Source organism: Nelumbo nucifera, chromosome 3, assembly GCF_055504915.1.
Source record: "Nelumbo nucifera cultivar China Antique chromosome 3, China Antique-T2T, whole genome shotgun sequence".
Lineage (NCBI taxonomy): Eukaryota > Viridiplantae > Streptophyta > Magnoliopsida > Proteales > Nelumbonaceae > Nelumbo > Nelumbo nucifera.
Genome location: NC_142651.1, coordinates 30,609,712 through 30,681,800, shown reverse-complemented (window position 1 = coordinate 30,681,800; position 72,089 = coordinate 30,609,712). Strand labels below are relative to the sequence as shown.

Sequence of the window (72,089 nt, the reverse complement as noted above, 5' to 3'; positions counted from 1 at the left end):
AATGCAGGAGAGGAGGTTGAGAGGCTTTGGAACATCTTGGCATGTATATTATTTTTCGTTAAACCTAACTCTATAGGTTCACAAATGCGCTGGCAAAGGGAGATGTAGAAGAGGCAAAGGAAGAAGCTGTGTCAGGGTCTATGTCCTGTCTGTGTTTTCTTTTTGAGTTTGCTTCCGGGTTCCTGCTTTTGTGGTTGTTTTATTTGGGCCTAGCCTGCCTTTATCGGGTTGGGTCCAGAACTTGCTTTTTTGGGTTTGGTGTCGGTTCCTTTATTTTTTCTTTGGACCTAGATCTGTTTAGGTATTTTAAGGTTTTGGTTCTGGGCTCTTTTGGGCGAGGCCTTTTTTTTTTCTTGCTCTTTATATACATCTTGTATACTTCCTCTTTTAATAATGTTACTTTACCACTTTCAAAAAAGTATCTATATATTGTGATTGTCAAATTACTATAGATTGAGTGAAGAATCATATATATAATGGTAAAAGTAGGCATGTACGCTTTAGACACAATACTCCGACGTAGCTTATGAGCAATGGAGTAATTTCTCTTTAACTTTGTAAGTCAGAAAAAATTTAGCACATCCTTTGACCAAACCAGTGTCTAAGGGGGAAATGAGTGAGACATTGAGGAGATGGGACTAAAACCCATTACTTAACTTACTAGTGACTGCAACACGACGTATGTGAATGGAGATCCAAAGAAGTAGGTTCCATGGATAAAAGCAATTTACGATGTAGATGAGGATAGCACTATCATTTATGATTTATGAATATAACTCAGGGTCCCTTCCTATGGTATTCTGATAGAGCAAACTGTTACAGTAAGAGAGATTAAGAACGGTTCAGTATATTTTCTTAACGAGTCTATAGCCCATGTGGGTGGTGTAGTGTTATAGTCACATTTGGTAGACTCACACTTACCTACTTGAGTATGAGAATGGTCTCATTCTTTTTGAGAATTGGGTCTTATTCTCTAGAGCAGTTTTGAGCATCACCAAATTTTTGTGAATCCTATTGTGCTGTTAACACTAGTGCAGATTTAAGTCCAAAAGACATTAACATGATGCACTAGTACTGTTTCGATTCTTTATGTCATGCATAAAACTTTTTTTTTCCTTTTAACATATTGAATTTGTGGGGGGTTGTTGTTTTTAAATTCAAATTGTTTCATTCTCTTGGTGTCCCTTGTCCCACATCAGCTGGGCACAATTGGGAGAGTGCACATTTCATTAGCCTTGCAACTCTTTAAATGGCTTGTGATGTCTAAGAGGATGGACCAGCTGGAGTACCATGCATGTGCATTGGGCCAAGCCGGGCTGGGCTATCACACATGCATGGTACCACAGCATACCGAGCCATGTGTGTGGGTCTTCAGCTCACTATGTACTCGAATTTGGCCTGAACCTTGAAGATTATCAAGTCAAATTGGGCTTGGCTCAAATCAACTAGTTAGTTGAACCGAGTTCAAGCTTTGTAATACCTGGCTCGCATAGCTCATCACCCTAATCGAGCTTCTAATAAAATATTATTTTTCAATATATTTTTATTTATAATATAATTATAAATATTAATTTTTATATGAATTTATTTATAATTTTTAATAGAAAATTATTTATAATAGGTTCGTGCCAAGTCAAGCTAAAGTAGCTCACAAGTATTGACTCAAGTCTAATTCTAGTATGAAACTCAAAACTCGATTAAGATCGAGTCAAGTTTCAAGCACTAACTTTTTAAGTGGAGATTGGGCTCGAGATACCCAAAACTCGACTCAACTCAGCTCGATTACACCCCTAGTTGATGCCTAGAGGTTGATGCGGATGTCACCCTTTTGCATCATGATCAAGAACCCAGTTATGGGCAAATCGACTTCAAAGACAATGGTTCCATCCATACCTCAACTAATAAAGGATTAATGATATCTCAATTCTAACTTTATATTGCAGACAAAAATATATTTCGGTTTCTATAATATTCATGCTTTATTTCAAGCATTATATCCAACATCTAAAAAAGAATATGCTTGACAAGACTTATTTGATCTATAAATGCCTCATGAGATGGTTAGCATGTTTGAGAGATGATGGCTTGAAGGTGCATGAAAAATGGGAATCCACTTATACTTTTACCAAAGAATCCGCTAGTTGATTAGCTTCTCTCTATGCACGAGTGGCTTCAAATTATCATCCCATAGTAATTTTCTCCAAATCACTAGCTTTATATCACAAACTCCACTTCCATCAAATGTACAAGGATCTATAATTCGAAAACTATGGTGTTGACAACATCATATATAGATGCCCTAATAACCGTGTAGTAGTATGTTCCCATCTCAGATTGTCATTCATTTGTACTGGTTGTTCATCAGTTCAATGTCACGACCCGACTCTCACTGTTGGGGTGGAACACCAAGCTCTGTTTTGAGTTTTGACATCCAATTTGGTCTAAGGTCGTTGCTTGTCATGGTCATGCTAGTGAACAAACAAGTTTACTTTATCTCTAATTGTTATTAACATCTTTCATTGTTTCACTTGCTTCATGTATAGATGGGACATTCTACATACTGTTAAATTTGCAGTATTTATATGCCTAAGATGTAAACCCATACCCACAAATTAAAATCCATTATATGAGAAGAACCAAGCTAGCCACTTTCTTCAATCATCCCCCATGCTTCCTTATGAACTTGTAACAGGTTTTGATCCGGTTGGCTACCTTCTTGCAAGGAGAAAATAATGACATGTTCTGATTTCCAATGTTGTTTATTCACAATGGAAAAATCAGAAAGATGCAAGAACTAGCTATCTTGCTTAATATTCATTCAGACTGCAGAATTCTCTATCAATTTGCAAATGTTGGTTGAATCTAAATTATAAGTATTATCCAAATGATGAAGATCTTCAGTCTCTATGGGTTTATCTTTATTTCAATACTGGTTTACAGTTTATGTTGTCTATTGCAATGGTTTGTTTCCCTTTGGAGGAGTTTCAGTCTCATATTCCGCATTGCAATAAACTGATTTTTTATTTGCAAATTGGCAAGAAACATTGCTCTAAGAGAATACCTATTGCTACACTAGAACTTGAAACTTTTCTTCTTCTGTATGGAAAGCCACAGGAAGTGGCGAAGTGCCAGACAAACACCTATCTAACTTTAGAAACTAAGTCTATTCTTCTGATGAAAGTAGAATCAAGGGTCCCACCTTAGCTTGTTGAAATGGTGACCTTTAGACCAGACGTGTAATGAGAAGACTTTCAAAGTCTCATGACTACATAATGACCCTTCATTTGTTGTTGGGTTTTTACCAAATTGGAATACTCGAGAAACTAACATCCATCAGTAAATTAACTTCATAGCAGAGTTTTTGGGCCTTTGTTTTAAGCTTATTGCCAACTCCTTTTTTACAAGGAAGCCACTAATATGTGGCATATCTTTCTGCAAATTAGCTATCAATTTGATTCTTGACTATTTCTGAAGTTCACTATTATCATAGAACTGTCCTCCAATAGAAAAGCTATATATTGATAGACAGGCATAACTGAGATATAATTCTATTATTTAATGGAAACTTTCAGCAGAAGAGGAGATTGGCTGCAGACCAACTCAAGCGACATGAATGGGCATACACCAGAAACCTTCTCTTCTCGACAAAGATCTGGAGACCAAATTGAGGTTGTGACTGAAACTCCAAAGTTTCATATTTATATTAACCTACATGGACACAAGATCATATGCATGTGCACATCAAACATCATTTTCGTAGATGTATGCATATTTTATTCCCAATATACAACATATAGTTTGCTCACAACTCAATAAAAAAAGTGGTTTTGAAACTGAAAATTAGGAAACGGATCGACATGGGATAATGACATTCTTGAATTATCACAGGAAAGCGATTTGACCCGGCCTAAAAGCTTTCTGGGGTCTCACTTGGAACTCAAAAACCCGAGCTTGGAATTCACCTTAGGCAGACCAGACTGGTGTGGTGAAGAACATGACTGAGCAGCAGGATTCAAATTGTCAATATTTTAATTAAGCTGCCATTCCATGTTTGGTTCTGTATTTCATCTGTTAGAAAAGAAACATATATAGATATATATAGAGAGAGAAATATATGGGCATACGCAAAAGAAGATGTTGATTTTGATTAAGAAATCATATCCTATTATTTCCATTTTAAATCTCACATCTACAACTACAAGCACCTTTTTTTTTCTTTCGAGTACGTGTACTTGGCAACACACAGCACTTTAATTTGAGTTATTAATTCCAAGAACAGAAGTTGAGAAAGAAGGAGAAGAACAAAGAAATGGAACCAGATCAGGTTTAACATATATGGGTGATCTTTTCTTTTACCATAACTATTTTCTTATGCAGTGTTTCATCTTTTTATGGGACCATGCCATTTTCGTTCGAATGTGTGAATGGCTGGAAGTATTAAGAACTCTTTATGTCGTCACACCTTCATTAGATGTTAACGCTGATACATATTCTTCACAGAAAAAGGTCGCAGCACATGGTGCAAAGAGGTGATTATCTGGTAAGTTCATATATATGAAATCCACATCCAATGGCACCATGTGCTCATGTATATTCTTCTGAGATTAGCTGCGTGCTTAGACCTCCCGTCCCATTTTCCCATCAAATTAATGGATTCTTTTGTTTGGCTTGCAACTCCACATGGTTGCTTTTATCTATGACTTTCTTGCCTCAAGTTGAGTTGTAAGGATCTATAATATAAAAGCTCCCTCTGAGAGTCTTGTTTTTCATTATATTTGAAGCTGTATACATGGTATTATGATCCAAACAAACTTGTAATTTTTGTGGGGAATCTACAGAGATTTTGGGGAGCATATACAGACTTATTACCCTGCTGTTCACCATGGATAAACCTCAGAACTGCAGCTTAATTACTCTAATCGACTGGATATTGTTTCATGGTGGGAGATGGAGCATATATGACATTGGTATTCTATTGTTTTTTCTGCATGCGGTGAGCTTCTCTGACTGTTATATATGGCTTAATTAGCTTACTTAGAGCTAGACATAGGAATACTAATACTTTCGAGCAAAAGGCCTTTGACCAGAGAGCCATTACTCATCTGGCCAGCCCAGTATCTCGGAGACTACTAACAAATCATTGACCTCCTATTATTGGCCTGGTGGATAATCTCAAATCTCTCCATTGTGGTGTATTAACAGTTAACACAATCCTGATTTTTAATTTTTTGACAGTTGACTCTAGTAACTGAGATAATTGAAAGTTTGCTTTAATTTTCCTCTCAAGAATGATTGTGAAAGTAGTGGGCAACTCAGCAACTCAGGCGTGTTGGACTAGAGGACCTCGAGCTTGGGCATGGCTCATTCCGAGCTTAGTTCAATAAAACTAGCGGGGAAACCCCTACTTCTTAGCGGCAAAATAGAAAAATGCCATTTGAAGATACAATAATAAATTAGGTTATATTTTTTTAAATAAAATAACTATAACTATATTATTATAAATAGTAAATAAGTATAGTGGGTTCCAATCTGGTTTAGGGTTGTCAATAAGTCAAGACTAAGTAGAACCAGTCTTGCACCAATTATTTAATTGGGATCAAATCGTAGACCTGATTATATTGAAACAATAGTTAAAATAATACTAATTTATTTTTATGTTAATAAGTTAAACATTTTTAACTAATATTATCTTATTTATTATTTATCAAATTTACTATTTCAAACATGAAACGTGATAAAAATTACAAGAAAGAAAAAATTATTTATTTCATAAAATATTTGGTTTCGGATTTGAATCGATTTTGGACAAGTAAGAACGAAAATCAATCCAATAATTAATCAGGACAAAATCATGGAACCAAAACCGTTATAATTATGTTCAGTCAATTTAGTTCCATCAAGATAGACCCAACCCATTGGTTCAGCCCTAGTTTTTCTTAAATAAATTAATCTCAAACTAGACCTGGCCCATTAACCTCCCTAAATATGGGCTCAGGGGGAGAATAATTTGTTAGTAAATTATTTTTAAATAAATAAATTACTTAGTAAAATAAATAAATGTTTATTAAAATCTTTCTCTCAATGTCACATCTCCTTTATTTTACTGATTTATTTTATTAAAATAAATAATTTATTTAATTTTATTAAATGAATAAATGTTTAGATAATAATAATAATAATAATAATAATAATAATAATAATAATAAATAAATGAATAAATAAAAATTGAGATATAGAATAGGAGAAGAGAGAGAGAATCAAGAAAGAAGATGGATGGCATTTTATTTATATGATAGTATAATCGTAAATAATTGTATGTGGCACTCCTATAATTTTTGAATGTCATAGAGTCAATTACATGAGGTTTGTCTTATATGTGGCACTCCTTTAATTTTTGAATATCATAGAGGCAATTATATGGCAAGGTAAAGAAAGTGCATTTGTCTTATATGTGGCATTTTTTAATTTTCAAATATTATAGAATCAATTATATAGGATGGGAGGTTTGTCTTATATGTGCCATTCTTGTAATTGTCAAATGGAAGAGTAAAGAGAGGTGGAATAGAAGAGAGAGAGAGAGAGAGAGAGAGAGAATAAAGGAGAGAAGGGAAGGAGAAACATGTGTCAATAATTTAGAGCATACTTGTCAAAGCAAGAGTAAATCACGTGTCAATTTCCAAATGTTGTTGTACATCTTCCTAATGCTTTAAGTATATAGTTATAGATTCGGACTAGACTTGGGCTCTAATTGGGTTGGGTCAGGCTTAGTCAGGTTTAAGGAGATTAGTTGGATTTGAAAGAATTTATGAAATATATTTTCATATAGCCTTTTTTCATTGGGTTGTACATCCAGTTTAAAAAAGTAGAATTGATTGAAAATAGGTATAAATTTCATTTACAAGTGTATGTATATATACATATCTTATGCATATAAACATGTACATTTTTTTAACCCCAAATATCCCCAGTGGAGGGGCGGCCACCGTTAAATTTTATTAAATGTATTTATACAATAATATACATGCATGTGTATATGATTAGGAAGAAGATGGTGTTGTATAAATACATGCATGTATATATGCAAGCTTTTGAAAGGCTAAAGGTGTAGTTGAGGTGTAATGATCCAAAATGGTGAAGCACATGCCTCAAAGAGTTGTGAGGCGTAAGCCTCAAAGCTTAAAAAAATAATTAAAGTTATAAGCAATAAGTTTCAACATTTAAGCATTAAATAAAATAATAACTAATCAACTAAAATTAAATCATAAACATTTTACATCCCATTTTCAAAAATGCAAATTTCTCAAATTATTCAAATGATAATTAAGAACTTGATTGACCCTTTTTACATTGAACTCTCTCCTAGAGCACCAAGAGAAACTAACAAAGTTGATTTGATCTATTGCTTTTCCATTTTTACTCCTTTTATTTGGTCCATGATTATTGATGTGCTTCTTTCATATATTTTAAACTATTAAAATGTATAAAATATATTTTTTGTATTAAATCACTAAATAATCATTGACACTTGAGGCTCATGCCTTTTTATGCCTCAAGCTACGCCTCACTCCTTGAAGCTTGAGGCTAATGCATCATTCTGACAAAGACTTAAGCCTTGAGGCAAAATCTGTGCATATCACCTTAAGGAATATGCCTCACACCTTAAAGACTTGAGCCTTTTGAAATGATGTATATATGTACTTGTTCAGATAAGCTAGGATTGGATTGGGTTGAGTTGGGCTCAGAACACCTGAGGCCTTAACCCAAGCACAGGCCCAAGTTTTCTTGCCCTGGCCCAATTGGGTTGGGTCAGGCTCAACTCTCAAGTCAGGCGTGGCCAAGTTGCAGACCTAATACAAAGCTGGCATAGCATTAACTTAGATAGCAGTGATTAGCACTCCACAGACAGTCCAAAGTATAGGAGTTCATAACGCCTGGTCACTTGAATCTCCTCCGAGATTGTTGAGTACAGGAGTAGTAGGAGCAATCCCGAGTCTCACCAATCTCACCTCTGAATTCTTGGGCGTCCTGTACATGCCTTCCAAACCTGCTACTGCCAGCAAAAATGGAAGTTTTCTTAGGATCCCTCTATGCTGATTGCTGAAGAATCAAATTGAGCTTTCTCTGTAAGCTAACATGGGCCCTAAGCCTTCTTGGGCCCATTGTAATCTTGAGTCTACCCCAAAGAACATTAATGGGAATAAAAGATCTGTCAGGCCTAGTGGATGTAACCGGCATAACACGCAACTGAGACCAGCCCAAACAACTTAATCCCATCTTCTGTTCGACCCACCCTCAGGCCCAAAGGCCATAGAAAATGGAACATGAGTTTAAATTTGAAAGTTGTACATCATCCGGCCAATGCAGATGCAGCCTATCAATATCAAAGTCTCCACCCTGCTAGGGTCATCATCTCCTCCACTCTCACCTTCTCTCTAAACCCCCCTACGACGTCTTCTCCGTCTCCGGTGAGTGAAAACACCATGTTGGATAAAACTTTTGACGAGGGAAGCCAATGGAAATGCTTCCTAATGCTGCTAGTTGCCATGACAAAACCCATATGGAAGGCCTAGGACAATAGGAACCAACATGCTCTAAGCCATAGGAACCCTACTGTCGTGGCCTGGTGGGAAGAATCCATTAGATAAAGTATTGCCAAAAAAAAAAAAAAAAATTATCTGCCATTGAATATCTAGGGATGTTCACGGTGCAGTTTAGAGAAGATTTCAGATTAAACCAGTAAATTATGGCTTAAGAAATTTACAAATCAAAATAAACCGTTTTATTACGGTTTGGTGCAGTTTTTAATACGGTTTGGGGAATTTTGGACCATTCTTTGATTCTATTGAGCTTAACCCAATTAGAGAGCTCAAATAGCACATCTAAAAATTAAAACTTAAAACTTTTATTTTAGCGAAAATCTATGATACAGAAAAGATATGATATGGAAAGAGTTTTGACCAATCAAAATCCACCCATGAAATAACACCTGATTGGCTATCATGTTTATGATTTCAGTTTATTGGTCAGTTATTTTTCGGATATCATATATTTTCCATATCATAGTCAAACCCTTTATTTTATTATTTTATTATAAAATAAAAGAATTTATTATATATATATATACATCATTTTGGCCACTGGTTTTTGGGTTGATGGTCCAATTGCTCAGTTTGAACGGATGGCCCATGCTGACAACAAAAATTAAAAAAATAAAAAAAAAAAACAACCAAAAACCATTGAACGGGTCAATGGTTTGACCGCCCAGGTACGAGTAGATTCCCACGTGAGAGCAACTCATTTCCTATTAATTATATAAATATTGTTAGTATAATTATCTAATTATATAAATAATGTTTATATAATTATCTAATTATATAAATATATAATAGTTATTATAAATATTGTTAATAACTAGATATTGAACCGTTCGAACGGTTTTGACCATTTTTATTTTTTTATTTTTTTTATTTTTTATTTTTTTGTTAGAACAGGCCGACCATTCGACCCGGTAACCGGACCCCTGACCGGTTCAATCTTCGATCGGTTTTAAAACCCATGATGTGATGTCATTCGAGTGTGTAACTCATACGACCCAAAAATGGAATCGTTCTGGCCACCGATTTTCAGGTTGACGATTCGACCGTTTGGTTTGAACGGACAACCTGTTCTGACAAAAAATAAATAAAAAACAAAAAAAATGGCCAAAAATCATTAAACAGGTCAATGGGTTGACGGACGGTTCCCAATTAAAAAAAATGGTGAGGTTCATTAAGCAGTACGATACGTGTTATGTTATTCGAGCGTTTGACTCATACAACCTGAAAACGGAATCATTCTAGCCACTGGTTTTCGAGTTGGCAGTTTGACTATTCGGTTCGAATGGATGGCCCGTTCTGACAACAAAAATTAAAAAAAATAAAAAATGACCAAAAACCATTGAACGGGTCAATGGTTTGACTGCCTGAGTCAATGGACCGTTGATCGATTCAATGATTTTTTGCCAAGGATCGAAATTAGGATAAAACGGAACTGGTTGCCTAAATGGTTCTTAATTAAAAATAAATAAAAAATGACCAAAAACCATTTTACGAGTCAATAGGTCAATGATTCGACCACTCAATTCAAAAATTTTTGCCAAAGACCAAATCAATAGATCAACGAATCAACAGATCGACGGTTCCATTCCAATCCCTGCGAAATAGAGCCCCTCCGCTAGTATTATATTAAATTCGTTGAAAGTATCTCATTTTACTTCTTATAACATTGTCACCATGGAATTTCATCCATCCTATTTTCAATTATCTCGTTTTGAATTATCGCAATCTCATTAATAGTTTTCTTGGAAAATTGATTGTATCAAAACTGGCCGGTATCCATTACCTTTGGATATCACTGTAGATGTCCTGTTAGGCAATGTGATGGATGTGGAATTTACACCAAGAATTGAATCATCCAACACCACTAGGGGGAGTCATGGCCACCCTATGTCTTAAAAATCCTCACAATCCACCTTCATATCCCACTCATATTTTGGCCCCCATCCATGATATTAACTTTTTTGCCCCTTACCCTCCCAACAAAAAATAAATTCTGGCTCCACCCCTGTTCAATACAATATGGCAACCTTGTAGTGGTATATAGTTATAATAATGTGCCACATCACATTACACAAGAGATTCAGAAAACCCTAAGTTTTTGTACAATTTATGCTTTATCTATAACACATCAGTACCGAGTACATGGAGAAACAATTAAATTTGTCAGCTTTAATGTGCCATGTCACTTTGGTGATGCTTTGGCAAACCATTTGGTGATTTAATAAATCTTTCTTCTCACAAATCCCAATGCTAATCATTTTAATATTTTTTTTTTCAAAAAAAATAAGAGGTTTTTATTGTTTAATCCACCCTAGAAATATGAGCCTCACTGTACCAATGGAATGAATCTTGATCGTGGATCAATGCCAAATTCACAAGCAGGATGTGATTTATATGGGAACTACTAATAGATTAAGATGGGGCTGTAATTTCAGATTTCTGAGATGAAGTGCAATTTACATATCCCAAAAAAATAAAGAGAGAATAATTGTTCAGCCCACCCCCAGAATTCTTAGCCCCACCATAAAGTTGGAGTAAGTGCAAGTTCGAAATTGACGCCAATACATGGGCGGGTATTGGTGTTTAGATAAAATTATTCTTAGCCCTAATGTATAATTGGGGTAGGTGCCAACTCGAAATTGATGCCAATAACATGTGGGTATTGGTGTTTAGGGTGGGGGTGTTTAATATTTTGAATTGTTGCAAGTTTGTAATGGTATTCAGAATTCTGCAGTGGGGTGCAATGTACTTGTCTGAAAATTTAAAAGACTTGCCAAAACAAATGAAATAGATCCAACTCTTATGAAATGCACATCAAACAAATTGAGATCTTTTGCCAACAAAACACATTCCAACCCTCTACCAACATGCTCTAATATCATATATCTCACCATGAGACTGGACCCATCATGTATAAGATGTACAGTGTAAGATCATGTTGCAAGGTCGTTGGAATGGATTTTGTTGGCAGGTGATCCGGACTCACATCAAACATCACCAAATTGTACGTATGAAAATAACACATTTTCTTTTATTTAAAACCAAGTTTTATTACACCACCTACTCAGACTGTTTGTGTTTGTGTAAAACCAGATTATAGATTATGGTTCTCTCCCCCCTTCTAAAATGTCGTTTCCAAGCATGTGTAATCAGTGAAAACAATAAGTGAAAGGACTACATGATGAAAGATGCAATCATCTTTCAAAATTATTTCTAATCTTATCAAACACTTAATAATTATAAGTAGGTGAAACATCTTGTCATTCATCCAAAACATAAGACTTGGACAAGCATGAATCTCTTCGGTTGTGTTGGGTCTATCATAAAATTAAAGAGAAATTTGCGGAAAAAATCATTAAAAACTTCCCTACCATTTTCCATTACACAACTCTCTTCAACATCTGTTAATATTAATAATTTGAAAAGAAAGAGATATCAACATCTCACTCTTTTGTCAAGTATAAACAATGGTTTGAGAAACCATGTGAATGAAATGCTAGAAAGGTAATTCCCACCCGTATCATTGTTATTTATTATTTCATTTTCTTCCCGATTATTGCACAAAAACACATATTTTATTCTATAATGCTGTGAATGACAATTTGAGCACCTTTACCTTAGGAAGAGATGATGTGTTATCTTCTCCTCCTTTCACTTTTAAAAGGTGGTTGCATCTTTACTTGTCTTATCAGTAAAATAAGAAATTGTAGAATAATGCAAGGATTCATAGACTAAAGGTATGACAGAGAAAGCCATGCTTGAAAAATTATTTGTGATCTAGCTAATGGATTATGTGGGCTATGAGCAATTAAACAATAGAGTATGCTTTTCAAAGTTAATATATAGACATGTATTATTATTCATTTTCTCATGTCTATTTACATTTTTCTCATAAGCAAATTAAATAAATTGCCATTGAATAAAAACATTTTTAAGGATCAAATTGGTAAGTAATAAAAGTTCAAACAAACTTGGAAAACCAGCCCATGGTTTAATGACTAGAAAATTGGCCTTTTGTTGGAGGCAACTTTAGACATATATATATATATATAGCTTTGTCAACCAAAAAAATATGGCAGTCATATTGTGTGAGAGTGGATTAGCTAACATCATAAATTTGATGACTGTGTTATGGGCTGTTGACCAATCATTATGCGCTCTGGTCATCATTCGCCAACTAATGGTGGTTCAATTGGTAACATCTCTAATTCAGAGTTGACACGATCTAGATTAAATCCCAATTGTATAGTTCAATTGGTAACCCACTGCCACCATGGTTTGAGGGGTTAAGCCCATGGAGTTGGGCTACCCCCAATTGTATAGTCACATGAAGCAAAACTAAAAACAAAAAAAAAAAAAAAACATGGGTCCAGTCATAATGTCTTTATTTGATGACTTTTTTTTTTTTTTGAAATAGTCTTTATTTGATGATAACCATACTTCAAAACTAGATAATTAAATTATATGTACACAAGAATCAAATAAAAAGCATGAACAGATCCTCTTTTGTACTATGCGATTCCAAAAATAAAGAAAAATGATATGGTTCTAGGACCATATCACCCTTTGTTTAGAACCATGAATCGAACACCAGACACTCTTCTATCTTGAAGCTCTCCATGATCTTATTCCTTTTTCTTAACTTGTTATTTTTTTTTTCACCATAGTTAAGCCTAAATTCTGATATATCAGAATTAATAAACTGAAAAAAAAAAATGTCTCCCTATTCCCTGATAGATTTGTTGAAATTTGAGATCAAGCATGTTGAAGAAAATCAGATAGAACCCCTGACTACACAATGTAATCAAACTAGCTTGAATTAATGGGTTAGTCAGATGGGTGGCTTATGCAAACCATTTTGGTTAATTGACTTGTGATAAGCAACTTTCCTTTTGTAATGTTTTTGGTACATGCGTATATTATCACATGTATCATGTGGCATAATAAAATTTGTAACAAAATTCTATTTAAATATTTAACATCATCATCTATGCATGCCTTCTCAACTATATGAGGTCAGTCACATTATGCCATTGCCATTGTTAAATCATTTTTTTTTTATTATTTTCACTAATGTCCTTTACAATCTGCCCCTAATTCTTCTATTTCCCTTCAACTTATAGCAAATGGAGCACAATATAAAACCAACTTAATATCCCACTGAGAACTAGACCTTGACCCAAGTGATACTACAACGGTTGACCTCTTAACATTTTACACTGTTTTGGGTCTGGGCTTCGGAATTGGGGCACTCAAATTTTTACTGACATTTAAGGATATCAATGGACCGGTTTTGGATTGAAATCTGTCCAAATCAAAATCAATTTAGATAGATTGAACATACCAACAAGGCATATTGAATCGGATCAGTCCAAATTTAGTGGTTCAAAGTATTTATTGGATTGGGTTGGATTGAGTCAATATCTGATCCATTGATAGAAGATAAGAATATAGGTATCAATGGACTAAATTTGAGTTAGAACTAATCTAAATTAAAACAAATTTGTATAAACTGGACAGTTCAAATATTAAATTGGATCGATCCAAAATATTCATTAGATTGGATTGAACAAGGTCCATTTGTAATAAATTCATATTGAACTGGATAGGATTGGACCAAATCCAGTCCAATTGATATGGGACTATTGAAACCAATTTTATAGGTTGACTGGACAGTTAATCGACTCAAACCAAGAAAAAATGTTATTTTTCCAGGACTATAAAGGGAATTGAGTCAATCAGATCATGGATTTAACCATCCAATCCAGTCCAAGTCTTACAACATTGATTTAAACAAAACTTGTTGACTTGTTTCACTCATTTTATAAAAGAGAAAATGGTAATGATGAATGTTAGGAGTTAGGATTCCTGCCAGCATTCATCATTATTGTAACACCACACGTGTTACAATAAAACTAAGAACTACATAAAAGTGAGACCGGCCATATATGAGATGTCCAGTATCAGATTATGTTGGTAGGTTGTTGAAATATATATTATTTGCAAGTGATCCGGATGTTAAAGCCACCACATTAGAAAAATATAAGACTTTTCATAAACAAACAAACGTGGCCCAGCCATAAACCTTATGGAACTGTTTCCTAAACAGGAGGAGAAATAATTAAAGCAGAATAAGGGAACAAATGGAGTCCACATTTCCTAATCACTTTTCCTATCCACTCTCTAGACTCAATAAATTGGAGTCACATATCTTTCAATTCATAATAGAGATGCGTAGTTCCAATTCACGGCGGGTAAAGAATGGGTAGGAAAAGTGAGTAAAAAATCCGGAGTGCCTTAAATGGGACTGTTTCTATCTTTTATCGATTGGATACGTAAGTAGTTATAATGAAGAAATTGAATGATAGGGACTAGGGAGGTCAATAATTCAATGCAGCTGCTATTCAGTCGGTTGGAATACGTTAACTTTAGGAACAGAGAATCACATTTTACATGCCTCCATGGCGATAGGGTAGGTAGGTCACTTGGGATTTCATTTCACTTTCCCAGGTGAAAGAGAAATCCCAAGCAGTTTTAAACTTTAACAGAGAAGCAGTTCAGCAGATCGTTGAGTGATGAGCTCAAATGGCCAATATTTGCCATGGAATGAAAAAGTAAATAAATAAATGTGATGAAAAATTTTTCTCAAATCTATTGCTTTCAGTGGAGTTCGGCTTCCATCGGTGCAACTTCCCAGAATATCTCATGGGGAGGTATTCTGATTGCAAGGTTGTAAGAGGCTATTTGAATGGTGTGAGCAAGAGCTTGTAGAAAAAGGAGAGGAAAAGCAAGCGGAAAAATCTTTGCAAATTTTGTACATTTAGATAGCCTCTTTACCTTTTCCTTCAAACCAAACATAGCCTAAGAGATTGATAAACATAGCCATTTCCTCCAAATTAGGAAATGCCTCATCATATTGCAGAGTGAAGAGAAAAAAGATTTTGATTATGGGAGACTCAAAGATTAATGATGAATGGCCTATCGGGAAAGAGAACAAACCCTTGGACTTTGTGGAATGCCTCTGGCCCACTAGCATGTGGCTGATCTTGCTCGGATTTTTAGAGAAGGTTGACATAATAATTCTTAGGTTGGAGTCCGCATTCTGTGCACCCATGGGTGTACTAGACATGTGAACCCACCAATAAAAATGTCATATGTCACCATTTCAAATTGATCCTAAAGTTAACGTGATTTTATCTATTAGCGGATCAAACCCAGTCGAATCAGACACCGGCCGGCAAAAAATCCAATGGTAAGCAAAAATAAAGTATTCTCACTCTCACTTACAAACTTCCTCTTCTTCCAATCTTCTTCTTTCAACCTCTAATAAGTTTTTGTATCACAGTTTCTGTAATAAGTTTTAGAGTCAACTTGTGTTGGTTGTGATGATTGATTGATTGAATTTTTTACTTGTTTCAAATTGTGATTGGTCAGATTTTGGTGGTTTTATAGGTTCAGGGTATTTTTTGACAATGGTTCTGTAGGTTCTACAACTAGGGCTAGTTCATCTGGTGCTGGAATCGTTGTTTCATCAGGCTTTACAACCTTGGGTGGAGGATCTATTAATAGGTGGGTCAGTCTTGGTTGGCTTCCTAGTCGCTATTTCAACCTTAATATGCTTCAACCTCTAGTAGTGGTTTCGATCTTTCGGAGGCGCTAAAAGCAATTGGAACTCAAAGAAACATCTCACTTTCCTAATTCCTATTTTCTGTGGTTGATTTTACAACTCTATTTAAATGTGTAACATCAAAATGGACCCTCTTTTTTGCCTTGTATATTTCCCCTCATGTAGGGCAGAAATTAGGGGTGAGCACTATTCAATTAAAACCAAAAAGCCGAATTGAAAATTTTGATTTCGGTTTTTTTGATTTTTGGTTAAATCGGTTTCAATTTTTAGAATTAGAAATTCGGTTAGCCAAATTTTTTATTGTTATATATAACATATAATATACTGAAATTTGATTTCATAATATATATTGCATAATATATAATATATATTATATGTTATAAGATATATAATAGAGTATATATTACTAAAATGCAGTTTTAACTGAAAATTTCGGTTTCTGTTCGGTTTTAATTTTTTAGTTCAGTTTTTAAATTTTTGACTTATTCAGTTTGGTTTTAAACCGAATAAATCGAATACTCACCCCTAACAGAAATTACATCATTTTGTGTTTTGTCTTTTGGTTGGTTGTACAGAAGAAGAATTCTTACCGTTGGAATTCTTTCCGCTATCGGTGACTACCACGTTCACAAATGCCAATGGGTGGTCAGTGGTCGGAGGGATGATTCTCTGTGTTAAGGCTCGGAGGAGAGGAAGAAACAGGAGGGAGTAATCCCTTGAAAGAAATCATTCTATGATATTTTGGTCTTTTTGTGGGTAGTTCAACTAGGCTTCTTCAGCTAACGGTTGAACATCCGTTAAGTTATCAGAATTTTAAAATACAATTATGTAACATTTTTATTGGTAGGTTCACATGTTCAGTGCACCCATGGGTGCACATGCCGTGCTTCGGTAAATGGGTTTCTTTAATAAAATGAGTATTTTATGTACATACATTCCGCACATGGAACTTGTCTCCATTAGAGACCAGAGATGGATGATTAATTGTTACCTCCAAAAGGAATCAGGATAGGGCATGAAGAATATGATCCCCACCCCAAAAGGAGCATTCCCTTTGGACTTTGGAACGCTTGGATGATTGTAGACGTCTCACTATAGATTATCAAGTACACCCATGTTCGAAGAGAAGGTAGACAGGCACATTTGTTGGCCCACCAGTGGTTTTTAAGTAGCTTCGGGCAGTGCTTCAATTTGAAGAAAGAAGAAGAAATGGGCTTCTCTGACAAGATGGGTCGTTGTAGTATAGTGGTGAGTATTCCCGCCTGTCACGCGGGTGACCCGGGTTCGATCCCCGGCAACGGCGATTAATTTTTCATTGCCAATTTCGATAAACTAAAATGACTTTTTTAACCTCAAGTGTCAAGTCAAGTGCTTGCTTCTAACTTCTAAGTACCTCAAGTGTCAACATATTCAGATTCCTGAATTCGCCCAGCCTAGGCTGTCAACAAAGTTCTTTCCTCTGCTGATTGCTGAAAAATACTCCCAAGTACCAACAGCCCAGGCAGGCTGTCGAGTTTAAGACAGCCAACTTTTTTTTCCGTTGCTTTCGACGATCAGAGCAGAGTAGAGGAGACGGAGACGAGGAGTATCCAAGATCCCTTGGATGAAAATCCGAATACCAACGTTATATTCCTACGGATATTCCCACGGATATTCCCGTTGTTTGTTTTATTGATTTATCAACTTCCTACTCTACCTAATTAACAGATTAAAATTGCCACGTGTCACCACATAAATGCTTCTTACAACACCTTCAAAACCTGTTAATTACGCGATTGGTTGTTCTAATTCAAAACTCACTGTCCAGGTTTCAGAAATATGCCCGATCTGATCCTTTTCTGCCTTGTTTTTTCTTTTAAATTTGGCACCGCGCCCCTTCTCCATCTATAAAGCCCCATTACGTTTCTCCTCGAAATCGTTGCTTCTTTGTTCGTCTCCTCAGAGTCATGGCTTGTTTCTGCAACAAATCCATGGCTCTGTGCCTTGTCCTAACCATTTGCCTTCTGGGCTCGAGTTTTGCAGAGCTCCAGAGGTTCGAGCACCCCGCAAACGGTGATGGGTCGCTGAGCTTTTTGGTCATCGGAGACTGGGGGAGAAGAGGAGCTTACAACCAATCTGAAGTTGCTTTTCAGGTTTTACACCAAACTTCTTTCTATGAACAATGAATATCATCAGTCATCACCACCTTCTCTCCATCTCTTTACTTGATAGATTTCTTGTAATTTTTTCCGGTTAACGCATTCATCATGTCCTCAAGCATTTAAGCCTTAATGGGTAGATCAAAATTTCTGGAAAGTGAAATTTTCAAATGATCGTGGCATTTTGTAATTTCTGTCTGTGGAACAACTATTTGAATTGAATGCTTAGTAAATAAAAAAGAAAAAAGAAAAACTGCTTGAGTTGAATGTCAATACTCCATTCTGCTCTTTTAACATTACATCAGCGAGTGAGAACTTGTGATTTGAGAGAGCAATTGATTGACTACTTCATCTCCAACTCCAAGCACTAAGGGCACATAATTGAATGGATGTAATTACTAGAATACCCTCAGTTATACGTCTATTTTCTAAAATTAATCTCCCCTTCCTCTGAATTCAGAGAAGGAGGATATTAATTAAAGTGTTGTTTTAATTTCTGAACCAATTTGTTGCAGATGGGAAGGATCGGAGAGAAACTGAACATTAATTTTGTAGTCTCCACCGGAGATGATTTTTATGACAATGGCTTGACCGGAGAGAATGATCCCGCCTTTGAGGAGTCATTTTCCAAAATCTACACTGCCAAGAGCCTCCAAAAGCAGTGGTATAGTGGTAAGAATAATAAATTTCTTTTCTTTTATTAATTTTTATAACGATCATCTAATATTGCTTTTCCTTAATTTTCTAGTTTTGGGCAACCATGATTACAGAGGTGATGTGAAGGCCCAATTGAGCCCAGTCCTCAAGAAGCTAGACAGCAGATGGCTGTGCTTGAGGTCTTTTGTTCTTAATGCAGGTGAAAATTAAAAACCCAGTTCACTTGGAATTTGAAGATCATCAAAACAAAGTTTCTCTTTGAACTTGAAAAAAAAAAAAAAAAAAAAAGATCTGAAACGCTTTTGTTTCTGCAACAGAAATTGCTGAATTCTTCTTTGTTGACACAAACCCATTCGTGGACGCTTACTTTGAAAACCCAAAGGGCCATAGCTACGATTGGAGAGGTGTTCTCCCTAGAGAGAAGTACCTGGCCAACCTTCTCAAGGTAGAAGAAGAGATAGGTTCCACACTTGCACTCCGTAACTCATTTCCAAACCAAGGGTTGGTTAGCCTGAAAGTGATGATCAAATGAAGGTTTTTGTGATTAACAGGATATAGAGAGTGCACTGAGAGAGTCGAGAGCGAAATGGAAGATCGTGGTGGGTCACCATGCGATCAGAACTGTTGGGCACCACGGCGACACCCGAGAGCTTGTGAAGCAGCTTCTCCCAATCCTTAAGGCCAATGACGTCGATCTGTACATCAATGGACATGACCATTGTCTGGAGCACATCAGTGATGCCAACAGGTAGGTATTTATTTGATTTTGTTTGGCTGCGTTTGCTTGCACTACCAATTTCATATTTGCACTGGTGTATGCATGCGAGTGCAATTGAGAATTTATTTTGTTGGGATGTCGTGAATGCATATGGTCCCCACCGAATGGAGGCAGGAGAAGGGTTATTTGATGATGGCGTAGGTAGAGGTGTAACGCGAGCCACCCCTACTGTAGCCAGCTGGGCCTGGGTGGACCATGCCTGCCTGGCCTATAATCCCTCATAAAGGGTAGCCCGTGCCAGGCGGTATGATCTTTATATATATGAAATATTAAAATGAAATTGAAAAAATTATAATAAATTAGAATAGATTAATATATAAAATTGAATATATATATATATATATATATATATTTGCGTGTATTTATATATTAAAATATTATTATATAATTATTATACATGTGTATATATGATGTAAGATGATGCTATTCCTATTCTATATGGGAGAGGAAATGGGAGTCTGGGAGCTCTGCACGTAAGGATGCACAATTGAGTGGCGTGTTCCATGGACATGGAACTCGTATGGTTTGGAACACTAGCATATTCAACCTATTACATACAGCTGTATTTGCAGTAGATCAGAATGAGTAGGAAGATGGTGCAAATTTCACATCAGTATTTTGAATGCAAAAATTACACTGTCAATAAGTGCAATTGAGTCAAAAAGTATAAATTTTATAGGAGGTAGAAATGTAAACCACAGTTACAAATAAACAAATTGATGCAAAACTAGAGCAGATTTGATATGCACCCCAAACAAAAGGAGCCTTTAGGGCCGCAAAGGGATCAAATCGGGTCAGATAAAGTTGATCCAAATTTGATTCATCTATATCTGGTTTAAACATGTCATGAACAAAACATATTGAAAATAAATATTATGATATTTGAACCAAGAACCCTTTTACCAAAAAGAACGAAGCAGCCAATAACACTATTGAAAACACAACATTCAAACCAAACCAATTTTATTAATAGATAGAATATAAAAACGAATCGAATTATATGGGATTGGAATAGAAAGTGGTGGATCCATATTCGACCCAGTTATAAACGGATCGAATTTGAATAAATGGATATCATTTAATTTGCAGCCCTACACCTGTTTAAGCTTGTATTGTTAAGCAAAGTTTGGTTGTGGATGCAGTCCTATCCAGTTCTTAACAAGTGGGGCGGGTTCCAAGGCATGGAGAGGAGATGTGAAGACGTTGAACCGAGAAGTAGTGAAATTTTTCTACGATGGACAGGGCTTCATGTCTGTGCAGCTTACTCAAACCAACGCCGAGATTTTGTTCTATGATGTTGCCGGAAAGGTGCTGCACAGATGGAATGCACCCAAGCAGCAGCTCTACTCCGCCATCTAGACTTGTATTTGTTTTAGCCTTTTTTCTTTGGTAGGCTAATCCGACCCGTTTAAGGTCGTCAGTATTAGATATGTTTATAATCGGCTCTTGTCCAATCCGATTGTAGCCCTGTTACCTAGGCACTAGGTATTGTCTGCATGGCCTCATGTGACCTTTTTTTTGTTGTTTCCACCGACCACTGTCCACTGCCAGCCCCTCTGAACCCCTGAATCCGAGTTCACAAGGCGCGCCCCACGGGAGATGTTCGCAGTGCAGGCTGAGATGTGCATGTAGGGCGCTGATGTGATTTCAGTGTCCTCGTGCCATTCAGGAATTGATGCCTATACAGTTCGAATACTATTCCGTCTCTAAAGGGTAATAGCGTTGGGATCTGCGAGATCGGTTTCAGTCAGAGAAAAATCCGTTCGAACAGTGTTCGAACAGCCTTTATAGCCTTGCATCCGGAATATCTCCGTACTTTTATATTTTATTTTATGAGGAGATATTCTCAACGCAAGACTCTGATGGCTATTTGAATGGACTTTGCTCCCACTGAATCCTGTTTCGAGATCTTCTGCTACCAATTAAACACTTCTAATACCATTCCAATGATTTTGGATCTGTTTCTCATAGAGTGCTTCTCACACCAACCTCACAGTACCTCTCAGTTGTATATAGCGAACATTTCCTATACTTTGTACTGTTATTCATAGGGATAGGGAGATGTTCCCAATACATGATGGGATAGGGTTGGGAGGTCGGTCTGAGGTGCTCTTTGTTAGTAGCAAATCTCAATTCCGATAGGCCAGATTAGTAAGTAGGAACATCTCCCTTGTCATACATGGGGAGATGTTCCCCATGTATGTAAGGCTGTCAACGGGTCGGGTTGGGTCTGGGTTAGGTTCAGTTGGAACTGGAACCGACCCAACAAGAAATATTAAGGACTTAGACTCGATAGGATTTTTAATTTTTAGACCTAGAACTGAACCAATTGATTCTTGAGACAATCGAGTCTGGTCCACTGGACTCGATTATAATAAATCTACTAAAAAAATTATATATATACATATATATATATATGTCAATTTATTTAATATATTATATATCTAATATTATATGTATATGTCTTGAGTAAGACCTGAATTGGTTCGGGACTAGGTGGAGCCAGTTCCGAACCAATAATAATCAAGAATATACCAAGACTCAAAAGCGACCCAATCAAATTAAGATCCATTAGGTCGAACCCAACCCACATTAGCAGTCCTACATGTACGACTAAAATTGCTGGTTGGGACATAGTTGGGAGGTTGGGACATAGTTGGGACCGTGTGTTGGTAATTCCCTCTTAAGTGTGTGAAATCCTGAGTTGGGATCTCCCCTCAACGAAACGAGTTCGGATCACCTGTCAACAAAATTCATTCCAATGACCTACCAGCATGGTATCACACCACACATTTCATACATGGTGGGTCCTAGTCTCATGGTGAGACCGGCGATGTTAGATCAAGTTGGTAGAGGATTGGAATATATTTTGTTGGTAGAAGTTCCCAATTCCAATATGATCCATTTGTGCATATCTCACCAATAAGACTCGGAGAGTGCATGAGAGATATGTGGGTATAGATTATGTGGAAACTTATTGGGACGGTTTTTTGTTAGAGGAGATCCAGACTTAAATTTATATTATATGCCCCTCAGAATTTGATAAATATTACCTACCTCTAAGTCCAATCCCAAATCAATTTAAAGACCACATATTCAAATTTGAATCCTAACAAATTCATATTGGATTCGTATTCTCATGACATATTTGAGATCCAAGATCTTCAAATGGACCTACCTAATATACATACATACATACATACATACATACACACACACACACACACACACACACATATATATATATATACATACATACCTAAGGGTAAATTTCTTAAACTACCCTTATAGTTTAACTAATAGACTAAATGTACCCTTACTGTTTCAAAATCGACTGGTGCTACCCCTATTGTTTCTAACAATTATCTAAGTCTTACAAGTTTCGTTAAATATGAACGAAAAATTTAAAATGTCCCTTTTACCCTTTAAAATGTCCATTATCATCCCTGTTCACCAACGTCATCACACGATCGGTACTCTAAGTTCGACGTCTTAGATTGCTCTAGAAAGCAACTCAATCTCACATAGTTCAAGTTCTTCAAGAAACAAATCCTCTGAAACCCTAAATCAGTTCCACTCATCATGAGAGTGGAAATGGTGAGTGAGGCCAACGCGGGAAGACAACAATGTTTCAAAGATGAATTGCAATCAGGACAGAGATGACTCCACCTTCTGTCTCCCCCATCCAAAATTTGCCTCGTATATCCCCAATGGCGACCCCAACACAAATCTTCCCCTCAACCCCAGAAGACAACAAGTAGTGAGATGAGCTTCAACATCACGACTCCAGTGTTGATTAATTGTTGGAAATGAGATTCAACCATGTTACAGTGATGACATCATCTCTCTACAACATCACCGTCTCCTGTATCAACGTCTTTCTCTGGGTTCATCCACAGACGTAAAGGCTCATCCCCTGCTGTGATCAAAGTTAAAGGAGATGAAACAGATCGGTAGGGGAGAGAACGAAGGGGAAGAAGAAGAAGGAGAGAGAGAGGCTAGACTAGTGTCTCTTGAGATCTGGTTCATTTTTCTCCTCATTTTTGGTTTTCAAGTAATAGTAATAGTTGGCGTCTAAAGAAAGGGGGCTGGGCTCGCCGATTGCATCCTCAATCTCCGACTTGCCGACTGACGCAAGGGGGCTGGACTCGCCAGCTGCATCCTCAATCTCTGGTTCATTAACTTACAAAACAACTTCCTCAATTGCCGACTGCATCCTCAATCTCCGACGCATCGATTGAAACAAGGGGGTTGGGCTCGCCAACTGCATCCTAAATCTCCAACACAGGAAGACGACAATTTTGCTTGCAAAATGGATTGTGACTCCAACACTATTTCAGAGATGAATTGAATAAGGTCTCGGCGGTGAGTGATGGGGTTTGTCTCGTTCAGCTTTGATTGGGTAGAGTGCGCAGGTCGGTGGGCACTTACCCATGTTATCCGGGAAGAAGTTGTGTTTGCTAAATCGCAGTTCCACTACTCCAGTAGTGTTCAGTTGTCACTATCCTCAACCTCCAAGTACAGTGCGAATATGGTGCGCTCCTGCTGGTCTGGTGTTGACAGAGAGAGTGGGATGAAGGGGACGAGAGTTGGAGAAGGAAGGAGGTGTCAGTCAAGAGTAAGGGGACAAGGGTAATATTAGGTTTTAAAAAACTTTAAACATCACGTGGTGTCACGTGTGTATGGGTTTTGATGAAATATCAACAGATGTTAACGGTAAGGATAGAGTTAGACAATTGTCAGAAAAAGTAGGGGTAGTGTCAATCAATTTTCAAACAGTAAGGGTACACTTAGTTAGCTAAACCATAAGGGTAGTTTAAGAAATTTACCCTTAATACTACAAGTTCACCTCCGTCCACAAGCCCTTTTCTTCCATCCCCACCACCTCAATCCCATCTACCTATTTTTGCTGCTCCTCATCGGGTAATACCATTGCCCCCATCGACACCACCTATAGCTCCCCCTCTAGCACTACCTATCGCCCCCTCTTGTAGTCGCCCCACCACCATCCCCTCCTCTTGCTCCTCTACCTCCGGTTTCTTCATCACCTCCTCCGGTAATGTCCCCTCCACTTCCTGTTGTCACTCCCTCTATGCCTCTTGTAGTTTCTCCTCCACCTCCAGCATCACCTCCACCACCTCAACCACTGATGGTCATTCAACTTCCATCACCATTCCCATTAGAAGGGTTCTCACATGAGAATCGTTCTTCTCCTGTAAAATTAGTGTGGATGCATTTTAGTCATAAAAATATGTTTTAATAAGGCTGACTTGCTATTCAATGGTGGTTTGGTCATAAAAATTGCATTTATGTTGACGTGAACGATTTCTGTCATTGTACACTAACGATGCTTTAATGGATGGTGAGTTTTGGGAAACAAAAACTCACTGACATGGGGTTCCTTGGACGTTTTGAAAAGTTATGGTAAGTTTAAGAGAAATGTTGAAAAGTCATGGTGAGTTTTAGACAACTTCCCAAAAAAATGTGCATCTATTAACAAAAAATACAAGGCTTGATTTGTATTCAAGTGCCCCACCACTTCTACCAACCAACACTCTCTTGATAAACTAGATATCAATTGTTTGTGGTTCCTTTCAAAAATAGGGTCTATATGTCATAATCTTTCTTGATGGGACACTTTTTTAACATCAATACTTTAGCCATTTGCGGTGTTGAAACTTTAGTGCTTGTCTATGCAAAAATAAAAAACACATGACTCGACTTGACAAATATACTTGTTGACCCAAATTTCATGTATAAATCCAAATACCTGAAAAAAGAAGATAAATTCAAAAATTGGATTTTTTTTTATATAAATGGGATACAAGCTCTTTGCATTTGAAACTCTTTTACAAAAAGGACAGAACCTCTGATTCTCTCTTGGTGGTGCTTCTTGCAATTTGAGGATTTGGATTTAAATTGAAACCAATGGTCAGGTGACGTGCTCATGTGCTTCAGACAACAGTAAAGATTACTTTCTTCAATTAGGCTTGGAAAGCTTTATCAAAAGAAGGGTTGTGCTACACTTCAAATGTGCTGTGACTTTGCTCTTTAGAAAATGGTGTACACTTCCTTCTTACTTTCGCTTAGTTTATTTCTTTGACCAAAAGTCCCCTCCCTCTTGATGAGGACCCCTATTTATAGACTTCTTGGTCTAATCTCTTAATCCCCTTGATTTAAGATTTGATTAGTTATTCTTTAGAGAGTAAAATGTTGTAATTACTAACATTATTAGAGAGAATAATTTATCATCCATTATTGTCTCCTCATTGATTAATTTCCACTTATGGGAAGATGTGCCTTGTTTGGCTAGAAATTTGATTGGCTCTAGTTACTTTTCATAAAGAGAAAAGTTTGCAATTTGCAATTTGCCATTTTGGGCCTTAATATCAATAAAATTAATATTTTTAATATAATTTCAAAAATAGGATAACTTTTTTTTGAAAAAATATCATATAAGGACAAAAAACACTGTTCATCTTCTCCCTCTTACAAACTATTCATTGGCGCCGCTTGCCACTGCCTCTGGCAACGCCTCCGCCCACCTCCAACAACTTTTGGGTACTTCCTTTATAAAGGAAGTTGGATCCCTTACATGCCGACTCGTGGAAAGCCTATAGGCGACATTTGTTAATCGAGGTAGAGAGGAGAAGCAAAATTACACTTACAACAACACGAAAAAAAAAAAGAGAGGAATCGAAAAACCGGTAAGAAATTGCTCCATCACAGCATCACTAATGTCCTGCTCTGCTTTTTTTTTTCTTTTTTTCTCTCTCGCTTTTTATTCCTTTTTCGTGCAAAACGTTGTGCATTACAAAAACACATTGTAAGTTTGTTTTCGTGGAATGGAAAAGATTTTTCTTGTTTTTTTTTTGAATTTTCAACTTGTGTTGTCATTTTATTGTTTGATTCTTCATGTTTTGTTTATTTTCCTAGACTTTTTTTGCTTCAATTAGTTCATTTTTGTTGTATGAGATCTGTCTTAGTTATTGAGAGGGATTTCAGATAACTTCAAGAACGCTGGTGATGTACCACCACCGGAAGGCAGCGGCGGCAGTGCAAGACTGTTGGGATATTTCCTGTTGGCCAGACAGCCTTCCATCTACTCGTTAACCTTCGATGAGTTCCAAAATACCATGGGTGGCCTTGGCAAGGATTTTGGCTCCATGAACATGGAAAAATTTCTCAAGAATATATGGACCGCTGAAGGGGCTCATGCCATGGGCAGAGGCGTTGCTAGAGGTGGGTGGAGGCGTTGTCGGAGGTGGTAGCGGGCGGTGGCGCTGATGAATGGTTTGCAAGAGGGAGAAGATGAATAGTGTTTTTGCCCTTATATGATATTTTTTTAAATAGTTATCCTATTTTATAAATTATATTAAAAATATTACTTTTATTGATATTAGGGCCCAAAAGTTGCCCTTATCAGCTATAATCCCTTCTCTGTTCCATCATTGATTAGATTTCCCTCTTTAGGGCTTGAGACGATCTCTAATTGGATTATTTCCATAAACCACCAATACTAGTAATTCAAATTTAAATTTAAATTTGAATTTAAGTTTGACTTAAAGGTCGGTCCCACATGAACTCTTCCATCATGCTAATGGGTTTACATTTACAATAGCAAAGCCCAAATGTTAAGGCCTATGCACATATTTGAGAGTATAGGGAAGGGTCTAAACAGGACCAATACTAAGGTCCATGAGCAAATTTGAGTTTATGGGGACAAGACCCATCTAGAGGTCCATTTAAATTTTAATGTCTACAATACAAAAGATATAGAGCTCCACTTCTAAACTTACTATCGACATTTAAATTGGTACCCCTGAATCTGGTAACATCTCTTCATGAATGAGAATATACAAGTAGGAGAAATGTTTGTAGTGTCCTCTGGGTAGGAGATCCAAATGCCCCGGTTCAAGGCCTCCAAAGATTGGCATATTCAACATGATCACTCTCCTTGTTTGTGCCAATTATGTAATTGAAGTTAAAACTTAAAACCTCCACTTTCTTAACTTTTTTCCTAAACTACGTTATTGTAAACCAGGTATCAAACTTAGGCTTGTTTTGATTTCCTAGTTTTAAACATAAGATTATCAAACTATATATGGAACTCTAAGGCCATGTTTAGGAGTGCTTAAATTAAAAATAAGTGCTTAAAAACAAGGGCTTATTCAAATAAGCACTTATTTGCATTTGGTACCCAACTTTTTCATGTGTTTTTTTTTAATAAGCACTTAAATAAGCATTTGTGACTATTTTGTCCTTCATTTTCTTTCAAAATTTCAAAATATACCCTTTGAAAGTATTTTTATTAAATATTTTTATAAAAACACTTCTATGAAAGTACTTTTATAAAAACACTTTCATAAAAGTACTTTTATAAAAGTACTTTTGTAGAAGTGCTTTCATAAAATTCAAATAGGGATAATTTTATAAGTGGTATTTTAAATTGGGTAAATTTCTCAAACTACCCTTATGGTTAAGCTAACTGACTAAGTGTACCCTTACTATTTGAAAATTGATTGACACTATCCCTACTGTTTCTGACAATTGTCTAACTCTACCCTTACTGTTAACATCCGTTAATATTTCATCAAAACCCATACACACGTGATGCCACGTGATGTTTAAAATTTTTTAAAACCCAATATTACCATCGTTTCCTCTTGACCGACACCTCCTTCCTTCTCCAACTCTCGTCCCCTTCATCCCCCTCTCTCTATCAACACCAAACCAATGAGAGCAACTGCACCGTATTCGCACTATGCATGGAGGTTGAGGACAATGACAACTGAAACACTACTGAGCAGTGGAACCACGATTTAGCAGACACAACTTCCTCCCAGATAACATGGATAAGTGCCCACCGACTTGTGCACTCTACCCAATCAAAGCTGAACGAGACAAACCCCATCACTCGCTGCCAAGACATTATTCAATTCATCTCTAAAACAGTGTTGGAGCCACAATCCATTTTGCAAGCAAAATTGTCGTCTTTCCATGTTAGAGATTTAGGATGCAGCCGGCAGTTGAGAGATTTGTTTTGTAAGCTGATGGACCAGAGATTGAGGATGCAGGATGCAGCCAATGAGCCCAGGTCCCATGCTTCAGTCGATGCGTCGAAGATTGAGGATGTAGTCGGCGATTGAGGAAGTTGTTCTATAAGCTGATGGACCAGAGATTGAGGATGCAGCCGGCGAGCCCAACCCCCTTGCTTCAATCGATGCATCGGAGATTGAGGATGCAGTCGGCGATGCATCGGAGGTTGAGGATAAAGTCGGTGATGCATCGGAGATTGAGGATGCAATCGGCGAATCCAGCCCCCTTGTGTCATTCATCACATCGGAGATTGAGGATGTAGTCGGCAAGCCCAACCCCCTTGCTTCATACGCCGACTATTTCTATTACTTGAAAACCAAAAATGAGGAGAAAAGTGAACCAAATCTCAAGAGATGCCAGTCTAGCCTTTCTCTCTTCTTCTTCTTCTTCCCCTTATTCTCTCTCCCATGTTTCATCGCCGCCACTAGTAGCGGACCCTTCTACCTCTGTCCTTCTCTCTCCCCTACCGATATGTTTCATCTCCTTTAACTTTGATCACAACAAGGGATGATGCCTTTATGCCTGTGGATGAACTCGGAGAAAGTCGTTGATATAAGAGTCAGTGATGTTGCAGAGAGATGATGTCATCACTGTAACATGGTTGAATCTCATTTCCAATAATTAATCAACACTGAAGTCATGATGTTGAAGCTCATCCCACTGCTTGTTGTCTTTTGGGGTTGAGGGGAAGATTTGTGCTGGGATCGCCATTGGGGATATACGAGGCAAATTTTGGATGGGGGAGACTAAAGGTGGAGTCATCTTTGAAACATTGTTGTCTTCCCGCATCGGCCTCACTCACCATTTCCACTCTCATGATGAGTGGAACTGATTTAGGGTTTCAGAGGATTTGTTTCTCGAAGAACTTGAACTGTGTGAGATTGATTGCTTTCTAGAGGAATCTAAGATGTCAAACTTAGAGTACCAATCGTTACTTGTAAGACTTAGACAATTGTTAGAAACAATAGGGGTAGCTCTAGTCAATTTTGAAATAGTATCTTTATTGGCATGGATTCCTTGGACGTTTTAAAAAGCTATGGTGACTTTAAGGCTTTGTTTGGTTTGTGGGAAGATTTGGGTGGGATGGGAAAGGATGGGATGGGATGGGAAAGTGTAAAAAATGAACTTTCCATTGTTTGGTTGTATTGGGATGGGATGGGAAAGTGTAAAAGGGGATAGAAATGGCACTGTTCACCTTCCTCTTCAGAGGAACAGAGGCGACAGCTACCCCTTCATCTCCCACCTCTCGCACTCTCTTTCTCCTCTTTTCTTCTTCTTCTTCTTTTCTTCTTTTTCTTCTCATTTCAACCTCTCCGTTTCCTCGACCTGTACATTGACAGCCCATGCTTAAACTCGGGGGTCAAAAATTCTTCCACCTCATCTAACTTCAGTCTCGTCAATGGTGTCTAGCCTTCCCTCAAATCGTCAATGGCTGGCATTGGCATAACCTGCGCATCCGTGTTGCTAGACTTGGACACGATGCACACCGCCCCATTACACAATGCGCCTATTCTCTTTTGAGATACATGCAAAACAGAACCAAGAAACGCTGAGTGTGTGTCTCCCATTGTTACTCAGCTTTTCCGTTCCGTCTAGCTCGGTTAAGTATCCTTGTCTAATAATTAGTTGTAGCTTGTCGATGCTCACAGGATTTTTTTTCTTCCTTTCTAATCACTTAAGAGGTTTTCTTCAACGTCCATTTCAATGGAAAATAGAAAGCTCATTCATATAGACCCACTAGTTGCATTTTGTTTACCTTCTTGCTCCAGAACGCATGCTCCAGTTGAATTTTGGAGATTGAATTTGTTCATATTGATGGGAAATTATGATAATTTTTAGCATTTTCTGAGGATTTCAACATGCCCATATTATTTCTGACTCATAAAGAAAAAATTGGTGTCTTCGTAGTTTCTAAGGATTTCAACTTGCCAGAGAAGATGCATATGGGACTCTCAGCGTCGATTTCTTTGGTTTCTGCTAAATTCATTTTGCATAAACTTTTTGGAATATTCGGCGTGGTCACTGGCAGATTTCTCTAGTTTACGCTGGTGGTTTTCTTCTATCCAAATCAGATTTCTCTGGTTTACGCTGGTGGTAGCATGTCTTCTGGAGCAAAGACTATGTTGTTGTTAATGTGCGTGGATCTTCGGCGTCGTCGTTTATGGGAGGAGGGAGGGCGGAGGGAGATGAAAACTCGAGTTTTCTCGAGTTTTTCCACCGGGGTTGCACAGTTTTGATGCGACCCCGAATCCTTGATTTTGGGATCTGGAATTCCACCTTTTTCTCACCCCATCCCATTCTTTCCCTCAAAACAAATATGAGAAAATGGAATATTTTTGGAATATTCCCTTTTTCTCATCCCCATCCCGCAAGCCAAACGGAGCCTAAAAGAAATGTTGAAAGTCATGTTAAGTTTTAGAAAATTTCCCATTTTTTAGTAACTCGACAACTTCAAACATTAATTAGGGAGGATAAACTAAAATTATAAGAGGTCTGAGCAAAAGGATGGACCCAATTGGCCCATTCCTCAAAACAGAAAGTAACCTCTAAGAGAATTAACTTCGGCAGTTAGCCGATCAACAACCTGATGAGTCTGATATCCGACTCAATTCACCGCAAGGTTTGAACCAGAGGACTTCACATTAAACTGATGCACTTAATAATGAGAAATTTAGAGTTCACTTTACCTCAAGGATTTTTATTAGGTTTATGGGTTTTATTTACCAATACCACCGCCTATAATACTATCCCCTCGAATTTTGATTCACTCCTCCACCTGTTACTATTCCAACTGTACCAATCGTACCAAAATTTATGGGGTGGACCGATCAATAAGAACCCCAAGAAAAAATCACTCTAAGATCACTATCCTTTGTTGATTTAACGGGTACGTTTCCTAACCACAACCTCCTTTTTGTATTGAGCACGCATGGTTTACAAATGATTCCTTTAAGGAGGTGGTGAAGGAGGCTTGGCAAGTACCTTCATCGTCTTCAGCTATTTCTCTGGTTCGTAATGCTTCTAAATCTTTGCGGTCTCTCACTAAGTCTTGAAATATGAATGTTTTTGGTAATGTTTTCAGAAGAAAAAGATACATTTTGAAAAGAATTGAGGGAATCCAAAAATTTTTGGAAATAAGGCCTTCTCGTTTCCTCAATGATCTTCAATTTTCTCTCCATAAGGAATATTTCAACATCCTCAAACAGGAGGAAATTCTATGGAGCCAAAAAGCTAGATTCAATTGGCTAAAAAATGGTGATTCAAACACCAGATTCTTTCATACTGTGGCTCTTAAGAGGGGTCAGTCAAAAAAGATTTTGGCCCTTAAAGAAAATAATGTGTGGATTACTGTTAATGATGAACTAAAAAAGATGTGCAGAAATCACTTTATTAGTTTATAATCTTCAGTCAGTCGAAATCATAACCTTGATCCTTGTTTTGGCGATGTTCATAACAATATTGATCAATGGTTCACCCTAGTCATAGAACAAGAAATTAGAAGCATTGTTTGGAGTTTGCCAAACAATAAAAGCCCAAGTCATGATGGCATTACTTCTGAATTTATCAAAAATCATTGGGACATTGTGGGCCCATCTTTTACTGATGCAATCTTTGAATGCATTGACAACTCTGAAATTCTAGACTATTTTAACCAATCTCACATTGTTTTAATTCCAAAAGTGAAACACCCTGAAACAATGAATCAATTCCGTCCTATTGGTCTTTGTAACACTATTTACAAGGTAATCGGGAAGCTTATTATGGCTAGACTCAAACCTCTCTTGCCGAAATTCATTTTCCCAAACCAGTCTAGCTTTGTCCCCTGTCGGCATTTAAAGGATAATGCGATCATTTTACATCAAGTTCCCCATTCTTTCAAAAGGAAAAGCGGTAAGAAAGGTTTTGTTAGAATTAAATTTGACCTTGAAAAAGTTTATGATAAGCTTGATTGGTCATTTATTAAAAAGTCTCTTGATTTCATTAAAATTCCTAAGAGATGGGTTAATTTGATCATGAATTGTATTACCACCCCTAGTTTTAACATTATCTTTAATGGTTCAATTCTTGAACCATTTAAATCCACAAGGGGTCTTAGACAAAGGGACCTCTCTCCCCCTACATTTTCCTAATTTGTCTAGAAACTCTTTCGGGTATGCTTAACAAAACTATGGCTAATGATGAGATGAAGCCATTTAAATTCTCTAGAACAGGCCTGAGTTATCTCACATCTTCTATGCAGATGACTTGTTTATTTTTCTAAAGTCCTCCATTACTCAGCTCAATTGTGTGAGAAATATCTTGGATAATTTCTGTAATGCTTTTGGGGAAACAATTAACTATAATAAATCTACCTTGTTCACATCAAGGAATGTTCCCCATAGACACACCCGAATTCTAGCCTGAAAAATTAGGGTTAGGGCTTCTAACAACCTTGATAAATATCTTAGGCTCCTCGTTTTTAGTGGCAGGGTTACTAAACATACCTTACATTCTGTGGTTGACCATGTTCAAACCAAATTAGCAGGATGGAAGGCAAATACTCTTAGTCTTACTAGTAGATTAACCCTTCTCTAATCTACTTTATCCTCAATTCCCCTCCATGCCATGCAAATTTTTTGTTTACCCTCAAGCACCTGCCAAGATGTAGACAAAGATAGAAGAAATTTTCTATGGGAAGTTCTCTCTCTCTCTCTCTCTCTCTTTTTTTTTTTTTTGCTTCAGTATGGGAAGTTCTCTTCATCACAGGAAATTGCATCTCATTAAATGGGAGAAGATTCTAACTCCTAAGCATGTTGGAGGGCATGGAATTAGGGACCTTCACTCCTTAAATCTAGCTCTTCTCACTAAATTAGCATGGCACCTCTACTATAACCAAGATAGTTTGTGGTCCAAAGTCCTAATTAGTAAATACGGTACGGGGAACTGATGTTTTGGACCCATGCGTAAAAGGTCATGATTCTTGGATTTGGAAGGGAATAGCTAAAGGTTATAAATTTCTTAGGGAGGGACTCATACGTGCCATTGGGAATGGAGAAGACACTAACTTTTGGGATGGCCCATGGGTTACTAGGACTACCTGTAGGCAGAATCAATTGCATGGGCCTCTCCCAAATGTTAATTTGAGGAGTGTTAAAGACCGTATAACTGCTTCTGGTGATTGGGACATCTACCTGATTTCTTCTCTCTTGCCAAGTGATATGGTTGAAAAAATCATGGCAATCCCTTTAAATTTAGGGTCACAAAAAAATGACCATTGGATATGGCCTGACACTAAAGATGGTAATGTTTCAACTAAATCAGTTTATACATTTATTAGAAAAGAAAATGATCTCCCTAAAGCTCAAGCTTTTAATCTGATTTGGAAAGCTCCATTTCAACCAAGGGTGAAAATATTTTTGTAACTGCTTTATCATAGAAAACTCCCCACTCGCGATGCTCTAATAAAGAAAAATATTCAGGTTCCTAGTGAATGCCCCTTGTGTAATGAAAGCATGAAAACGATTGATCATTTGTTTATAGATTGTAGGTTCTATAAAGAAGTTTGGAATTTATATGATAATCATCTCACAACCATTAGTGTACTAAACTTTAAGAGTTGGGTTGAAAGTAATCTTGAGACTAGTAATGCTCTCAAGGCGACTTATTTTAACTATTTAAATTGACTGACTTTGAGGGCCCAAAATAAAAAAGTGTTCAACAATATCAGTTACACTCCCACTTATATTACAAATCTTGTGAAAAACTATGTTGACAATTTCCTGTGTGCCCAACATACTAATGCTCCTGCCAATAATCAACCTAATTGCAGAGTCTGGAGAGACATCAAATGGGAAGCTCCAGGTGATCAATGGATTAAAATCAATACATATGGAGTTGTCAAGGGCCAGAATGGTAGTGCTGCGATTGGGAGTCTTCTCCGAGATCAACTTGGACAATGGAAATGAAGCTTCACCACTTACATTAGAAATTCCCCTATCAACTTGGCAGAATTGTGGACTGTCAAATGTGGGTTTGTCTTGGCATAGAACTCGGGCTACCGCAAAATCATTTTGGAGTCAGATTCGCATTCCACCATTCAAATTCTCAAGGGTGGTCGGGATGACCATTGGCGTCTTTCTACAATAAGCAAGGAGATCAAAGCTAATAGAGATTGGGAAGTTCGTATCAATCACTGCTACAGGGAAGCCAACAAATGTGCCAATTTTATGGCTAATTTAGCTTGGAGCACTAAGATTCGGTATAGAGAATTCCTTATACCTCCTAAAGAGTTTAACTTTCTTCTGTTTGCTGATGTTATGGGGGCAATCACCCCTCGTTTAATTTTGATTTGAGTCTTTTGGTTTCTATTCTTTGTTTTTTTTGTTTTTTGTTTTTAAGGCTCTACCAGGTGAATAAAAAAAAAAAAACTCTAACATAGGCTGGAGAAAGGAAAGAAAAAGAATTGCCTTTTCCGTTTATGATTCTCGCCCTCGGCTAAGTAGCAAGACGACAAGTTAAAATGTTAAATTCTAAAGGGAGAAAGGAACAAAAAGAAAATTTAAAAATAGAAAGAGATTGAAAGGTCTCTCCTCTCTAACTCTTGCCCAAGTAAAAAAGTCTTAAATCAGAAGTCAATCCCCTTTTAGCCGCTCTTTACATTTTGGCCCCAAACTCATTTTCAGTTTGCAGCCTACCATTTCTCTGCAAGTGCCTCTTCTTTTTAAAAGAATACAGCCTCTCTCTCTCTCTCTCTACTTAACTGTTCCTATTTATTTGCTTGCGACTTTCTTCTTAACGTTAGTACTCTGCTGTTGCTCTTCCTTTCCCACACCACCACCAGTAGTAGTAGTAGAAGGACTAGTACCACTCACGCTTCCATTGCATTCCTGACTTTGCCCTTTTCCATCCGACTTGCCTTTGGGAGAAGTACTATTGTTGCTATTGCTCTCTGGATGCTGTGGGATCTCAACTGCAAAGCTAGTCTCAGTTACACTACCTGATATTGGCTGTTGCGATGGCGGTGAATGGCCAGATCCCGGGGGAGGAAGGAAAACTCCAGTGCCCGGGACTGGGAATCGAGGTGGAGGATGCCTTGGAGGAGGAACAGCAGGCCATCCAGTTGATGCCGATGGGATTGGAACTGGTGCCGTGGGATAAGGAACCGGTGGTGCAACCGGAGCAGTAACGAACAGTGGCTGCATGCCAATGCCATTGGGAGGAGGGAGATGTTGAGGACGGATGGGTGGCGCCGGCAGCACTCCAGTTGTGGGTGTGGGGACCCCTCCATAATGCTTGTTAGGACCTGCAGGATGACGAACATTACCCAATGGCCTACCTGGTGATGGGCCCCAGGGAGATGGTGATCCTCCTGCACTTGATGAGGAGGGACCACGTGAGCTATCACTAGGCATGGTTTTCTTTGGCTGAGACTTGGTAAAGGTGACAACTATGCGCTGTTTGCGGACAGAGGGGATTGCATGCCTTGCAAAATCTGCACTTTTGCCTTGCATCGTGAGCAAAGTTCTGTATTTGCAAAACGGACATCAGATCAGATCAGAAAATTGACACAAGAACTAAGATATCATAATATGGACCTCTATGTCGCACATTGATCTTGTAACAAAATTTGGTAAGCAGCTTTAAGGAAAGAGAGAGATTACTGTTTGATAAACTGACAGTATATGTTTGATAAAATCACCAGATAACTAAATTATTCTAATATGTAATTTTATTCCCTGCCTGAAAACTTCTCTTTCCTATATATCCAGAAAGAAGAAAAAGATTATAATATTTGAAAAAGCTGTTACTTAACCAAAACCAAAAAGGAAAGAAAGAGGAAGCTGTTACAGAGGCACAAAAATAATTTGACAGATTTATGTAGTTCTAATCAGCCTTCTGCTATTGTATAAAGATACATTTCCATAGACGATAAAAGGAATATGATTCATTACTTTTTTCTGGTATATTACAAAAAAATATATTCATCGTTTGCTTCACTCTTCTCTGCAAATGCAACAACCTGAAATCATGTCAACTGGTAACTGTCTTCCAAAACAAGCTCAAAATGTAGCAAGGTTAAATGTCAAGCACTTGAGGATGTTGTGGCAGGGAGTGTTCACCATATAAATTGTTGTTTCAATTTTATATCATATCTAGTTATATACTTCTATAGGTACTGAAGGCTCTAGCACTCTTTGTGGCAATGATTGCCAAAATTCAAAGAATGCACAAATAATAGTTTATGTGATTCATCCTAGGGGTGCTCACAGTTCGGGTAACCAAACTGTGGGCCTTTTTTTGTAACCGAACTGGTACTACCAGTTTTTAGAAAACTGGTAAGCGAAACCGAACCGAAGCCAATCGGCTAACCGGTTGACCCATTCAGTTAACTGTCGGTTCAATTTGTTGGTTTTTTGGTTTTTAAATTTTTACAATATATATTATGAAAATATATAAATATATAATAAAAATTATAAATATATATAAAATATTATATTTTAAATAATAAATAATATATCATATATTATAAATATAAATATATATAATGCATATTCATTAATTTATAATATATAAAATATATATAATGTACATAAATATATATAAAATATATGTACAAGGTTAATTCGGTTAACCGCCGGTTTTCTATATTGGTTAACCGAAACTGAACCGACCGATTTAGTTAACTGATTTTTCAGTTCGGTTTTGGTCAGTTTTTTCGGTCAGTTCGGTTTTTCAGTTTTTTTTCTCACCCCTAATTCATCCCATTGTGCATCATACTCAGGTCAAAAGTCCATTTACATCCTTGTAGAGTATTTTGCCATCAACATCTCAGGAGGAATAAATGTCTATGGTAATTAGACCTGTTCACGGGCCGGGCTTCGGGCCTGACTTTACACTATGTCGAGCTCAGGCTTTGGGCCAGGCCCATTCAATTTTTGGCAAAAGCCAAGCCCGAGACAGCCCATGAACAGGTCTATTGGTAATATACCAAAACTTACAAAAAATAAAAATGTGTCCAGGTTCAATTTTATAGGTGGTTAACTTTAAGCACCCAAGAAAACACAAATGATAGTGTATATGCTATTTCAGCTTTGTACATCAGGCTCAAGTCAAAAGCCCATTCAAGTCTTTGCATGTAGAGTCAATTTGACAATCTAGATCTCAAAAAGAACGAGCAAATAGTGGATATCAAGTTCTCTGAAATTTTATGCTAAGATCACAAACAGAATAACCAAGTCCAAGTTCAATTTTGCATGCTCTAAGCTTTCAAGAGCCCACACATCACAAATTATACCAAGTAAACCCAATAATAAAGAACCAAAATAATAAAAAAAAAAGGTAAAACCCAATAAGTAGAAGATCCCTGTACTAAAGTTGATTAAGCAACCAGAACCTATAATCAAACAGGGTTCGAATAGTTCTTACCCTGCTGCAAGGGAGAGCTTGAGAGACCCTCTGTAATCCCCAGGGTGGTCCACTACAATTACTCTGCCAAAAGTCATGATGCACTCTGTTAAAAACAGAATGCAAACTGGCCTTCCAAACCATGGTGGAAACATGTGAGGCTGTGAGTGGTCACCCTAGAAGTAAAAGCCACAAAATTAGGTTGTATATCATACTGAATTTTATTACATAATTTGTGATGATATATACAGACTCTAACCTCGTTAAAGAAATCAATAATGCATGAATCTGGCTTCATGGTCATAACTTGTAAGTGAACTAGGTGATCTATAACATCCTGAAGCAACCCAGGAATGGGTTCCATTTTACAATCTGCAAAAAATGATTCATGTCCAAACAAATTGGCATTTTAGGGAAAATTATCAACAATTTGCAGATTAAAAGCATAAGGTAAAAGTTAATACATGCCTTTGAAGGTCCCAGTCGCACTTCCCTCTTCTGGAGGTGCATCAGCAATGGGGATACCCAACTGAATCATTTCTCTACCATGCCCCTTCATTGGTCTCTTTGAGACTGCAAATGTCTGTCCTGTTTTCCATCATAAGGATTGCTCAGCATTTGTTGTGAATTAAAGCCAAAAAAAAATCCATTGAAAGAGTTAATAGGCATCTGCAGAAGTGCAGAAGACAAATAATAATGCAGATCCATGTTAAAAATATCCAAAATACAAAAGTTGCAACAGCAATAATACCCAAAGTTAAAGAAACTAGGATGAGACGACTCCTATTCTTTCCCCCTAAGAGAATAACACTTTACTGAGCCTAATCAAATCAACCTTTTTTTGGCATTAAAATAAAAAATCGCCCCTTGGAAGTCAAAAATTAAACTGCTAGATGCAATTAACTTGAAAATATTTTCATATTTTATATGTAACTTATATTTATCCCCCAAAAGCCCCATACTGACAATTTCCCAATAATTGAGATCTCATTATTTCTTTTTTTTTTTTTTTTTTTTTTTTGAGAAAGGCATCTCATTATTTCTTAACAGCCTTGATTTCTAACTGCAATCAAATTTACTATTTAAAAATTGAAGTTGTGAGTTTGAATCCTAATTGGTGATCATCATATCTAATGAACAAAGTTTATCTTGTAAACCATCATGGAAATCCCACCTTGAAAAAAAACGAAGAAGATACTAATAATAGTAAGTATTAAATAGAGCAATTCCATATCAAATTAGCAACTAAAGAAGGCATGGATTAGCACAGGGTTAAGCATTCCATGAAATAGGCAAGTTGATATATATATATATATATATATATTTTAATTTTCTGCCCTCCAGCTTGGCAGGCCATTCGTAGACCTGTTTCCTCGTTCATGAGTTGACTGACTTGCCAAAAATTCTAAGTGGAGAATACCAGAAAAGAGATCAACTTTCCCTAGTTTTTAAAAGTGAGAAGAAACTAAATTGCAAGGGATTTCTGATGACTGAGGAGAAAAGAAATGTGCATGACTGAATGAATGCACAACTTGTGAAAAAACAAAAAAAGATAGAAGGAAAATCCTGTTAACATATAATGCAAAATCCTGTTAGCTCAACTGATCAGAGCACCATTTATTAATACAAAAGTTGTAACCTTGTAGTTTCAAGTCACTATATGGGCTATCTATCGAAAAAAAAGTCCCTACATAAAAGTCATCCCTACAACCTTTAACATAGTGAATTCAAAGTTAAGTCATCAAAACATAGCAACAAGCCATGTGAGGTGCGCCTAGGTTCACATACAGTGCACTGTGCACCCTAGAAAATGAGGCTTACCTATGAACCTGGGTGCAACTTTTAAACCACGGGCTTGGCCTAGCCTACATTTTGGTGTTTGGAATCCTTCCCTTGATGGCTGTATTTAAAATAACTTAATTTATCCATGGTCATTACAAGATCATTAATAGTTGCATCAATGACTAAAATATGATGCTAGTCCTAGCATAGATACATCTCACAACTACTACTGTTATTATTTTATTTTTTATTTCTATATTTGTATTGTAGTCAAAAGACAATGACCATTTCCATGATTTTTCCCCATAGCAAACAAATTGTGTTTAATAAAAATAAATCTATATTATACTTGGAAAATAATTAGGTCCAGCTCAGCAGTGCTCTTTGCTCTTTGTCACTCTCTAAAAATTCTCCTTTTTGAATTTTTTTAATTTAAAAAGTAACCAAAATGTTGGGAATTCAATGTTAGTAGTGCTCATTTCCACCTATATCCATAGTATTGACCAATAATACATTTGCAGTATCATTTACACATCAGCTCATATACCCAACACAGATCAATTCTGTATCCTCTCACTAACTTCATTCTATTCAAATTTATTTCACATGACCATTAACTCCTATAATTTAAGCCAATATTCTCTCTCATTAAATACTCTCCATTCAAATTCAAATTGATACATTACTCACCTCATTAACTTCTATGCTTAAGCCATTATTCTCTCTCGTTTTCTCACTCTTGCTAACTTCTTTCCATTCAAATCACATCATTAACCCTGTACCCTATGATTTCTATGGTATAAAAACTGCAAGAAGATTTGAACCCAAGTCTTTAGGTTGAAAGGCAAAACTACTACACCATGTTTCACCTAGTTATAATTGCATGGGCTCTAAATTTTAACCTTTAGACATTCTCTTAAAATATGTCTATCAAAAAATTTAAAAAGTTAATTGGTTATTAAAGTATATATATTTATCAATATTAACAAGAATTATATCGATTTGCTAAGAAATATGATATGCATTCATATTTTTAGTTCCATCATTTTTCAACATTTTCCAAGTGTGTTCCGGTAATTCACATTTTTAGTTATTAAACTCAGGATGATTGTTTTTATTCGACCTGTTTATAGTCATCTAAGAATAAAATTTGGTATTATTGATGAATTTGTTTTGATTTATTTGAGTTTCCATGGTGTATCCATGCATATCTTAATTTTTCCACCATATCAATGCATATCCTGATGCGTTTCTTAAGTTGCCTTTTCAATACTCTGAACCTTGTCTAGTGTCTACATCATCTTGCTAAAATGGATCATCCCATTTCTGTTCGACATAATATCTTTCATAAAAACAATCATCCTGAGTTTCATTTATGTACCAATTTAGAGATACTTCTAGATCAAGGCCCATAGATGATAATGATAATGAAGAAATAAAGATCACATATTTCCCAAATATAAGCATTATTTTTTTAATCATAAAATTATGTAGCAGAAAAAGGAAAACGAGCAAATGGACTTGCCTTGGAACTGTCCTTTCCGTCCAGCAGCTCTCAACTCATTTACTAATGAAAGAAGTTTTGAAATCTCTGAGCTACCAAAAAGTTCTTCATAAAATTTCAGTCCTTCAACAACATTAACCTGTAAGACAAGTTTCATGCTTTTAATGAGTAGAGTAAGCAAAGAAAAGTGCATTAATAAATAAGAACAAAAACTCAGTCTCTTTGAAAACAGCAGTCACTAAAACTAGAACTACAGGATTTCACTCTAGTATTACAAGATATCATACCGTATTTCCATCAAATATCTCGATACCCACAAAAGTTTTGGGAACAGGAGTTTGGATGGTATCTGCAGCAGCCATCTGGGGGGCACTAGAAGTACCTGATGTAAAAGCAAAATGAATTAATATTAGAGCTTCTTTATAACCTAATGCTGTACCTAGCTGAAAGAGTAAATAAGGCTGTAACCGGATCAGACTCAGCAAAATCCGACTCTGATCTGATTATGAAAAGCTTGCATCTGAATCCGATCATATTTGAAGACCTTGGATTCAAATTCGGATCCGAATGGACTTGGATCGGATTCGGACTTAATCCAACTCCGCTTTAATTTTTTAAAATACAAAAAAATTAAAAAATTAATTACCTTGCAGCTTTTATATATAATAAATTAATGTAAATATACATACTAAATTTATTATATATAATATAATATAATATATAAAAATATATTTTTTTATAATTTTAAATATAATTATATAATATATATTAAAATTAATAAATATTATAATATAATCAGATTCGGATTTTAATCGGATCAGATGGAGTCAAATCCGAATCCAATATGATTATTAATCAGATGCAGAATACAAAATCCGAATCTGACCCGATTAAATAAAAAAAAAAACATCATTTGAATTCGAGGTAATCGAATTGGATGTCGGATTGGGCCTCGGATTTTTTGGTATCATTGACAGGCCTAAGAGAAAATATAATCAATCGGAAACCAAGTTAAATAGGAAAAATTTTAAAAATATAATAAAACTAAAACAATGGCTTATAGTTTAAAATTTCTCAAGGTTAAACTCATGCATTCATATTATACATAGGAAAATAAAACTAAAACAATGGCTTATAGTTTAAAATTTCTCAAGGTTAAACTCATGCATTCATATTATACATAGGAAAATTTTCTACAGGTTTTCATAAACCACATTGTAGTCCCATAAATCAAATAGTGTATGCACAAAAATAGGAAGCAATAGAAAATCGTGAGTTATTGATGCTCAAAACCGGATAGGTTTCTATTGAATGCTAGGTAGGAATTATTCAAATTTTGGAGGGAATTAAATGGATTGAGAAGGCATTTGAAAGAGTAGAATAAAGAGGTCTATGGAATTATTAAGGATAAGAAGCAACTAGTAGTGGACTAAATGAAGGAACTCAATGAAAAAGAGGGTGAGGAAAATTTATCAAAGGCTAAGAGAAATGATGGATAGCAATTAAAGGGGGAATTGGACCTTTTACTCAAAAGGGTGGAGATATATACGCAGATGGTTGAAGAAGGGCAATGGGAACTCTTATTTTTTTAATTCAATGGATAAAAGGAGGAATAGAACATTGCACGAATATTTGTCAATCATTTTAAGAATCTTGTGGGATCTCCATTACCATCTACATTGGTTGTTTAAGGTCTAGATGACTCTCCCTAGGAGAGTAAATGGTTTCTTAGTTGGAGAGACCCTTTGAGAGTGAGAAAGTTAAAAAGAGCTCTTTTTTGAAAGGAGGATGTAATGGAGGTTTTCGGTGAATTTCATGGCTTTCTTCCAAGGTTCTTGGAAGGAGGATGTAATGGAGGTTTTCGGTGAATTTCATGAAAGGGGAATTATAAAAAGAGGCCAATGCCACTTTCATTGCTAGCCACCTTAAGGACTTCGGGCTATTAGTTTAGTGGGTAGTCTTTACAAGATTATTTCTACGGTCCCTTTAACTAAAAAAGGTATTTCCTTTTATCGATTATCAAATCTCAACTCCAAGGGACTTTTATCCAGTGAAAGCAAATCCTATGTCAAAGTTCAATAGAAAACTAACACATAGGAAACCAAAAGATATGTTAAGAAATGACGGCAACGCATGTTAGATTTGGAAAAAAGGCTACAACTTAGTGGATTGGTCCTTCTCTGACCTGGTGCCAAGTATGGATGTGGTAAGTTATGGACAAAATAGATTTAAGGTTGCCTAACATCTTGTTATACTCAATATTGGTAAATGGGGCAATGAAGGATTTCTTTCCTGCTAAATAAGGATTAGGCAAGGGAACCCACTTTCATCATTCCTATTCACTCTAATGGTGGATTTATTGAGTCAGCTAATAACTAAGGCTAATAGAATGGCAAGTGGGATGGGAAAGGATTACAACTACCCATCTTCAGTTTGTTTATGACCTAACAGTTTTTTTGTGAGGATAGGTGAGGAAGATAGGAATCTAATGCTCTTGATCAAGTGTTTTGAACGTATCTCTACTCAGAGATTCAATCTTAGCAAAAGTTGCATATCAAGAACCAATATGGAGGAAGCAGATTTGGAAAGCACTAGTTCTCTTGGATGTTCGATGGAGTGGCCTTTTAGATATGTAGGCCTTCCCCTTCATAGCACCCTTAGATTTGATAGTTTTTGGAATAATATTATTGATAGGTTAGCAAAGAAACTGGCAACTTTGAAAAGAAATATCTCTTTGGGGGTAGTAAAATCATATTGATAAAATTGACTTTAGCAAATCTTCCTATTTACTACATTTCCATATATATAGGATTTCCATCCTAATTGCCAAAAGATTAAATAAATCATGATGGACTTCCTATGGAAGCCAAGGAACCTTGAGAAAAACCATCTGGTTAATTGGTAAACATAAACCACGTGTAAGAACAAGGAGGGCATTTAGGTTTGGGTAGACATGCTCTTAGAAACTAATCATTGTTGGGGAAATTGTTATGGAGATTTCAATATGGAGTTGCAAAGTTGTCAAGGCGACGCCTCACCTAATTGCCAAGCAGTTTTTGTATGTTGTGTCATAAAATACTTTTATATTCTTAATTTTTTGAGATTATAATTATAAAATAGTCATTATTAAACTAAAATATTCATTACGCGTGTTTATAACTAATATCTTCTTATTATTTTCTTATTTGTTAGGGTTTAATCAACACAAACATTGCTAACTGTTGTATTACCCTCAAAGACTTCAAAACATGAACCAATAAGGAAGAACTTAAAATTTTGTCTAATTGACACATTTTCCACCTTTTCTTTTCTTCTTTTCATAAACAATAAAGGGGGTTCAGCCCCTATATTTTTTGAATTTTCCTTTCTTTCTTCTTTTTCTTCTCATGGATATGTTGATTTTCTATACTTTAACATTAAGTTATGAAAATTATGGATAATTATTAAGGAAATATGGTTATGGAACCTAGGGAACTAGCCTAGGATATATTTTTTACATAAAAAAAAAAATCCATCGCCTAGGCGACAAGGTGCCCCCCCTATCGCTTAGCCTCGCCTTGGCACCTGAAAACTATGTGAAGTTAGGGAAAGTTGTGGCACAAAGTGATCAAAATTATTTGCCTATCAAAACCAAGTGGTCAAAAGTGTTCATGGCTAGGGCTACAAAGTCAAGTTGCCCAACTTGAAGAATTTCAACTACATCAGGCTCAAGTTAGGGTTCAAGCCCATTGAAAAATTAACAATTTTCCAACCCAACCTGACCCAAATTGCACCCCGGCTCATGATCTTCTAGACAACATTTTTTCTATAGTACATAAGAAAATGCTCACTAAAGAAAAAAGAGAAGTACATCAGATAAGATGCGCTGATGTAAAGCCTTGTAGGCACAAAAAGACATTTAAGATACAATATTTACCCATTCAATAGTTTCCCAAAATTTTTCCCCAAAGACATCCCTATTGGCGTCCACAATTCTAGATCAACCGGCACCCCAAATTTTTCTCTTCACTTTCCATAATCCCCAAAATACAAAAAATGGAATGCAGCTCCAAGAAATGCTAGCCTTCTTGCAACTATGGATCTTAGGCCACTTGGAGAAGATTTCCTCAGGGCTGTTAGGCCAATGGAATTGGACTCCAAGTGACTGTGAAACCTCCATTCGTGAATTCTTTCCACCACCTTTCATCTCTCTTGTATATCTTTCTTAGCATGTTCAAGTTTATTTAATAACATGATCTACTTCTCCATCTTTTTTTACAAATGATCTACTTCTCTATCAGTCTATCTTGCAGTGGCCTCCTAAACTTGAATACAACTGAGAAATGACTGTTAAAAACTCATAATACCCTTCCACACACACCATAAGTAGAGGATATACTTCCTTTGGTTCACACTCAAATCTGATCACCCCATATTTGCTTGCCATCACCCTTCACTATGTCTCTCCTCCAAATAACACCACCTCCACAGCCACTTATCAAGCAAAGCTTTGTTAACAACTAATACCCTCCTAATCCTCAACCTGCCATTCTTCTTAGGTTTATGCATCCACCCACACCCCCAATTGATGAGATGAAACTTCTTTCATATCCCCCTTCTTCTCTAACAAAAATCTCTACACAATTCTCTATGTTCTCCGCCACCAGTGCAAGAATTCTTTTGAGTAGGTCATATTGGCAAGATAATAGCTAGTAGACTCTCAATTAGAATTATTCTTCCACCCAGGCATAAGACCTATTCTTCCAGCCCGCTTGCCATTTGTCCACTCTATCGAAAATAAGTTGCCATGTTGATGCTGAAGCCTCTGTCCACATTGGCATGCCCAAATAAGTTAATGAAACTCACCTATCAAGTGCTGAGCCGCAATCTCCTAAGAACTCAAACCCCACCTGACCTACCCCCATCATCACACTCTTTATGAACTTTCTGTCCTGACAAAACTTCAAAATAGCTCTCAGATTCAATACCAAGAAATAATAATACTAATATTTTTTTAGAAAAGGTAAACTATTGTATTGTATTATAGACAAAATTATAGATCATGATGCTAAGGGAGTGTTAATAGAGGATAAAACTATTTAGGTGACTCATTGATGAAGACCTTCGATACCTTTTCTGAATTTGCGACCCTTGGGCCTCGGCATTGTTAGGAATTGGAAAATAGTATCAATCACCTTTTTGACTAGAAGACTATCCCTTATTTCATTGACACCACCTTTTTGTGATATGATAAAGTTAAGCTTTGAAGGCTGTAATTTTGGTAATCCAAGCAAATCAAGAATTGGGAGCATATTTTTTAATAGGTATAAATGTGTTATTGGCTCTCTATAAACAAGTTGGTTACAGATACAAATTTTAATTCCTTTTTTGTATATGATAACCTTTTTGTAAATCAGGGCAGGGGGTATAGGACTGCTTGGTTAGTGTTTTGTAAATCCCTGTGTACAACAGCTTGTTGTACATGTTCTATATTTTTTATTTTGATAATTTTACATGTTCTCTATTTTCTTTAATGAATTTATTACTTTACCTGTTCTCAAAAAAAAGGACGTATTTAGGCTATGTATTAGTGGCTTGTAGGGAATTCTCTATATGTGTATGACTAGACTTGGCATCTCTTATGCTGTCAATGTTTTTTTTTTCTTTTTTTGATAAATGAATGGAATTTTATTAAGCATAGAAGAAGTGTACAATCAGCCTAAGAGGAGGCACAAGATGTTACCTCCCCTTAGAGCTGAGCACTGAGAAAAAGCACACTCTAACTGGAAATTACAATTACAAGGTAGCCAAAAACAGATCACCCCTTGTTTAGCCAAAGAATCAGCCATAGCATTTGCCGTTCTGCTGATCCACTGAAAGCTAACTGCCATATTCCTTGCCAGCCAATTAACTTTCTTCAAAAGGTCCCTGTAACCCCAAAAGACTGTTTCTGGATTTGACAGCCAGCCCACTACCATCATGGAGTCCCCCTCAACAATCGAGTTCTCAACTCCCAATTGGTTAGCAACCTGTATACCTTGTACCGCTGCTAATATCTTAGCCCTTGTAGAGTCTCCAACTCCCACTGGTCCTGAGAACAAGGATAAAATGTTGCTGTCCTTGTCTCTCAAGATCTCTCCTATACCCAAGGGCCCTGGATTACCTTGACTACTTCCATCAAAATTCAATTTAATCACTCTTTCTAGAGGAGGCTTCCATTCAGCTTGTAGTTTGTTCTTTGTAGAAGTTGTGGATAGGGGTGTTCAAGGTCCGGTTTGGTGCGGTTTGGAGAAGATCTCAGACCAAACCGGTAAATTACAGTTTGAGAAATTTCTAAACCGAACCAAACCATTTTATTACGGTTTGGTGCGGTTTCTAATACGGTTTGGGGACTTGGGCCATTCTATGATTCTATTGGGCTTAATGCAATTAGAAAGCCCAAATAGCTTCCCTAAAAATTAAAACTTAAAACTTCTATTTTATTATTTTATTGTAAAATAAAGAGTTTATTATACATTTATAATTTTATGCATTCAATTTAGATAATTTATATTATATATATTATTTATACATCATATATTCATATTATATTTATACATTTACATTATATATATATATATATAATTTCAGTTTAGGTTTACAGTTTGGTTTGGTTTATTAAATCCAATAAACCAAACCGAAACCATAAACCGTAATTTAGAAAACTACCAAACCGAACCAAACCACAAATTTGGTTTGGTTCGGTTCGGTTTTACAATTTGAACCGTATAATGAACACCCGTAGCTGTGGATGCCACTGCTGCCCAATTCCTCCTTAAATCATTATAAGAAAAAATCACAAACAGGTCTGAAGTTTTCAACCAGAAAATTGTCCTTGTCAGTATACACTCCTTTACTTCAGCAAGGCTTCTCTCCTCTTGAAAAATTCTAGCATTTCTCTCCTCCCAAACTGTTGTTAGTCAGTATATGCATGCCCCTAGGAGTACACATCTTTTGGCTGTTGAGAAGATCCTTGCTTACTTGAAGAGGTGCCCAGGTAGAGACGAGGTGTGCTTTATCAGAATAATAGTCATATGAATAGGGGTGTCAATCGACTGATTTTGGATTGGATTCAAACCTTATCAAATCAGATTTGGGTGGTCCAGTATAATTATTGGATTGGGCCAATCCAAATAAATTGGTCCATATTTTTATTGGTTTGAATTGGATCTAAACCAAATTTTCAATAATCTGATCATGAGGCCAAACCCTTGTCCAATTTGAAACCGATCAAAACTAAAGCCGGCATAAAATTACTTTTATGTAAATACTTTTACAAAAGCACTTTTATAAATTTAATTTTATGAAAAATTTTAAGAAAGCACTTTTATAAAAGTAATTTTATGAAAAGTACTTTTATGAAAACACTTTTACAAAAATACTTTTACGAAAGCACTTTTACAAAAGTACTTTTACAAAAGCACTTTTATAAAAGTACTTTTACACAAGCACTTTTATAAAATCACTTTTACTATAGAACTTTTGTGAAAGTACTTTTATTAAAGCACTTTTACGAAAGTACTTTTATAAAGATACTTTTACAAAAGCACTTTTACAGAAGTACTTTTACAAAAGCACTTCTATGAAAGCACTTTTGTGGAAGTACTTTTATAAAAGCACTTTTACGAGAGCGCTTTTATGAAAGAATTACAAAAGCACGTTTACGAAAGTACTTTTATAAAAGTACTTTTATGAAAGCATTTTTACAAAAGCACTAATACGAAAATACTTTTGTAAAAGCACTTGCACTTCTACGAAAGTACTTTTACAAAAGCACTTTTACAAAGTACTTTAATAAAAGTGCTTATGTAAAAGCACTTTTATGAAAGAACATTTAAAAGTGTTTTTTCAATGCCAAAAGGGTATATTTTTGTAATTTTCAGATTTTCTTCATTTTAATATATTTTTGTAAATTTTATATGTTCTGTTTTTTTATATAATTTTTGATATTTCATCCAGTTTGAATTGGATCCAATCCAGTCCATTTACATTTTAATGGATTGGATTTGGTTTGTATTGGATTTGAACTGGATTGGATCCAGTCCATTTGTAAATAGACTCACATTAGACTGGATCGGGTTGGACTAAATCCAGTCCAATTGACACCTATACATATGAAGATTGAAGTGTATATTGATGTGGACTAGGCCAGATGTGTTGATGATAGGAGATAGCTTTTAGGATATTGTGCTTTTGTTGGAAGAAGCATTGTTTCTTGTAAAAGCAAAAAATAAAATGTTGTAGCTCTGTCTAGGGCTGAAGCAGAATATAGGTCAATGGCTCATGGTGTGGCAGAGGTGTTATGGACTTACGGTTGAGGTCTTTGCTTGAAGAGTTGAGTATTGATTATGAGATGCCCTTGATGTATTTTGATAATGAAGCCTCCATCAACATTCACACAATCCAATACAGCATCATAGAACAAAACACATTTAAGGTGGACCAACACTTCATCGGGGAAGGGTTGCATCTTAGGAGAGATTTCTTGGTCATATGTTACATCTGATATGCAGTTGGCCGATGTCTTCACCAAAGCAGTTGTTAAGAGCAAGCTGGAGACAGATTTACACAAGTTGGGAATGACAAATATCTATTCCCAACTTGAGAAAGAGTGTAGAGATGCAGCAGCAAATTGGTTTGTTATTTTTTATTCTCTTTATATGTTGTTATATATGGGTTTCAGTTCCTGTTAATATTGCTTTCTTTAATTAAGGCAGCAAGGGTGTTTTGGTCAATGTACATTATTTTATAAGATGTCCTATATATGGTAATGATTGGGGCTGTAGATCTTCAACTTTCCACTCCTTCTTTTCATTCTCTTCTCTTGTCTTCGTCCTCCTCTACCTTGCTGATTTGATTTATAAATAAAACACAAGTGGACTCCAATTCAGCCAATGTTATGGCTGACACATTAGCTAGACAAGGAATAAGGAGGAATAAGATGTATTGGGAACTGATTTCCCAAGGAAGAAATTTGTAAAAATCAAAATGCAGAAATAGAAAGGAAAGCAATGGATGGGTGGAAAATGCTAGCCCAAACAAAAGGGTTCTAGGTGTCACAGTCAACCTGTTTGGGCACCAACCTAAGTTTCTTGCTACAGGTTTACCAAAAATTCTTGGAGAATTCTAGAGTCTTCTAATGGAGCTAGAGTTATGCAGAACCATAGATTTAGAGAAGGGAAGTCAAACCCTTTCATTCCTCTAGTTCTGTAAGGGCCTTATAGTGGCTGTTATAATGGGCCAAAAGTTAAACTATCACAAATCTGATGTATTTTGCAGCCCATACTTGCACCCTACACACAAGACAGCCCATGAACTGGGCCCATCCCAGAAGTTTTGGGCAGCTCAAGTGAGGCCCATGAAAATTCTTTCAATCAAAGATTTTATTTGATATCATATCAATCAAGGATTTGATAAAGGTTGGCAAAATGCCATAAGCTTATTTAGATTTCAATTTCTTTCATTTATTAGCAAGTGTTTCATTGTTCTGTTACATTTGTTAGGAAGATCACCATCTTACAAACCTCGACAAGATTTGGTGATGTATATTGTAAAGAATGTTTTGAGGGAATAAATGAATGAACTTAAATTGCTCCTGTGCAATCTTATGGTTTGGTGCTGATTCCAAGAGGAACCTAATGGTGCTGACTCCATTAGAACATATCCATAGTTCACTGCAAGTAGCTTAGTTCTTTGTTGAGCATTAGTCTATTGAATCTGTCTTATTTTCAGGTTTGCTTGTTTCTTTTATTGTTGTTCTTATGTTCTTTCTTGCATTTTCTGATAATCTCACCTTATTCATACATCATTTTGCTTTCTAACCATTTTTTCCTTTCTTCTCCTCTGCATTTTCTTTCTTACCGAATTTCTATAATCCTCTATTACTAGTACAGATTACAGAAGCAATCCTCTCTAGTCATTTTCTTTATTTAACAAACATGTAAGCTTTATTTTAGCTCATTATGACCAACTTATTAATTGTGTTTCCACTTGTTCCAATGATTATTTGATCTCTTTGAGTTCTGTCCAGTAAAATGGTTGGACAAATTGTTAAAAGGCTGTTTATAAGTTGTTTTCTTTGTTTTTTTTATCTGTTAGTGTCACAGGGGTACTATTGTAATTCCCCTCTCTTTATGTTATGTTTTGGTCGCCCTAATATAAATACCAAAAAGCTGGTGCCACCAGCAACACTTATTGCTCTCAGATCTCTCTTTTCTCCTCTCTCTCTTTCTCTCTTCTCTCTTCTCTTCACTTCAGCTTCTGGACAAGATGGTATCAGAGCAGGTTCATTTGATCTGAAAGGAGATCAAGTCCTTTGTCTTCTCCCTCATCGTGCTGCTGATTTTTTTCTCTGAAGAAAACAAGGTAGATCTTTGGACTGATCTCAGAAGCTTCTTTCTCCTTTTTTTATTTATTTTTCCTGATCATGTATCAGGGCAGACCCAAAAAAGGGGGAAATCAACAGATGTGAGGTGACCAGCACCTGTACCTTCCTTTTTTGTAGGATCGAGTGATCCTTGTGGTGGTTGTAGGTTAGAGGTGACCTGTATGTGCTGCGACAGCAGCTTTTTGGAATGTTTGTAGGTCAGAGATGACCTGTGTGTGCTGTGACAGGAGTGCAGTGGGTAGTTTGTAGGTCGGTGATGACCTGTAGGTGCTGTAACAGCAGTAAAATTTTTTTTCTGGGTGACTGAAGTACTGTGGTCGATCTAGAAGGTGGCTGCCTGTAGTTTCCTGGTGCAGATGTTTTTTCTCAGAAATAATACAGTGTGTGAAAGGGAAAATAGGTCGGACTGTGTTTTTCTTTTTTTTTTTTTTTTTTGAAGATTCAACCACTTCTAGTGTGATCTAAACCAGCTATCATGAATAGTGAAGATTCAGCCACTTCCAATGTTTCCTCAATGCAGAATGGACTAAGTGGGGGTATGGATTTATCCTTCCCTATGGCAGAAATAATACCTCTTGATGGTCTAAATTATTTAGAATGGTTGAAGGGGATCAAGCTATACATTACTGCAAGGGGAAAAATAGGATATATAAATGGAAGAATTAAAGAACCTAATTCTGGGAGTGTTGAGCATGACAGATGGAACCAGGAGAACAGCATGGTAATGTCATGGCTCTTAGTGTCTATGCAACCTCAGGTGAGAAGAAATTTTATGTGGGCTGAAACAGCTTATGAGATTTGGGAACAAGCCAAGTCAACCTATTTTGAATTGAGACACTATGCAAAAATCTATCAGTTACAGGTAGAATCCTCTACTTACAAACAAGGGGAGAGGAGTCTCTCTGTGTACTACTCAAGACTTGTCTTCCATCTGGAAAGAGTTGGATCACTATCCAAGGGTAGATTGGAAGTGTGATGAAGATGCCAAAGCATATAAGTCTCTTGTTTCACAGCAGAGGGCCTCTACCTTCCTCCTTGGCCTGAACCCTATATATGAATCCATTAGAGTGCAGATCCTTGGCAGCAAGGATCTCTCATCTGTCCAAGAGGTATGTTCTCTAGTACAGTCAAAAGAAAGTAGAAGAAATCTGATGAATAATTCTAGGGGAATGCAATTGTGTTGGCAACAAAAGGAAGTGTTGTTACAAGTGGGGGAAATCCCTTTAAGAAGGAAGACTCTCAAAAAAGGGTGGATGACAAAGAAATATTATGGTGCACCCATCGCCAGAAGTCTCGGCACACTCATGACACATGTTAGGACCTTCATGGGAAGCTGAAATGGGCTCAGGAATTGAGTCAGAAACAGGGTTAAGATCTAAATAACAAGTTAGGACAGCAAGGTTGAAGAAAATTCACTACAGCAAACATGGCTACTCAGGAGAACCAACCCCCTACTACTACTGCAGTTCAAACATACAGCTTTGGTTCTGACCCTAGGGAGGATATCATTAATTCCTTCCATGATCATTTAGAACTTTATGGTAGGGCAATTCGCCAGATGGATGCTCCTCCTCCATCAACTTCATATGCATCTACATCAGGTAATTCTACCACAACTTTCCATGTATCGTCTCATTCCTCTGACTCTCCTTGGATAATTGATTCTAGAGCATCAAAACATATGACCGGTAAGTCTACCTACTTCTAGACCTATCATCTTCTATCTGGAAGAGACAAAGTGAGACTGGCTGAGGGTTCATTCTCTACCATAGCTAGTCAAGGAACCATTTCTCTTCCTTTTGGTCCTACCCTTTCTAATGTTTTACATGTTCCTCAATTACCTATTAATTTGTTTTTTGTTAGTAGTATAACCAATTCTTTAAACTGTTCAGTAACCTTCTTCCCTTCTTATTGTGTGATTCAGGATTTGGCCTCGGGGAAGATGATTGGTAGAGGGCGTATGGTGGATGGTGTCTACCTGCTAGAGAATAAAGCTGGTCTTGTAGTCACAAAGTCTAAGAGTCAGTCTAGTAAGAGTCAAGCCTATTTATGGCACAGTCGTCTTGGTCATTTATCCTTTGATTCAATAAAGATTGTGTTTCCAGGGTTGTTTAAGTCAGTGTCAAAGTTGATATGTCAAACTTGTCAGTTGAGTAAACATTGTAGAACTCATTTTTCTTCAAAGAATAATAAATCTGAATTTCCTTTTCATATTGTTCACTCTGATGTTTGGGGCCCAATTACTTTACCATCTAAAAGTGTCAGTGGCTATAAGTATTTTATTACCATTATTGATAACTATTCCAGGTACACATGGGTATATCCCATGCGAACTAGGGATGAAGTACAAAAAATTATCCAAGATTTCCAAAGAATGATTTTCACCCAATTTCAAACAGAAATCCAAATCTTCCAATCTGATAATGCCAAAGAATACCTCCATAATAATCTTACGGAGTTCTTTGCTTCACATGGATCACTCCACCGTAGCTCCTATGCCCGAACACCACAACAAAATGTTGTTGCTGAAAGAAAGAACCGCCATCTTCTTGAAGTAGCTCGGGGATATTGATTCATATGAATGTCCTCAAACATTTTTGGCTTGAAGCTATCCTTTGTGTTGCCTATCTCATTAGTTGCATGCCCTTCGGTGGTTAGAGTACAAAGCCCCACATCAACTTTTGTTTCCCAAGGCTCCTCTTTTGTCTATTCCTCTCTGTGTTTTTGGTTGTCGTTGCTTTGTTCAAAACATGTCACCCACTCGTGGGAAATTGGATCCCCGTGCTATTCATTGCATATTCTTGGGGTACCCTACAAATCAAAAGGGGTACTGGTGCTTTGGGCCCGTCTCTCAGAAATATCATGTTTCCATGGATTTCTCCTTGTTTGAGAGTGAACCTTTTCTTTCCTGTTTCTCCTCAGGGGGAGTGTAGGCATGAGGACAAATAGGTTCAGAATCATCCTCTACCTTAGATTCAGCTCCCTCCTCTACTTTATCCTCCTCCCTTTCGTGTTTTCTGTCATCATCATAAAGGCCAGCCAAGTTCAAGATCTATGGAGCATCTAGAAGTTGTACCACCAATGCCATCAAATTCTCCAGGGACGGATCCTACCCAGCTTGGTACCTTAGTTCCCATTGATATTCCTGACCCTATTGCTATTGATGCCTCCAGTGCTGATGATCTTGACCTTCCTATTGCTCATCGGAAGGGTGTTAGGTCTTGCACCACCAAGCACCCCATTTCCCATTTTGTTTCCTATGAAAACATTTCACCTTCCTTTCGGGCATTCCTCTCTTCCATTAACAGTGTTCCTATTCCTAAAAATGTGGTAGAAGCTCTCTCGATGCCGGAATGGATAGATGCAATGAAGGAAGAAATTAATGCATTACATAAAAATGGTACATGGGAATTGGTGGATTTTCCTGAGGGAAAAGAACCAGTTGAATGTAAATGAATATTTACAATGAAACATAGGGCTGATGAAACGGTGGAAAGGTATATAAAGCTTGTCTAGTGGCAAAAGGGTTCACTCAAGTGTATGGGGTGGATTATGCAGAAACATTTGCACTAGTTGCTAAGATGAACTCCATTGGGGTTCTCTTCTCTTTAGTTGCTAACTTCGATTGGGACCTTCACCAATTAAACATCAAGAATGCATTTCTAAATGGTGATCTAGAAGAAGAAGTGTACATGGTACAACTCCCTGGTTTCCGGGCTCAAGGTAATGAACAAAAGGTATGCAGGTTAAAAAATAATCATTATATGGCCTGAAATAATCGCCAAGAGTTGTACAAGAAAAGGGCTACAAGCAATGTCAATCTGATCATACATTGTTTGTGAAAAGAGGGGAAGGGAAAATTGCAGCCCTAACAGTGTATGTTGATGATATAGTTATCACTGGTGATTGGAAGATGAAATTCAAAGATTGAAGGGATTTCTTGCTACTCGGTTTGAGGTGAAAGATCTAGGTCCTTTGAGATACTTCCCTGGAATTGAAGTTGCCTACTCACAAAAGGGTATCTTCATTTCTTAGAGAAAGTATGTCCTAGATTTGTTACAGGATACGGGAAAATTGGGAGTGAAACCCGTTGATTCTCCTATTGATCCTAATCACAAATTAAGTGATTGTCCAAGTGAATTCATCAAAGATGTTAAGCAATTTCAGAGGTTTGTAGGAAGACTGCTATATCTCTCCATGACTCGACCAGACATTGCTTATGTAGTGGGTGTTCTTAGTCAGTTCATGCATGCCCCTAAGACCACCCCACCTTGAAGCGGCTGAAAGTATTCTCAAATATCTAAAGAAATTCCTAGGTGCAGGCATGTTGTTCCAAAAGCACGAGCATTTGAAGGTTGAAGTGTATACTGATGCAAATTAGGTAGGATCACTGGATGATAGGAAGTCTACCAACAGCTATTGTAACTTTGTGGGAGGAAACCTAGTCACTTGGAGAAGCAAAAAGAAAAATGTGGTGGCTAGATCTAGTGCTAAAGCTGAATATAGAGCAATGTCTCATGGAGTGGTTGAAATAATGTGGCTAACAAATCTATCGAGTGAGCTAGGACAGTTGATGGACCTATGACTTTATATTGTGACAACAAGGCAGCCATAAACATTGCTGCTAACCCAGTGTTGCATGATAGAACCAAGCACATTGAGGTAGACAAACATTTTATCAAAGAAAAAGTTGTCAAAGGGGAAGTCTGCACCCCCTATGTCAGGCCCGAAGATCAACTTGCAAACATCTTCACAAAAGGGTTACATCATTTGCGGCACAATGATCTATGTGACAAATTGGGCATGATTAACATCTGTGTCCCAACTTGAGGGGGAGTGTTAAAAGGCTGTTTATAAGTTGCTTTCTTTGTTTTTTTTTTCTTCTGCTAGTGTCACAGGGGTACTATTGCAATTTCCCTCTTTATGTTATGTATTTGTTGTCCTAATATAAATACCAAAAAGCTGGCGCCGCCAGCAACACTTCTTGCTCTCATATCTCTCTTTTCTCCTCTCTCTTTCTCCCTTCTCTCTTCTCTTTACTTCAGCTTCTGGACAAGACAAATCAAGGTTAAGTTTCAGACTAGCAAGCTGAGGGCTTTGTGGGGGTGTTTGTAGCTTGCCAAGGGCCCATTTCAGCCACCTAAATAGCCAGTGTTTGGGTGAGCCCTGCATCATGTGGAGTCTTAATGCGCTAAAGTTGCCTGGAACAGCCTAGGCATTCTCTAGATTGTTCCATATGTATATCTTATGCACAAAGTGTATAAAAGTGTGTTGAGATGGTTGTCTCTAGATAAGGTCTAGAATCTTCCTTTTAAGGTCATGGTAGCATAGAGTTCTAGAAAATTCTTGCAAGTAGGTGGACTACCCTATTAATAAGGGTCATCACCTCCCCCATTTGTAACCATCTGAGTTATCAAGCTCTAAGTCCTTGTAAGCTTTTATTAAGTGAAATACAAGTTTGCTTTCCTAGTATCACTAAGTGTGATCTTCTGTGCCTTAAGTTTCTCAGCATATGAGCTTAACTAGCAAAGATCTTCCTGGGAGAGTTTAGGCTGACTATTCTTGTAGGACAAGAGTGCCACATGACTCAGCCAAGAGCATGATCAGGCCATGACATAGGCACACTAAAGCACATAATGTATTCTTTCTTTGTTCATACTCAATAAAGTCAACTGTTACCAATCAAAAAGCAAAATCTCAGCCTGGTTCAGAAACCATCAGAAAATTTAGGTAAGCTTACCTTTCGAGCTGCATCCATCATCCATTGCCTCAAGTTCTGGATTGTCACGCTCAATTGCTACTGCATTTTCTGAACCTTTTAGGCTGCTATCTGCATGAGATCTTTCCATATTTTTTAGTCCTGTGCCAAATAAATCAATCAGTGTTTATATAGATAAAATTTCTCAACTGTAATACATCATCCCCACTCATAAAAATATCACTTACTGTTAGTCATTTTGAGTAGTTTGATTAACTTTGAGTTGAACCAGAGTTAATGATGACAATATAAAAATTTTACAGAATCTAAGCTATTAATTTGTAAAAGAGAATTCATGCATGTTGAAGATACAGACATATGAAAAGAAAAGTAAAGTAAAAATTCCCTGAGGCACATGCCAGAGGTGTTGATTCCTCTGAGGTGTACACCTCAGGCCTCATATGAAAAGAAAGAAAAGTAAAAAAAAGGAAAGGAAATGAAAGGGAGTGAAAGAAAAGGAAAGAGAAGAGAAGAAAAAAAGGGAAAGGGAAGAAAAGGGAAAAAGAAAGTTTGAGAGGCTTACGCATCTTCATTCTTCTAAATAATAAAATATTTTTCATAAAAATGAAACAAAAAGAAGAGATCCTCTTCCTCTTCCTCCTCTTTAGGAGGTTTATGCCTCCTTGTGCTCGGGAGGTTTACACCTCTTACGTTTTAAACTACGCCTGATGCCTCCAGGTAGTGGAATGCCTCATGTCACACCTGTGTTTTAAAACATTGGCCGGACATGAATGAAGGCTTTTGATAAGAAACTTATGGATGTTGCAAACTGTAATGGCTTCTTGAAAGATTAAGAAAGAAAGAAGAAAGAAAAAGAAAAGAAGCCTAGTAATCACTCTAGGCATGGGAATCACTCACCATAGGTAGCATAAGTTGTAGGAACTTAAATAAACTTCACTCCTTGTGTAAAATGTCCAAACATATGCATAGACCATAGATGAATCAAAACTAGAAAGTTCAAAAATAGAAGCTTATTAAATTACCACTATCCTAGTCAATTCAAAGAATTAATGACTTGTTAGCTACTTAGTTAATAACTCTGAAACTTTAAACATAACTAAACTATGACTAGAAAAATCAAACTAATAAGCCAGACCCCACAGACACATGTTAAAATGACCAAATACCCCAACTGTCCAAAAATACAGAAATACATAAAAAATCAGAGCATTCATCAATCAGCCAACCCTTTGTTGAATTTCCTATGCCCTCCTCAACATAAACCTTCATATCTGATATTCCAATTGCAATATATGAAAAATCACCTTCAATCTCTAGCATAGCAATCACCATCTCAATGTGTTGAATCGACTTCATTTTTCCAATGAACTCCAAGATTGATTTCATCATTGTAATTGGTGAAATTCCTTCTATAAACTCAACTTGCAACTTTTGAATAGATTGAATTTCTATAGAAAATTCATTGTCTGCTTCTTCACAAATCTCTTCTACCATATCCAATTAAGCTATGATATGTTCCTCAATGATTTCAATTGGTTGTAAGTTAGAATCCTCAAGTTGAATACCTAAACTCTTATTTTCAGCTCCAACACAAACATCTTCAGTAGGAGATTCTTCCATTACAACCAACGCATCAACATCTTGTACCTTAAATTCTTCAAGTTGCTCAACCACAACCACTACATCTTGAACATGAAGCTCAAGCTGATCATGAGTGTTGGAACATTCTTCTTCAGCGATTTCAATACAAAATAGATCATCATCTCGAATTCCAACATCTAAAGTTTCTCTAGAATGAAGTTTTGGTTCCTTGGCTTCATTCCTATCTTTAAAATCAGTGTATGCATGATATCCAAAATCTCAAAATCATCAGCTACCAAAAAAAAGAGTTCTTCGAATCCCTTTCCACCTCAATGGCTAGTTGAAAAGCATCTTTATATATATATATATATATATAGTTCTAATTCCCTTTTAATGTCTGTCCTTAGACCATTCTTAAAACAAATCAACCTCTACCTGACATCTTTGACTATATACTTCAAACGGTTAACTCTTCTAATATTTCCATGAACTCCTTTACAGACAAGTGTTCTTTTTGTTTTTTTTTTCATAAATTACAGACAAGTGTTCTTGTTTAAAAGAGAGCACCCCTTAGATCAGTTTGGAAAACAATACATATACATTTTTCCAATAACTTCCTTTTCATCTCTTCCCATGTAATAATATGTTGCTAACCTGTGCATCTGAAACAATCTTCCATGTTTCTCCACCAGAATTTCACATTATCCACCAATTTACTAAGTGCAATTCTAACTCTTTGATCATTAGGCATATCATATTGATCAAAATATTCTCCAATGCAACTAACCAATCAAAGAAGATTTGTTGGTGGTAATCTCCCTTAAAATCTGGTATTCCCTTCCTTGTGTTGTTGAAAACATTTCCCATGTAGACATTATCAGATCTGGATTCTTCCATAATCTTCTCAAACAACTCAACCAAAGACTCTTGATAGGGTTCAGAAAATTGAATGCCATTGATTCCATGCCCATAGGAATATTTGCTTCAAATCCATATGGATATAATTGGTTACAAGACATACTAGGCCTCTTGGATTGGTCACTTTGTGAGAACATTGTGACTAACCATAAGTTCCAATACCAACTAATGTTAGGGGTGCTCACGGTTTGGTTAACCAAACCATGGGCACATATTTGAAACCAAACAGGTCCCTTCGGTTTTTGAAAAGTGCCAAACTGAAACCAAACCAAATCAGTCGGTTAACCAATCAACCAGTTAGCCAGTTGACCGGTTCGGTTTTTCAGCTTTTTATATTAATATAAGGATAAAATATAAAGACCTCCCTGAGGTTTCATTTTAACAAAAACCTCCCCTGTAGTTAAAAAAAAGTACAGTTACCTGCCTTCCATTATTGTCTCAGTTTCATTACCAAAAATAAACATTATTATCTCAACAAAAGAGATTTGGAAGTTACAAAATTGCCCTTACTACTTGTTAGGGCATCTTTCAATATGATCAAAAGGCCAGATCTGCCCTTTTAGACTTCACTCAATTATAATGAGTTTACAAAACAAAATTACTTAACTCTTTTTAATCTGACCTAGGAATTTTTTTAGTTAAAAATCAAAAGTTTTTTGGGAGTATTTTAAGTAAATCTCCATCTGAATTGATAGACATAAGGGTAAAATGGGTATTTTCAAAAAAACTAATGCATTAGACCAACGTTTTCTGGCTGGGACAATGATGGAAGGGAGGTAACTGCAGGATTTTTCAAAACTACAGGGGAGATTTTTATATTTTACCCTTAATATAAATACTATTAATATATTATATATTATAAATTGATAATTATAAATATAATATATAATTTAACCACCAGTTTTTCTTCTAGGTTTTCTGGTTTTTCTTGAGCACCCCTAACTGATGTAGGACAAAGGTGAATGGCTTTTGCTGAGAAACTTATGGCTGTGAAGAAGGTAATGGGCTTTTTGAAGGATTAAGAAAGAAAGAAGATAAGTCCGGGAATCACTCCTAGGGTTCCTAGAATCACTCTAGACCATGGGACCTTAAGTTGCATAAGTTGTAGGAACTCAAATAAATTTCATTCCTCCTTGTGTAAAACGTCCATATATATTATATAGACTGTAGATGACTCAAAACTAGAAACTTCAAAAATAGAAGATTAAATTACTATCCTAGTCAAAAAAATAATAATAATAACTCTGAAACTTTAAACATAACTAAACAATGACTAGACAATATTAATAAGCTGGACGCCAGATACATGTTAAAATGACCAAAATACCCCTACTTCCCAAAAATGCAGAAATACATAAAAAAGTCAAAAAGAAATCCAATTTTGACTCTTCGGCTCCTGTATCACATATCCTTTACTAGAGAGGGGAGCTAGAAAAAATCTACAAGCTGAAACCCCCGTGAGCATGGCTTAATGCACATATTGCAGATTTCAGGCTTTGGCATCTTCAGAGATTTGCTTGACTAATGTCTCTACCTCATTTAACCTCACATTTAACAAACTCTTACCTATTATAGTAGCTGCACGTTTTTTTTTTTTTTTTTGATACTTAGGCTTCAGATGATCTTACTGTATTTAGCAAGATGTTTACTCTCATTTAATTATCATAAATTTATTGGTGTTTAATAAATTTCAAAATTCAGCAGATCATCCCCTTAATGTAAGAAATCATATACAAACTAAGCACCCTTTCCATCTTTCAATTCTGCAAATCAGGCTCTTAAGGTAACTCCTTCATGCAGGACATGAATATGTAGAATTAATGTCTACAATGATGAAGGGTTAGCCTACTCATAATTACACAGCCTCCCTAATTTGAGTACTACAAACTCAATTACCTAATATAAGTGTACAACAGAAGATCCATTTATTTTCAGGATATATTCTACTCACGTAAACAACAGATCATGCAAGCAACTATTACCTTCTTTCTCCTCACCAAGTGCAGAACTTTTATTATTCGATCTTTCGACGTTGGCCCTCTGTTTTGATACTTCGCCTTTTTCTGGTTCTTCTGGTTTATCTGGCTCCGTATTGACCGACCGAGCAGAAGTGTTCGCATCATGGTGATGGATTTCAGAATTCACCTTATGACTCTCCTTTACATTTTCAGCCCAATGCCCCGGTCTGGATCCAACACCCTGTGGACCGTTCTTCTTGAAATCCTTCTCCGTGATCTTCATTTGATCGAAATGTCTCTGCTGCCTCCTCCATGCCGCCTGTTGCAATTGAAACATGACTTCCGCGACCGAGAAGTACTGTTGCATATGAAGCACAGGATTCCAATTGCATCGTCGCTGCTGGATGCAACCAATAACAACATCATACTCTCCAGGCTCGCCAATAGACCTCAGATGATGGCAAAGCGAATCAATAATGGCATTCGCCGCCGCAAATTCCCCTCTCAACCAAGAGATAAACCCATCACGTTCGTCGGGGAACCACTGTCGGTGATGGACCTCGCCGCCGCCGCCACCACCCCCGCCACTAGGAAACTGCATTTTATCTGAGATCACCACATTTCCCGATGGCGTTGCCATGAAATACAACTACCTTGATCCCATCAAAACGCACTCAGTCAGCTCAATTTTTAGATCTAAACCACCTCCGTGCACAATCAGCTCAAAAACCAATATAGTATTCGACGGTTACCAAAATCAACACTAAAACAAAGTCCGTATACAAATCAACAATAACCAAACTATCCGCAAAACAGAGCCTCCCTCGAATTATATCCAAATAACACAACTAAATCTTCAAGCAACCAAGCAGAACAACACCTTCGACACACAGTACACTACAAGTACAATCTACACCTCTTTAAGCAATTATAGTCTCCGATCACCGCAATAAATTCCTTAAATTAAATTAGAACTGCAATAATTAAAATTAAACTCAAGATAATCCGAAATATCCAGCTCTTTCTTTAACTGATCCACATTAAAAATCAACAACTAATACAAGTTTAGAGCCGAGACACGGCCGAGGATCCAGTAAGAAACAAGCAGGAATTCGGAGATTTCTCCATTAAAGAACCAAAATGCAGAAGCAAAAGAGAGCGTCGGTTCACCAGATCTGAACCGATTATAATGTCGATTAAGAGATTAAAATGGTAGAATTCAAATGTAGAACAAGGAGCTCCTGGACGATCTAGGGTTTTCAGAGAAGAAGAGAGAGTAGGAAGAGAATGGCTTATCAGGCACGCACCAGGTCTTAAATGGACGCGCTCATTGTTCTCAGGAACAGTGTGGAGTGGATCGAACGTCGAACCAGAAAGGAAGATTCTTTTGTTATATAGGGCATTTTTGGTAATTCAATTTTGATCTTCCGAGTTCCGAGAGCTTAACTCCCCCGCCTTACCCTTACCATTTCGAGTTCAGTTGTGGGGCGCCCCCCAGTGTCCCACAGCACATCTCCGCCGTGTATTGGAATCATCTCCCAATGATATCATCGAAATTGGTATTATCATTAGGAGATGTTCTCAATGCACGGCGCAGAGGCTTCTGGCTTTCCGAGGTAGGCTCGACACGGCTTCGGGCTTTTTGGAGAGCCCAAATTGACTGTCAGTCATTCATTTGAAGGGCTGTCCGCTTCGGCCTCTTGGAATAAATGATCTATCTTGAGCGCTTCAAGGCAAATCAACCAGCGTGGCTGAATCTCAGTTCAGCCCTCCCAATTCCCAAACGGTCTTTGGAACGATCGGATTGCGATTAACGGTCGGTCTGTCTGTCTCGATCCGGTTGGTGACCGGTGATAGCCAATCAGCAGCCGGTTGTAGGTCAGCAGTCAGCACTGGTTCTCCACGCGCCGCAAAAGGAAAATGAGTGTTTGGCAACAGATTCAGGTCAAACTGCAATGATGCTGGACCTGCTGGTGCAAGTTTATTCTATAATATGATATAGTTTAATAAGCTAATAACAAAAAAAAAAAAAAAAGTAATAAAGAGATGGTTAATCAGGTCGGCAGGTCGTCTCCTTGGTGACTGGGGTATATTAGACACGGAAGCTGACGTGGTAGTCTAGGGTATGCCACGTGCGCAGAGCATCATCATCTCTTCAGTTGCCAAGCTTTCTAATAGCAATAAGAATGAATGAGAAATGTTGCCAGCTGTACAAGTTTTTTTCTTTTTTTTTTACTTTTACAGTTACAAGTGCATCCTACCAGTGTTCTTACTTGGACCGGACTAAATGGATGAACCGATGATTAGGGAAGGTGTTTGGGGGGGTATGGTGTTGAATTCCTCTTTCTTTAGGAAGAGTCAATATAAGCGGCATGGTTAATTAACTTCAAACTTTTCTACCTTACAATCGGTTATATGCACATGGGGTGTTGGGGGAACGCTTTGCAATATACCCAAAACACCTCAAAGGAGTGTGAGTGGTTTTTACCAAAAATAACGCAAGGAACCAAGTCCCTTAATTGTAAATTCTTGTCATTAAAAGAAATGGGAAAGGAAAGTAGTGAAGGAGAGGAACCTAATGCCCTACTATGATGATATCATCCACATGGATGAGGATGAAAATAGAAGCATTAGATGATGAGTGTCTAATGAAGAGATGAGTTTACCTTAGATGTAGTGAAGATCAAATCAATAAGAAACTGAGATTGGCAATGATACCATGCTCTTGGAGGTTGTCGATATGATCGCCTTAAATGGGATTTTTTACTCGCCACTATGAGAAAGATGGACTTTTTTGACCATTTGTGTGAGCTGATCTATCAATGTATTTCTACAGTGGAATATAATGCCTTAATGAATACCATGGTTCAGGGGCATCCTGTCCCCATACCTTTATATCATTGATGTCCAAATTCTCTCATCTATTATTACTAAACCAGTTAATAATTAATGGTGCTTTGTAGGCCTTTAAGTTTAAAAGACAAATACCAAATCAATCTGTTTGGTTAATCACATTTTCAGCTCGGTTTTCTGAAATTTTATGAATAATATTCAAGGGAAATGGGCATGTTGTAGAGGAGGAATTAACTAATGATGAAGGTGTTGTAATTGTACGTCGGCAAACTAGAATTAGATACATTATTCAATAAAAATAAGCATGTTGATGGCAAACTTGCTCTATATCCACTAGTTAGCATTGAAGAGGAGAAATTAGCTACTAACAAAGGTGTCATAATTGTGGAAGCAACTTGTTAAAGAACAACGATGGAGCATGAGAGGCTCATCTAACAAAATATATTAGGAAGCGAGAGGAGCATGAGAGGCTGGTGGGGTCATTGCAAAGGGAAACATGGAGTCATCAAACACCACATGTTGAGAGATGTACAAAGACCTAGGGGTGATTAAGAAAAACCGAAAAACTGAATTGAAATGACGAGACTAAACCGAAAACTCTGGTTAACTGAACCAATCGGTTCAGTTTCAGTTCAATATTTTCGAAAAAACGAAGGTCTCAATTCAATTTCGGCTAACCAATATAAAAATTCGGTAGTTAACTGAACTGACCAGTATATATATTTATATATTATGTATATTATATATATTTTATATTATATATATATTTGTAATATATAATTTATTATTTATTATTTAATACTTTATATGTATTCCTAATTTTCATTATATATTTATATATTTATATATTTATATATTTATTTATAATATATTTTATAAAAATGAAAAAAAAAACCAAAAACCAATGAACCAAACTGATCAGCTGGTTAATCGATCAACTTCGGTTCAATTTTAGTTATCAGTTTTCCAAAAATCAATACTACTGGTTCGGCTTGAAAATTAGGCCCACAGCTCGATAGCACCCCTACAAATATAAGAAAGTGACTAAAAATCCAATTAAGTTGTAAGTCAACATGCATGAGAAGCACGAACAATTAAATATATGTAAAGAATGAGTATTATAATCTCTTGACAAATAAGCATGCAAGAGGGCTTTTAGGGATGAGAATGGAAGTGGACAGACAATTAATGAGAAACAAAATGGTTACAAAATTGGTAGTTTTTACCATATGACAAGTTGTAACTATAACATATATGACAAGCTGTACAAAATGTTAGTTTTCTTATTGAATGAATAGGTAAATGAGAAGCAAAAAATTGTTGACCAACTACATAACCCGAGGGGAGGTGAATTGGGTTTTCATATTTTTCAAATATGTTTATATGTTGAAGTTTCCTTGTAGGATTATGTTTGACAATAACAACAATTAATGCTTATACATGACATAGAGACTTGGAGTTGTACTTGAAATAAATGCAACAATTAATGTGTTGATAATATGGACTCTTGTTGGCGGATGGTTGAGTCTCCGAAAGTTTGGAGAAGGCAATGGGAAAGAGAAAGAACGTGGGGAAGAGAAGGGAGGAGAGAATGGAGAATCCCCTTCTAAGAAGCCTTAGGTCAATGTTATATGATCCTTTTTTTTTATGTGGAGAAGAGTTATGCCCCTTTATATAGAGAGGACCCCAAGGTTATAAGGAGAATGATCTAAAATGAGACATTTCCTATTAGGAAAGGGAATCTTTACGTCATCTATTAAGGGAGCACCATTGGGGTTTCGCCACGTGTCTCATTAAATCTCTTCAGAGCTAAGTTTCCTTTCATTTGAGGATTCTCATAATACATGTGTGCTACTTCCTTTGCGGGTCTCCTACATTGATGTGGCACAGATGATGTCAATTATGTGTCTTTCTTAGTCTTACTGATCATTTTGTCACAAGTGACATCGACTAGTCATCGTGTTTCTTCTTTTGTCGATGATCTAAGATGGCTATAAGCTCTCATCACAGGTTTAATTTGCGATGTCTTTGAGCATATCGTAGCCTCGCGATGGTTTTGTTCTCATCGCATGTCCTTGACGACTTCGAGTTTATCTACGGCTTTGGGTTTATTGCAAGTCTGCAGTGACTTTGAGGTCATCGCAAGTCCGTGTAAACTCGGAGTTCATCGCAAATGTGTACCGAGTTATGAACTCATCATGGGTATCCCTATGGCACCGTTTTAGCACCTTTTTGTGCTACCACAGTCATGTTAATCAACATGTACCTACAATATGTAAACAAATATGATTAAATGAGGATCTATCAAACTATAACCTATGAGAATTGTTAATCATAATACCCTAAAACCAATTGTATGACATTGTAGAGGAGCAATTTTGTACTATTTACATTTATCAATAAAAGGGCACTTTTATCATTCATCTTTGCAACTTTTAGTTTCATATGAATAACCCTTAGTTTATTTAAGTAAACATATTACTAAGTTAGTAACCATAACTTATTTTCTTTTGATAGCTATTCGTCTTGGATACCAGATGTAAAATAACTTTATTTCTATAGCATCATTATAATATTACCTGTTAAGTTATCAAAAAAAAGAGTAAGTTAAAAATTTTGAGATATATTTCCATTAACACTAAAATCCTAAAATGTTTCATAGTTATAGGACCATTAAGAGGACTTTGATAGTTCAGATAGACTAGTATGTACATTTTTGCCTTATGAGGTGATGAATCTTAAGTCACTAAAGACACTAAAGAAAATATTTTAGTGTCTATTAGAAAACAAGTTTACTGAACATGACCCACAATAGAACAATTACATAGAGTTACTGGTCAATAATTGTTTCTATCATCCTAGTTATACAGATAATCCTTAAACCTAAGGCATCATAGATATCTTGTGTATGGGGCATTATAGTTTGATGGTACAAATAATTATGCCCTAAATAAGGGATTTAAACATGCACGTATTAGCCATAGTATCTTATACATGGAGGTATGCGAATGCACAACATGGAATCTATCACTCTATGAGAAAACGTCTTATACAACTAAAGTTAAGACTCAGGAATCCCTTGGCCAATACAGAATAGTATATGGAAAGAGTTTCAAGTGTCACCATATGAGTCATAATCAATTCAATGGATCATATGACTAAGTCAATAGGGTTAGACTTATTCACCATGACACTTTGCTCTCTTGGGACATTGTATGATAGAAGGATTCAACTATATGGTAACTGGAGATGGAAATGTTCAAATTGCTAAATTCAAGTTGTCGGGGTAGCTATGACATACTACAGGGTGTCACTCAGTTAATGGAACCCTTGTGAGTTATGGTTGATTATTCACATTCAAGGGAGAATTAAAAGAATTCTAATTCATTTTAATCAAAAAGAGTTCTACTTGGGATGCTGAAGGAGTTGACAACATTTGTCACTACCTAATAGTATTAAACCTAAAAGATCACACACATCAAGGGGCAAAGCATAGACAAAGTATGGAGGGGGGGTGTTCTCACTTAGAAGAGTCTTAGTAAAGGGACCTAATTGTAATTAGGAGGATTTATTGGATAAATCAATTCCTAATTAGAAAAAGGAGTGAAAACTAAATAAGCTATAAAATAGGCATCACTAGGGTTACAAAATACACTATTTATGTAAAACTTTACTTACCAAAAGATTGTTAGCACAGTCTTGGAGCCGCCTAACCCTTTTTCTCCCTCTCCTCTTCTCTTAGATCATGATTTACATAAAGAATTGAGAAATTTGATTGTTGTTGGATTGCTTCGTGTGGATCAATCTTGGAGGCCAAAACAATTGTGAGATTGTAGTTGGGATTAATTTCTTGAGGATCTGCTACACTAAATTAAATGTGCACAGCTGGTGTACAATTTTGTTACATAATTCAAGTTTTGTACACCACCATGGGTGTGATTTTAGTTATTTAAGATTCTTTAGTTTTTTTAATTAAAAATCTATTAAAATCTTTCAAGAATGTCAAAGATGGACTTAATATTTCCGTAGTGTGAAATGGATGGTGCTTGGATATATATAGTAAAAGTATTAGGAATAAATCAGTATAAGAAACATGGCACGCACGCAAGATTTATGAAGGTTCGGTCAACTTGACTTACGTTTTCTCCCCAAGGAACCTCCTTGAGAGTTTTCCATATCCAACCAGATTCATAGTTACTGGTTAAACCTTTACAATGGCAAGTTTCATAGGTAGTAGTAATCACACCCTATACCATGGTTTTCAAAACCAAACTGGTGATCAAATCGATCAGGGGTCTGGTTATTGGTTCAAACAGTCTGGTCGTTCAACCTGTACGGTCGATTCATTCTGACAAAATTAAAAAATTAAAAAAAATTGAAAAATGGTCAAAACTGTTCGAACGATAAACCATCCGGTTCAACGGTTTTGAGGGAAAAAGCAAGTTTGAAGAAAAACGAAACTGGTCAGGTGACCGATTCCCGGTTTTTCCAATCTAACCGTCTAGTCCAGTCTGATTTTGAAAGCCATACCCTATACCACTGATTTGAAAATATGAGAACAACCATATGAGACTTCGATCCCCTCTTGAATCAGATAGCCCAATTACAGCACAATTCTACTCAGCTCAGATAATTGAACTTGAGCAAAAAGAATTTAACACCAACTTGCAGATTATAGGCTCAAAAACTTTCTTCTTCAATTTGGAATTTCAAAGTTTGACGTCGTAAGAAGAGAGTTTTTCGTTGTGTCGAATTGGCTTTTATAGACAATAGTGGATAACTAGTCGTTTCACAGTCGGTCAAAGCATATATATAATGCTTTTCCAACAGTTTTAGGCGAAAGAATTTAATGTGGGTTTTAAAGTTCCTCAAATTCAAATTATTTTGTCCTAGATTCCTTTCTCGGGAGACGATTCTTTAATCCTCAAGAGACATCTCCTCATACCCATAAATAAAATTTTAATAATTTTACGAAAATAAGCATAGGTCTAAGCTGGTCCAACCATCCAAGGCAAAACTTCATTTCTGGCCGAGGGTAAACCTCCTAGAGTCTGTACTAACCATTTTGCCCTTAAAATCATGCATATGAGATGATTCACAAGAAACCCTAGACATGAATGAAATAGCCATAGAAAAAGCTTGAATCCCATCTTTGCTTCTACGCTCTTCATCAAATTCTCTTGAGTCAGCTCTGTCCCCTCTTTCTTTTAGTTTTTTTTTTTTTTTTTCTTCTCTTTCTAGTCGCCTGCCTCAAATGATGTAACCTTTTTGGTGCCAATACATGTAATGCTCCATAGCCACACACTTTTGTTGTAAGATGGCTGAGTCATTTATGTAAACACATCAGTGTTGGTACTTTAATAACAAATGAAGAACTAAGGTTGTGTTTGGAAATGATGCAAATGGAGTGTAAATCCTGGTTCAGGGTAAATTTGTATTCTGGTTCATTTTTGCCTGTGTTTGGCAACATTATATTTATGCATTGACAAATGACAGATCAATGCATATTTACATTAATAACAAGATGTAAAAGTACATCAATAAAAAAGAAGTAAATTTGCATTCAAGTGGGTTTTTAATAAAAAAAAAAAGAAAAAAAAAAACATATGCTTTATTGGAATTCATATTTGCATCCATTACAGCTAAAAGTCTGTTTGGTAAGAAGAGAAATTTGTCAGTGCAAAGTTAACCTAATTTTACAATTTATATGAACCATTTTACACTCTACATATTTACATATCGTTTCCAAACGCAACCTAAGATTCTCTTCTCTTCTTGAGTCAATTAGAAGCTTATATACTATATCATTTTTCCTCCCTTAAAGAAGAATCATCTTGATGCACCAATCCTTAATATAGAAAGCATCTAGGAGAAGTAGTGAGAAAAAAAGGGCCAATATGTTAATTTGATAGGCAAACCTATGCCAATATTTGCTTATACGAATCTAGTGAAGGCTTGAATATTCTGAGTGCATGGATAGATTCACAACATCCACAGTCAAGTAATTTGTCGTTCCATATATAATCCAGATACCATGCATCATCTTGGGAGGAGGATGAAGAAGCATGATAAACTTTGTCGTTGCTTCATATTTGGATTCAAATCCACTAATGTAAGTAAAAATGTGGTCTGTTTCAGAGAGAGAGAGAGAGTGTGTGTCTCCAACAGCTACCAAGTTGTTAGCCACGTACGTGCTTCACATTTTGCAAGTATTCTGCTATATATAGAGTCATGAGTGCCCCCTTCTTCAGCATTCACAGACTACTAATTTTCATAGAAAATAATTAGATCCAATCTAATTATAATGAGGATAGGAAGATTAAGAATCCTCCTATTATCTGAACTGTTGTAGTCTTGTAGTCTGGTTATTGCTATTATCTGAACCAGGTTGGACGACATGGTATACGTATCAGATGCACTGCTTCAAATGGCTCTGATACTATGAAAGATTCAATAGAGAGTGATAATTTCACATTGTGTTTTCTATAGACGTGTATGTGTGTTGCACGTGGGCCTATCCATGGCGGCTCCGATAGAACCACCAGCATTCGGATGATTGGACTGGGCTCCTAGCTAGGCCGGTGGTGTTGAGTAACTAGGCCGGCGGATTTGTGACCGCCGGTTTATCCCATTTTTCTTATAGTATTTGTAGAGATCTCACAAAAGTGATCGGGGATTCGGGGGTTTTGCTTTTTACAAGTATATTAATTTGGCTATCGAGCTAGGATTAGTATCTTCTATTTGATGGAATGAAATTGCTTTCTAGCTTCAAACGCACACATGAAGTAATGCATATAGCAATCGGAATAGACGGTTTCATAGGTTTATCCAACATGAGACTAGTATTTTAAGGAACCTATCATATATATATATGATATGTGCGTGTAAAAAAAATATAATTTCATGTTCAATAATTTTGATATGGCACCCAAATACATGCATATTCAATCCAAAAAAAAAAAAACTTGGCTCTCTTGTTTGATAGAAAACCCTAAATGGTTCATTTCATTGACTCATTAAGTATAAATTGTTAAATAGTTATGAGGCATTTAGAACACGAAGAAAACTTGGATTGAGATTATCCCATTA

At 36.6% G+C, this 72,089-nt stretch overlaps 3 protein-coding genes and 1 non-coding gene across 5 annotated transcripts in view; 3 read left to right on the top strand and 1 right to left on the bottom strand.

Moving 5' to 3' along the window:
• Nucleotides 1-4,181, top strand: part of LOC104586306 (transcription repressor KAN1-like) — a 12,438-nt gene extending 8,257 nt beyond the window's left edge. Inside the window, exons 5-6 of one of the 2 annotated variants that reach the window (XM_010243512.3) lie at nt 3,573-3,669; nt 3,889-4,181. In XM_010243512.3, coding sequence (XP_010241814.1) covers nt 3,573-3,669; nt 3,889-4,002 — 211 coding nt within the window. In that variant the 3' untranslated portion in view covers nt 4,003-4,181. The remainder of the gene's footprint in view (nt 1-3,572; nt 3,670-3,888) is intronic. The other variant, XM_010243591.3, reaches the window with a different exon arrangement.
• Nucleotides 4,182-17,455: 13,274 nt separating this feature from the next.
• Nucleotides 17,456-17,527, top strand: TRNAD-GUC (transfer RNA aspartic acid (anticodon GUC)). Its single transcript has one exon. It is a non-coding gene; the product is annotated as a tRNA-Asp (tRNA).
• Nucleotides 17,528-18,016: 489 nt separating this feature from the next.
• Nucleotides 18,017-21,251, top strand: LOC104586216 (purple acid phosphatase 17-like). The gene is made up of 6 exons (XM_010243414.3): nt 18,017-18,356; nt 18,878-19,034; nt 19,111-19,218; nt 19,337-19,464; nt 19,571-19,767; nt 20,940-21,251. Exons 1-6 carry the CDS (start codon nt 18,171-18,173, stop codon nt 21,154-21,156), a joined length of 993 nt encoding a protein of 330 aa, XP_010241716.1. The 5' UTR covers nt 18,017-18,170; the 3' UTR covers nt 21,157-21,251.
• A 14,073-nt stretch (nt 21,252-35,324) lies between these two features.
• LOC104586031 (RNA demethylase ALKBH10B-like) lies at nt 35,325-63,600 on the bottom strand. The gene is made up of 9 exons (XM_010243234.2): nt 63,455-63,600; nt 62,172-62,800; nt 57,712-57,831; nt 41,854-41,948; nt 41,588-41,705; nt 38,749-38,868; nt 38,540-38,652; nt 38,302-38,456; nt 35,325-36,399 (listed from the first exon to the last, which is right to left on the bottom strand). Exons 2-9 carry the CDS (start codon nt 62,785-62,787, stop codon nt 35,646-35,648), a joined length of 2,091 nt encoding a protein of 696 aa, XP_010241536.1. The 5' UTR covers nt 62,788-62,800; nt 63,455-63,600; the 3' UTR covers nt 35,325-35,645.
• Nucleotides 63,601-72,089: the final 8,489 nt, after the last annotated feature.

Excerpts from the sequence above, each read along its gene's own strand:
- LOC104586216 (XM_010243414.3), top strand. The coding sequence starts at position 18,171 with ATGGCTTGTTTCTGCAACAAATCCATGGCTCTGTGCCTTGTCCTAACC. Across the intron at positions 18,357-18,877 it reads AATCTGAAGTTGCTTTTCAG|ATGGGAAGGATCGGAGAGAA; the intron begins GTTTTACACCAA and ends AATTTGTTGCAG. Across the intron at positions 19,465-19,570 it reads ACCTGGCCAACCTTCTCAAG|GATATAGAGAGTGCACTGAG; the intron begins GTAGAAGAAGAG and ends TGTGATTAACAG.
- LOC104586031 (XM_010243234.2), bottom strand. The coding sequence starts at position 62,787 with ATGGCAACGCCATCGGGAAATGTGGTGATCTCAGATAAAATGCAGTTT. Across the intron at positions 41,949-57,711 it reads TGATGGATGCAGCTCGAAAG|GTACTTCTAGTGCCCCCCAG; the intron begins GTAAGCTTACCT and ends CTTTTACATCAG. Across the intron at positions 36,400-38,301 it reads AAGCTCTCCCTTGCAGCAGG|AACTTTGCTCACGATGCAAG; the intron begins GTAAGAACTATT and ends TTGCAAATACAG.